Source organism: Lycium barbarum, chromosome 11 (genome assembly GCF_019175385.1).
Source record: "Lycium barbarum isolate Lr01 chromosome 11, ASM1917538v2, whole genome shotgun sequence".
Lineage (NCBI taxonomy): Eukaryota > Viridiplantae > Streptophyta > Magnoliopsida > Solanales > Solanaceae > Lycium > Lycium barbarum.
Window position 1 is genome coordinate 113,425,717 of NC_083347.1, and position 72,089 is coordinate 113,497,805.

At 35.7% G+C, this 72,089-nt stretch overlaps 4 protein-coding genes and 2 pseudogenes across 6 annotated transcripts; 3 read left to right on the forward strand and 3 right to left on the reverse strand.

The window, feature by feature from the left end:
* Nucleotides 1-9,006: 9,006 nt before the first annotated feature.
* Nucleotides 9,007-28,054, reverse strand: LOC132620372 (ran-binding protein M homolog). The gene is made up of 10 exons (XM_060335034.1): nt 27,520-28,054; nt 21,398-21,544; nt 21,162-21,248; nt 18,942-18,987; nt 18,397-18,473; nt 16,685-16,847; nt 14,893-14,961; nt 13,036-13,095; nt 11,561-11,647; nt 9,007-9,683 (listed from the first exon to the last, which is right to left on the reverse strand). Exons 1-10 carry the CDS (start codon nt 27,930-27,932, stop codon nt 9,408-9,410), a joined length of 1,425 nt encoding a protein of 474 aa, XP_060191017.1. The 5' UTR covers nt 27,933-28,054; the 3' UTR covers nt 9,007-9,407.
* On the reverse strand, nt 15,426-15,530 carry LOC132620524 (U2 spliceosomal RNA; annotated as a pseudogene).
* A 6,150-nt stretch (nt 28,055-34,204) lies between the features above and the next one.
* On the forward strand, nt 34,205-36,684 carry LOC132616988 (uncharacterized). Its single transcript, XM_060331826.1, has 3 exons — nt 34,205-34,395; nt 35,453-35,507; nt 36,381-36,684. The coding sequence occupies exons 1-3, from the start codon at nt 34,301-34,303 to the stop codon at nt 36,492-36,494; spliced, it is 264 nt and encodes an 87-aa protein (XP_060187809.1). The 5' UTR covers nt 34,205-34,300; the 3' UTR covers nt 36,495-36,684.
* A 1,213-nt stretch (nt 36,685-37,897) lies between these two features.
* Nucleotides 37,898-41,075, reverse strand: LOC132620137 (aspartyl protease family protein 1-like; annotated as a pseudogene).
* On the forward strand, nt 37,941-46,018 carry LOC132616986 (G-type lectin S-receptor-like serine/threonine-protein kinase SD1-29). 3 transcript variants are annotated; one of them, XM_060331823.1, is made up of 5 exons: nt 37,941-44,236; nt 44,324-44,434; nt 45,193-45,404; nt 45,489-45,608; nt 45,880-46,018. In XM_060331823.1, exons 1-4 carry the CDS (start codon nt 42,937-42,939, stop codon nt 45,591-45,593), a joined length of 1,728 nt encoding a protein of 575 aa, XP_060187806.1. In that variant the 5' UTR covers nt 37,941-42,936; the 3' UTR covers nt 45,594-45,608; nt 45,880-46,018. The 3 variants fall into 3 exon arrangements, with proteins under 3 accessions (XP_060187806.1, XP_060187807.1, XP_060187808.1); XM_060331824.1 differs by lacking the exon at nt 45,880-46,018 and having other exon boundaries at nt 44,330-44,434; nt 45,489-45,873; XM_060331825.1 differs by lacking the exons at nt 45,489-45,608; nt 45,880-46,018 and having other exon boundaries at nt 45,138-45,274.
* Nucleotides 45,924-46,746, forward strand: LOC132620138 (receptor-like serine/threonine-protein kinase SD1-6). The gene is made up of 3 exons (XM_060334838.1): nt 45,924-46,114; nt 46,232-46,379; nt 46,471-46,746. Exons 1-3 carry the CDS (start codon nt 45,924-45,926, stop codon nt 46,744-46,746), a joined length of 615 nt encoding a protein of 204 aa, XP_060190821.1.
* The last annotated feature ends 25,343 nt before the right edge of the window (nt 46,747-72,089 follow it).

Consider the following 72,089-nt stretch of genomic DNA (forward strand, 5'->3'; position numbering starts at 1 on the left):
TCTCTACTACGTATTTGATAAATTCTAAAGTGTTGATTTAACTCAAAATAGGTGTTGTCCATTTTTATGATTGGATAAGGAGTCTTGGCTTAATGCATATGCGGCCCCGTAAACTTGATCTTTTTTTTCCATTTTGGCACCTCAACTAAGTATTGTTCCTATTGAACTCCTGAACTCGTCCTCAAGTGTCTTTCAAACCCCCTAAATTTGATTTTTATTAAAAGCAGAAATTAAATTAGGGAAATGAAGATAGAGTAATATTTTAGACATGTGGTAAGCTATTCTTTAGGTCATGGATGTGTCGGTTTCTAATGGTTCTGCTTTTCCATTGCCAGCTTAATTAAAAGCTACTTTTTTTCCCTCTCAATTACTACTAATCTAAGCTAAAAGATGACCTAATTAAATTAGAATATATATTAGTATGTTGCGACATTGAAGATGGAATACTATATAAGTCGGATTGAATTTGATAGACACATTTGAAGATGAGTTCAGGGGTTCAATAGGAACATCACTTAGTTGAGGTACCAAAATGGAAAAAAGAGTCAAGTTTAGGGGGTCGTATATGCATTAAGCCTTTTAATTAATTGAAAATTAGATGTATTTAGCCAAATTTCGCAAATAACAGAAAGAACAAAAGTGTTACTAACCCTTAAAAAGTATTCCCTCCGTCCCATATTACTTGTTTTTTTTATTTTTTAAAGTTAAACTAAATTTTGACCAACATTTTGAGATATATTTTTTCACCATATAAATATGAGAAGAATTGTAATTTATAGTACTTTTCGTGTAGTTTTATTATATCTAATTATAATTTTAAAATATTGAATTGATCTAATATAATTTAATTTAACTTCAAAAATTAATCAACTTGACTCTCAAAAAGCAAAACAGGACAACTAATATTGACCAGAAAGACTACTCCAATCTTGCAAGCATAATACATTTTGGTCAGAGGACGGTGAAAACGAAGGAAAATGGATGGTCCATTGTTTGTCCAATGCCTTTGAGTTACACAAATTGCCTTGGATTTAGATCCAATGCCTTTGAGTTAACACAAATAATTTATCGTTCGTAGAATATAAATTACATATTGAGATATATTTTTTCACCAAACACAAATTACATAGAGAAAATCAATCCACCAATCTAAAAGGACCACCACAATTATTGATTTTTCTAGTACTTTAGGCCGATCAGGACCCAAGCAGTTTGGCACCACTACTCGACAACTATAATTCAGTTGCGCTGTAGAAAGTTGGCCGGACATACACGATTTCATCTTTTTAATTGGCTTTCTCTCATGCTTGCACTATTAAAGCATAGAAGAAAAATAGTCATAATAAACAAAAGGAAAACAAAACAATTGTGACTATAAAGGTCGTTTGTTTTGAAGCTTTTTTTTTTTGGGGCATAACTAGACTTTAGGTGGCGTTTGGTGCTTGTATTAGGATATCTAATCTGAGCATAATATCTCCTATAAGATAATACAATTTTAGTTAGTCGTATTAAAAAAAAAAATCGTTACATAACTGATGCAATATTTGGTTAGCGATAATACCCTCTATTAAATCATGACAAGAATGCAAAATAAAATACGTATACTAACTATGGAAATTAAAATCAGAAATGCTCATTGTATACGGATAAACCGGGGTAAAATATTTTGGGTCCGTCAACGGGAGATCGGAGCAAGATATGAGAGTTGGCTTTGAGATGTAACGTCAGTTCGAGTTCGGCCAGTCGGATAGAATAAAGCCCGAGGTTTCACAAACCGGAGGGGCCCTAGTTGACACAAACGCGAGAAATCTGACCTGAAACGGATATCTGACCGCCCGTCACGCTACCGACTGTTGAGGCGCCCGAGATCGTCGGGATCATTATCTCCTTCACATATTTAGTTACCATGTATAACTCTGACTCTTGCAATATAAATACAGAGGTGGATCCTCTCATTAGGGCCCAGATTCTCGTGTTACACTCATACTTCATACTCTTAGATCTGTAATCACTAAAGCTATTCAAATTCTCTTAAGATTGGCTTGGGTTCGAGACAAAAAGGCTCCAAGCCCGACCAATTAGTTGTGTTCCTCAATTATCAATCAAGGCTATCTCTTTTCTTGCTCTTTACGAATCTTTTCTCATTGTTGCTTATTTCATTACTTTACCAATAGATTAAACCACGTATCTTTTAACCGCATATAAATTCAATTGTTACCTTTTTAAAGGGTAAACAGTTTGGTGCCCACCGTAGGGCTAAGGATAATAGTGGTGGTTTGTTTACAACCCTACTTTCACATGTTCTATTGATCTTTGTGATTTCAGGTTTGCTTTAACATGCCAAACCTTAACCAATCAATCCACTTGAACAACGATGATTCAAGTCACCACGACGAGAATCTCAACAATGGGGTATCAGCAAATGACCTGCCCAATATTGATCCAAACAGCGGCCTTCCCGTCGATCCAAATGCTGTCAATTCTAATGATGCTATCGATAATGGCACCCAGCCCGTCGATAGGGCGTCTGTACGAAAGACACCCGATGATGCGAGGGAAGAAATTAATCTGCATTTGATTTTTAATATGTTGCAGGAAAAACAGGCGGCTATAGCCCAACTCTAAAAGAAGAACAACAGCACAGGAACAGCGAAGCCGAACCAAATCAACGAGCCGGTCCATGGGGGAGATAGAGTAATTAACAATTGCAACGGGTCAGGTTCTAGCGGGTTAGGTTCTAACGGGTCATCCGAGGTTTTGAAAATGCTCGAGGCACTGGTCAAAGGGATCGACACCAATGAGAAGAAGGTAGAAAACTAAAACTCTCGAGTGGACCAGATCCCCAGAGCCCTACCAATTTTAGTCGGGCCGGATTCCAAACGTTGTATCCAGAGGCCTTTCCTGCCAAGTTTAGCCCTGAAATTAATCCCGAAGAGGTTTAAAATGCTGGATATCCTTAAGTATGATGGAACAATGGATCCGCAAGAATACGTGACTTCTTGTACCTGCGGCGTAAACAACAATGATCTCGAAGAAGACGAAGTTGAGTCGGTGTTGTTGAAGAAGTTCGGCGAGACGTTATCTGAAGGGACAATGACATGGTATTGTACGATACCCGAATACTCCATTAAAATTTTTAAGATGCTTGCAGATGCTTTTGTGAAAGTCTCATGTCGGGGCTCGAAAGGTCCAAGCGAGGAAGGATAACGAATTACTCCGAGAGTTCGTAACAAGGTTTCAGAAGGAAAGAATGTTGTTGCCCTCGGTTCTTGATGAGTGGGCAGCCCAAGATTTTACTAAGGGACTCAATCCTCGTAGCTCTGCCGCCTCGTTCAAACTAAAGGAGAATTTGTTGGAGTATGAAGTAGTAACATGGGCTGATGTCCATAACAGGTACGAGTCCAACGTTCGAGTGGAAGACGATCAGCTCGAGCTTCCTCCAGGTTCGGCAAGCCGAAACAAAAATATAGAGAGGCTAAAAAGGGTTATAGAAACAGAGTTGAAACCAGCGAAGGACCGGTATCAGCCATACGACTAGCTTGATAGGTCCGGCTTTAGGACGGATAGAGGAAGAATTGGTCACAACTATAATTTGGTAAGAAATGACAGGAGAAATGATCGCGGTTCTGGAAGCAGGGGTTTGCAATTCAGGAGTAACCCGTTAGGGCATCTGACACTGCCGAGAGCCCGTGGTTGTCCGAATCAACTTCAACGTCGACACTGCTAGTATTGTTTCTACTATTGGCCACATTAAGGATGCGAGGTGGCCAAGTCCACTTCGGACCGACCTTGCCCAACGGGATCCGAACGTGGTATGCAACTATCACGACTCATGGCCACCGAACCGAGGACTGCCGACAACTAAGGGATGAAGTCACTCGATATTGAAGAACGGACACTTACGTGAATTCTTGAGTGACAGAGAAAAGGGTCATTACAAAAACAGGGAAGCAAATAAGAAAGCTGAACCGGCGAAAACCTGAACGTGATCAACATGATTATCGGAGGAGTAGAAATTCCTCAAGGTCCAATGATGAAGAAAACAAAGGTCTCGATCACTCGGGAAAAAAGAACTAGAGATTATGTACCGGAGGGATTCATTTCCTTCAGCGACGAAGACGCAGAGGACATCATTCAACCTCACAACGATGCTTTGATAATCTCTGTCCTTATAAATAAATCTCGAGTTAAACGTATTTTGATTGACCCAGATAGTTTGGCCAACATTATCCGTTGGAAAGTGGTGGAGCAGCTGGGTCTGTTGAACCAAATTGTACCTGCAGCTCGGGTCCTCAACGGGTTCAACATGACATGTGAAACTATGAAAGGAGAAATTACTCTATCGGTGAACACTGCTGGGATTGTTCAACATACAAAATTCTACATCATTGATGGTGAAATGAGGTACAACACTTTATTCGGCAGACCGTGGGTACACAACATGAGGGTAGTACCCTTAACTTTACGTCAGATGCTGAAATTTCCGACCCCAGAGGGAATAAAAACAGTCTATGGAGAATAACCGGAAGCAAAAGAAATATTTACGGTCGAAGAAACAACTCCAGCACTGAAATCACCCGCACCCAAATAGCAATCACAGGACTCGGACCCAGCCTGACCTGAAGACGAAGAGAAGAAGGACTTCGAGGAAGATGACTTTGGCGTTCTGAGATCGTTTGTGCTACCATATGAATCGGACGCAACCAAATCGACCGTGGAAGAATTGGAACAATTTATCATGTTCGTTCACCTACCCGATAGAAAGGTATACCTGGGCACGGAGTTGGCCCCGAAGCTCAAGCGCAAATTAATTGAATTTCTTCAAGCTAACGCCGATTGTTTTGCATCATCCCATTTAGACATGACAGGTATTCCACCAGAGGTGACGACGCACAAGCTGAGTCTTGACCAGAATTTCATTTCGGTGAAGCAGAAACAAAGACCAATGGCCGAGGTCAAATATAAATTCATCAAGGAGGTAAAAAATATTTTAAAAATAGGTTCCATTCGGGAAGTTAAATACCCAGACTGGCTAGCTAACGTAGTAGTTGTACCTAAAAAAGGTAATAAATTCATAATGTGCGTAGATTATAAAGATTTGAACAAAGCATGCCCGAAGGATTCCTTTCCTTTGCCTAACATCGATCGAATGATCGATGCAACAGCAGTTCATGAAGTGCTAAGTTTCCTCGACGCTTACTCCGGGTATAACCAAATTTGGATTAACCCGAAGGATCAAGAGAAAACTTCTTTCATAAGTAAATATGGGACTTACTGCTATAACGTAATGCCATTCGGACCAAAAAATGCTGGAGCAACTTACCAACGCCTAGTTAACCGAATGTTTGAAGAACAAATAGGGAAAACGATGGAAGTTTATATTGACGATATGCTAGTTAAGTCCCAGGAAACAGAGGACCATTTAAAATATTTGCAGGAAACTTTCAATAGACTGTGCAAGTACAACATGAAGTTGAACCCTGAGAAGTGCGCCTTCGGAGTAGGTTCAGCAAATTCTTGGGCTTTATGGTGTCAAATCAGGGAATCAAAATTAACCCGGACCAAATCAAGGCTATCGAAGACATCAAAATAGTCGACAATGTGAAAGGAGTACAAAGGTTAACCGGGAGGATTGCGGCCTTGAGTAGGTTTATCTCTCTATCTTCGGATAAAAGCCACCGGTTCTTTTCTTTATTAAAGAACAAGAATGACTACAGATGGACACCGGAGTGTCAATGAACCTTGGATGAAGTGAAGCAATACTTGTCAAGCCCACCGTTGTTGCACACTCCGATGGTAGATAAACAACTGTATTTGTACCTGGCAGTGTCCGAGGTAGCGATAAGTGGCATTTTGGTTCAAGAAGAGAAAGGTACGTAATTTCGAATTTATTATGTGAGTACAACTTTGGGGGATGCGGAGAAACGTTATCCTCACTTAGAAAAATTGGCTTTATCTTTGTTAAGCGCATCTAGGAAACTAAAACCTTATTTTCAATGTCACCCAATATGCGTAGTGACCACATATCCATTAAAAAACGTCATGCATAAACCGGAGTTGTTCGGTAGGTTAGCGAAATGGGCAGTTGAGATCAGCTGTTACGACATTGATTATAAACCTAGAACGGCTATAAAGTCTCAAATCTTAGCAGACTTTGCAGCAGATTTTACACTCGCAATGGTTACCGAGGTAGGAAAAAACTTTTGTTAACCTCAGAAAAAACCTCGTGGATCTGGACCCTACACACGGATGGAGCATCGAATGTGAAAGGGTCCGGACTTGGAATAGTGCTTAAAGACCCTGCGGGCGATATTATTCGACAGTCCATAAGAACTGTAAAATTTACTAAAAATGAAGCTGAGTATGAGGCTATGATTGCATGTTTAGAGCTGGCTAGAAGCTTGGGAGCTAAAATCATCGAAACAAAATGCAACTCAGTTTTGGTCGTCAATCAAGTAAACGGGGTCTTTGAAATGAAAGACGAAAGAATGCAGAAATACCTAGAGAAAATCCAAATGGTTTTACATCGATTCAAAGAAGGGACCATGCAGCATATGCCTAAGGAGCAGAACACCGAAGCCGATGCATTGGCGAACTTGGGCAATGCTTAACTTAGCAGACCTAACTGAGCACCAGTGATATGAGAGGATAACAATGTTAGCCATGAAGCTAATCTATCTTTGGAATAATGAGCATGGATACAAAATCATTTCTTGCACGAGTGCAATATGTATCCGATATGGCTAACAACCTTTCATCCTAAATTGATTAGTTTTAAATTGGTGTTATCACACTACAATCTTCTTTTTTCTAATCAGGTTTGGGAGTAAGAAGAAGATCATGGTACAATAACATCATTTGTTTGAACAATAGTTCAAATGGACCTTCATTAAACTAAGACATTTTTGATAGACGAGGAGAAAGTTATATAATTGCAAGAAAATGACAAAAATGGCCCCTTATGTTTGGGAGTAGGTTCAACGTAGTCCCTTAGATATATTCCTGAGCAGTTTTAATCTTTTAAGTTTGCCAAAAGTGAACACTGTTGGTGTTCGTTAATTATTTTAACAAACTTTTTATTAAATTTTAGAGGGACCACGGAAAAGAAAGATTAATCAAAAACATTAGGAAAGTCTCGTCAAATCCTAGAAACTGTAATGCATTAGATACCAAAATAGACCAAAAATAATAGAAATTGCACTTTAAAAAGTTGCTTCACACTTTATGAATACATCAAAAGTAACATAAACCTTAAAAATTACATCTCTAAATAAGGTTTTGGAATTTTTTTTCTTTTCACAGTTTCTTTAAATCTAACAGATAAAATTTTGTTAAATATTGATGGATATAAGAAGTGATCGACAATTTAAAAGGATCAAAACAACACTAGAGGTGAGAGCTTCAAAAAGTCTACAAAAATGATTTATTTGGAAGAAGCAAGTGATTAACTTGGACTCGTATATTAGGGTGTGACCTAGTGGTCAATGAAGCGGGTTGAGACCGATGAAATTTCAAATTCAAATCTTAGTGGCGGCAAAATTAGTAGGTAATTTTCTTTTCAAGCCTTGATGAACAGATTATCTGTAAAAATGATTAGCTTAGACTTGAAAGAGAGGTGTACTAGTATTCGAGAAATATGAAAATACCGACATACACAAAGGGATTGACTAAAAGTTAAATCTGGATACATGGAATTGAAGAAGAAAATTGGGATAGTCAGACTCCAAAGCGGATAACGAATGAGCAACAAAAAATATATATAATATGCATAAATAAATTTTTAAATATTAGATTCTTGATCTCATCTGTTTTTATTAAGATCAAGACGTCTGTATCTTAATACACATTTGAATTTAAAAGTATGCATTAATATTTAGATGTTTAAATATTAATGCACATCTTAATATTAAAATGTTACATTAAGTATTAAATAATTAAGATTGTTTGTTTTCTCAATAATTGAATGTCTAAAACTTGCATTTATTTAAAATTAATAAATATAAAATTCAAATCAAATGGTGCTTGTGGGGGCCAATTGTGATAGTGTTGGCTAATGGTGGTGGTTGTGGGTAGTAGCTAATGGTGATGGTAGCTGAAGATAGTGATTAACGATAGTTGTAGACAGCGAGTTGGTGGCGATGGCGACTGATAATTATGGTGGATGATATTGACAGCTAATGATGACAGCCGTTGGCAATACATAGTAATCTGGTGATTGTGACGGTTGGTAGTTATTGGTAGATGTAATAGCAGTTGGTGGTAATGAGTGTAAATGGTAGCTAAAGGTGTTGACAATTGATTGTGGTGATTAGCAATGGTGGTGGTGGTTGTTGCTAAATTGGTAGTTAAATGTGGTAGTCGATAATGGCAGGAGACGATGTAGTTAATGGTCAAAGTAGATGGAGTAATGGTGAACTGCTATTTTGCAGAAGTAGACATCCAAATGAGAATTTGCTATAAATTTTACTCCCTCCGTCCATTTTCACTTCTGTACGTTTGACTTGATACTTCCCCTAAGAAGTAATTAATAAAATGACAATTTACCATATCATTCTTTAAATATAATAAATTTAATGTTTTGGAAATGATTATAGTTAATAATAAAGGTAAAGTAGAAACTAAGTAATAAATTATGTTTTGATTTCCAAACTGTACATCGTATGCTTACTAGTATGTGGTTAAAGGGGATAAGGGCAAGTTTGTCCATATAATAACTAGGCCAAATATTTATAAAGACAGCCCTCAAAATTGGCTTCAATTTTCATTTCTAGGTATTTGGCCTATTAACTATTATATGAAGGGAAGAAAATGTGTAGGATTTTTCTTAATATGGGGATGCTAAGTGTTTAATTTAGAAACGCATTTGACGTATCTAAAAACCGAGTGATATTTATATGGGGTGATTAGCACAATTTACCCTCTCTTTTTTCCGTGTTTGGGTTCTTATATTCCCCCCGTCTCAACACTTACTGCCCCTTTTAGGGGTTTCTAAGCAAAGAAACAACATCATCATCAATCTGCCTTCTTTCAACAATTATGATTTCCAAAAAGTTGTTCGGATCAAACATGAAGGGTCAGCTTACACAAAAACAACATCTACTGAATTAAAAAAATTAATCTGTACAAAAGCTATCCGATAGAACCTCGGATGGCATTATCCTGGAGTAGAGAATTCGACCATTCGATGTGCACGAACTACAGAAGGTTTACCGCCGTGGGGGCATGAAATGAAGACAAACCAATATTCCAGAAAATGAATGGTTACTACAAATCAACGAAGTACATACGACTCTACACAGCACGTATGCTGGTCACCGAGGGGCATTTCCCCCAGATAGTGACTTGAAAGAACATTGGTTGAGCATATACATGGGTTGAGAGTGGCTGGAACACAAACCGACTACCTCTCAGCCTTTCCTACCACTGTTAAGTATTCTATGTAGATGGAAACCTTCACCCTGATCCCCGTTCAAGGACCTTTTCTCCAAGAAGCTAGCACTTAGCTGCCTGAGTAGCCGGTCTAGACGTGAATGTAAGCACTCTCTTGAATCTTTCACGCTAGGATTCGTTGACAAAACTGTTGCATTGACAGCATCAGCCACAATTTCTCGCTGTGAATCTCCTAAAAGATACCCGACAGAGGATTTTTGTGGTTGTTCATATGCCAGCAGAGCAGCACAATCCTATGATGACATAGACAGAGAAACAATATGAAACAATATTTGCTCAGGATAACATTAGATACAAAGACATAAATGGTAGTAACTATTAGGCTTCTGGATCATGAAAAGACGACGGTGCTGGACAGTACAAAAGCAAGGCAAAGAAAATTTTGTTGAAATGTTAGGTAAGACACGGACTATTATTAGTTATATAATCTGCAATAAACAGAGGACACATACGGGCCCAGCAGGATGATAAAGCCTGCCACTCAACGAGGATGGCTAAAAGGAAGTTCAAATAATAGTTGTTATAGGGAGATTGATTCTCTGGTGTTCTGTGATACTCAGTTGGAGCAATTAAGGCACCTAAGCTTAGGGTGTGTTTGGTATGAAGGAAAATGTTTTCTTGGAAAACAAGTGGGTCTCTTACTTATTTTCTAGTGTTTGGTAAGCAAGCAAGAAAATATTATCCGAAGAGCATTTACATGTAATCTAGCAAAACACTAGGGGGTGGGTTGGGGTGGTCAAGGGGTGGCGGTTGGGGCGTTGGGTGGGGAGGGAGACAATTGAACTTGGAATGTCACTTATGGAACTTGTTTCCTTACTTCCCTTAGGGAAATCATTTTCCTCAATTTTAAGGAACTTGTTTTCCTAGAGAAAATGTTTTTTAAAATATTTTGACCAATCAAACATGGGAAAATTGAAAAAGATTTTCTAGAAAATGTTTTCCTCCATATCAAACACACCCTTAATCTTAACTGTTTTTGAAGGAGTGTCTAGACAACATGTAAAATGGAGGAAGAACCTATTATTTTCAGTAAATGGGATGACTGAAATTCAAGTGCTGGCAGGTATACTTGGTTGAGAGATTGGTTCTCAACCAACAACCTATTTGGGGTATATTATCTTTGATTAAGCTATATATTTTTTTTGAAACTGGTAAATTGAGATTAAGCTATATATTGTATCTACAATACTCTAGAATAATCATACAGATCCTAATAAAGGAAAATTTGGAATCTTTTTCTGAATATATTTGAGGTAAGATGGGTAACGGCCATGACTGTGAATGAACTCTTTTGCTGCTGGATAGGGTACAGATGTAGGAAGGAACTGAGATAACTGTTGATAACAGTCCCTGCTTGTGCATGCTGTGTCATATCGAAACCAAAGATGCTTTTGATGAAAATGTGTTTTCTTGACGAAAATGTTACTGCTCTACATACAACAACATACCCAGTGTAATCCCACGAATGGGTTATGGGGAGGGTAGAGTGTACGCAAACCTTACCCCTACCTTGGGAGGTAGAGAGAGTGTTTCCGATAGACCCTCGGCTCAAGGAAAAGCATATCAAATCAGACCCAAATAAGAAATAACGGGGAAGATGCAACTATTGCAAAGAACTATAAAAGCAAGACAAAGTATTCTGAAATAAAGGGAAAAAAAGGAACAGTAACTAAAACAGAATAATACGATAATCAAAGTACGAGAAACAACAGATAGTAACTGCAATCAAATGACAAGAAACTATAAGAGAAATACTACAACTAGTAGTATGGAAGGGCAACCGAGACAACCCTCTAATACCTACTAACCTTCTACCCTAATCCGTGTCCTCCACAGCCTCCTATCTAAGGTCATGTCTAGGACACAAGCTGTTACTGCTCTACATATTTTGAAACTTAGATGTGTACGTAATATACAAATTGTATATGAGGATACAACAACAACAACCTATGAGGATAAAATAATAGAATTCATTAGCTCAGTACTACAATGAACAGATATTTGCAAATGAGAAAACTTTATACCCTTTTTTTCAGTGAGGCGGCTCATACTAATATAATGCTAATCAGTAACACAGCCACAAAAGGGTTAACAGAATTTCCTCCAGTACCTTGACCAAGTCATCATAGTCTCCCAACTTGTAGAATTTTTCAAATTCAGTCCTCCCATATAACACAGCTTCTTCAAGCTTTCCAACCTACAGATGACAAGTAAAACTTCTGATTGTATCCTAATTATATGAAGTAAAACTTCTGATTGTATCCTAATTATATGAAGATACGGCACCATAAAAAACAAATGAAATACATATTCTGAAGATTAGCCAACAACTGACATGCTTATACAATCCTAGAAAGAGTCCAGGAATAAAATAATTAGAGGATGCATCTAAACGATGTCAAAGGAAGTACCAAAATGTTCATTTCTTTGGAGATACATACTCCCTCTGTTTCAATTTATGTGAACGTATTTCCTTATTAGTCCGTGCCAAAAAGAATGATCACTTTCTATATTTGGAAACACTTTTACCTTTATGCAATGATTTATAGCCACACAAAACATATGTGACTCATTTAGGACCACAAGTTTAAAAGTCTTCTCTTCTTTCTTAAACTCCGTGCCCAGTCAAACAGGTTCACATAAATTGAAACAGAAGGAGTATATGTCAGTGTTGTCAAAAGCGCGCTTAAGCCCTGAAGCGAGGCTCAAAACATGTTGAGCGCTTCGCCTCGCTTTATTTGCACTTCAGTGTGATCAACAAGGCTCTAAGACATACTTTTCCTTGACAATGAGGCTCTCTTGAAGAGGTGACACTAGATAATTGATATTTCACTTTACTGTAATGTTTTTACAATTTCTTTGTCAATATATTTGTTGTTCATGCTTATTATTATTAGTCTTGGACTAAGCATATATATATTTGTGTTTTTCACCATTGCGCCTTTTTTCATTAAAGCCCACACTTTACTTGTGCTTTGCGCTTAAAGCCCGAGCTAACCTTAGAGCTTTTTTGCACTTTTCGCTTTTAATAACACTGGTATATGTTATCAACGCAAACACATTCTGTTTCAATTTTAGTCAGAAGACATTTTGATAAGGTAAAGCACCAGATCAGTGTTGTTAAAGATCGCTTAAGCACTTTAGAAAACTAACTATATCACATGAATCATTTATGGGTGCGCGTTCAGTACGAATACATCAAGTCTTTTGCTACCTTCCACTGTATTTTGAGAAATCCATATAAAAGACCCACATCCTTGTCACACCTGTTCGATATGAGTACATGAAGAAAACTGAAGAATCCAGGAGACATAGTGAACTAGTATGAGCTTTCTTTCTTTTTCATGCACTCTGTCTACTTTAAGCTTTTGTGTCCTGCCTAATCTCTAGCATGAACCTAAATTCTTCTCAATATGATTCCACACTAAAAAAAAAATTGAATTTTCACCAAAGATTCTTGGTCCAAGAAGTCGGAAATTTAAGCCCTTTGCTTATGGGTTGCTGCAGTCATTTGTCCTGCAGCTACAAGTTTTATACATAAGAGAGAAACATGAAGCAGCAAAACCATGTGTACAAACAACTTACCCGTACTAGCTCAATGAAATTTTGACAGTGAAGCAGAAAGCATATAGCTGATGTGCCATCCTAAAGATATCAGCAAAAGAAAAGTGAGTCAAAATACAAGTTCTTTGACACATTGTGGACAAAAGAATGGTAAACTAGTTCATCCGCGAGCAAACTGCGACTTATTGAAAACTGCGACTTATTGAAAAGCTCATTGTCAACCAATTTTATAGAACATGCCAAGTACAGCTTAAAAAATTTCAATAACATCCTCTCTTATAAGGAATTATTGTTCATAAGAAAAATTGTAATATACCACGTAATTTATTGATATATTCCAGTTTTAGGTGTTAAAGTGACGTGCTGGTTACTTATAATTTATATTGCTTTAACTGTTACAAGTACCATGTGATCCACATTCAAGTAGCTTGACTGATAATTTATGCAAATTTTAAGTGACTTTATTAGAAAGTAGTTTAAACTAAGACGCGCTTCGGTAATGAACCGGAAAAGGGAAAAAAAGGTTAACAATTATAGTAGAAGTTCTTTTTTTTTTCCAATGAAACAAGCATCTATAAATTCTTCTGAATGAACTCTAATAGTTCAGCACAACAGAGATTATAGGTACTATATATTTACATTTCTGGAAAAACAAAGATCAAAATTTATGACGGTATCAAAACTAGCTTCTGGGAGGACAATTGGCATGAAATAGGGATTCCTAAAATACACTTTCCAGACATATTCAATCTTGTGATTCAACACTAGAAGATTATAGCAGAACTATGGACACCTCAAGGTTGGGATATTACTTTTAGAAGATTACTCAATGATTGGGAGATGGACAGGGTAACTGAACTTTATAGCATCCTTGCACAATTCAGTGGTGATTTCAAGGTGAATTGAGGTGGCAAAGTAACAACAGTGATGATTTCAAGGTGAACGTAGCATACAGGCTGATAAATCAGTCTAATCAGCAGTGTGATAATTGGCCTTGGAAGCATATTTGGAGAGCTAATATCCCACACAAAGTAGCTTGTTTTGTCTGGCTCTTGGCTAAGGAAGCTGTCCTCACCAATGAAAAGAAAGATCACAATGTGTCCCAAATGCTTTTTGTTTGAGTTAAAGCAGAGACAGTTAGCCATATATTCCTATATTGCAAAGTAACAGGACAGCTGTGGAGATTTTTCTTTAACCTTAAAGGCATATCCTGGATCATGCCTGGAAAGATTACAGAAGCTTTACAAAGTTGGGAGGAAGCAGGATCTATGGCAAAGAACAGAGCAGATGGAGAATAGTCCCTGCTTGCATCTGGTGGACAATCTGGAAGGAGAGGAACTCAAGATGAATTGAAAATACATAGAATAGTTTGCAGAAGATCAAACTGAATTGTCTTTTGCTATTATGTTTTTGGTGTAATCAGATAGACTCAGATGAGTACATGTATGTATCTATACAATAGCTATCAGTTTCAAAAAAAAATTCCTTTCATATTTTTTGACAAGTGTTCTACTTTTTCTTGTGACGTTCAAGAAACAATCTGGAGTTTAAAACAAAAATTATCTTTTCATGTCCACATCTACATCTTATGTGCGTACACAATATTAGATAAGAATAAGTTGACCACCATGCATATATATCTATTAAACTAATGTCAAGAAACAAAAGAAGGAAAAATTTGAGAAAAATAGAACTAATTTAAAAGGTAGAAAACGAAAAGCATGAATTGCGGGTCGATATTTAAGGTCGCAAAATTTTACATCAACTGACATTAAGTATGGAAGTTTAACAACATTGTGTGTCAAAAGGTAAAGGGAGGTGAATGAAGATCAACAGGAGTAATGTGACGTTTGACAATATCAACCAACAGAAAACCACCTGGACAATCTGTGGATACCACTCTCTTAGTTTTCCAAATGCATCACCAATTTGACCATTCCGAATTAGCTGTTTAAACAAAAATAACATTCCTGTAAGTATCATTTCTATATCAACAAAATGACAACTATATAGAGCAGGTCGGACGGGTTAAAAAGCCAACAGATGGAAGTTCCATAATGATTTTCCTTTGGAGTGTGCGCGGGGAGGAGAGTTAATGACATTGTTTTGTGCAGATCTGAAAATAATATGGAACCAAAACTAGTATTTAACAAGAAGAGAAGAACAATAATGGATGGTAGAAAGTTACTGGTTGTTCGTCGACTAACCTGTCCAGAGGAACAGAAGTTTTTGATATTATATCTTACCAGAGACTACATTTATGTGTTAAACTTTGCTTTGTCAAAGAGAGAACACTCCGATCTTTTATTATGGTAAACCGTCCCCCAGACCCCACTACCCAGGAAATTAATGATGGTCCTTTCCTGCTCTACTCCCCAGGTGATTCAAACAGCCAATCTTATGTCGGAGGTGTAGGGTTTTTTCTACTAAGCTATTCCTTCACTTGGTAATAGTCTTAAAACTGATAGGAACAAATACTACACTTGATCTTAGCCAAAAGGCTGAGTTATAGCTATACTTTCACTTGTCAATAGTCTTAAAACTGTTAAGCATACAAAAGCTTCCATCAACTGATAAGCTACGATCTTTTTCTTTTCTATTTTCTTCGACCTTATAAATTTTCTTTTCTTAGAAGGAAGGGGTTGAAGAAAGGGACCATCAGAAATATCCGCCAAAAGTTAAATTAGATGTTCCTTCAAGATATTTGAAGAGGAAAAAGGGACGTTGATCAAAAGATTTTACACTCGTATCACTTAAAGAGAGAATGGAAGCTGTTTGTGTGAATAGAGTCATCCTCAATAGTACTAAGTGACAAGTACGAAAATTCTTGAACATCAGAATTCCAGACTGGTTTCAAACTGAAAAATTAGACAATGATATCACCTAATATTGTCTTTATAATTCCTGATTCATAGTTAACCACATTGCTGAAAGCTTATATTCTTCTCTTATCCACTTCCATTCAGAATCAGCACCTGTATATTCTTTCACCAGATGACTTTATTTGTCTTGGCAAATTATTCAATTAGTTATTTCCACTACCATCAAATATTTAAATTAGTTAACGAAAAAAAAAGCAACAGAAAAGAGGAAAAATTTGTGTCCTCTGAAGAATGGCTTCTTTTTTTCTTGGGAACCATGTAACAAAAGGGAAAGCAAGAGGAGGGTCAAACAATATCTTTTTTGAAAGTAAAAGAGTTAAACATTATCCAGTCCTTCGTGTTTGATAAAAGCATAAGAGGAAGGAGAAGAAATACAACAACAACAACCCAGTGAAATCCCACAACGTGGGGTCTGGTGAAAGGAGAAGAAATACACAACATAAAACATCTTTGCACCAGCCAACAGAACTTCTCTCACTCTATACAAAGAGCACTCTTATTTACCTGTGTCCTTTTCTACCCATCGCAAATAATAACTAATCCCACCCAATTTCTCTTTCTTACTCCCTCTTTTCATTATGTCTTCCATGGTTTCTTTTACAAGGAGTAACAAACAGTAGAGGAGGAAATAAACGAAGTTAAAGATAGATTAGTTTCTCTCAATCCAACAACTGAAAGAAGGGAAAAGGCAGGCACCCACAGCATTATAAACCAGGTGATTAATGTGTATCATGGCATCACACATTAATATCATCATGGTAGAAAAAAGATGCTTCCAAATTTCATACCTGACGAAGAACCTTCCTCTGATTTAATGAATACGTATTCATGTCCTCTGCAAAGCCGTTTTCTTGAACAAAGGAGATGGGCGGAAGAGTACTTTGACTTTCAACATCAAACGTTCTCAGTGTATCTTCGTATCCATAATGTTGTAAATATGAGCGAACAATTCTGATTGTTAAAAACCCGTTAGAAAAATAGAAATGCATTTCCAATAGTAATGACATGCAATATGCAGAAAGAAATTAAGTAGAAGTGTTTTAATTACTCTGTTAATTCAACAGTCTAAACACTTCCGCCACTCCTTTTCTTTCAGGTCAGAAGCAAGATTCAGCAGAATATGGGGTAAAAATCACTCAAATCTACTTGATTATCAAAGACACACTCATCCTGATATCTGGGAGACTAGAGTATCTCAGCAAAGATGCACTACCAGTCTACCACTATTTATTTCATTATCTTTGATTTCGACTATCAAAATAAATTATGACTTTGGTCTTTCAGTTATCAAATAATTCTTCGTGATGCCCGACTAAGCACATTTAAATATTGAGTCCCATCATTCAAAAATTTCCAAAAATGTATGGGTCAAACCATGTGGCTAGTCCAAAAGATCCGTTAAACCATGGAGGTTTAACTTTTCTCTCAAAAATGCCAACCCCGACCTAATACAATTTTGGACCTCAAACCATGCGGCTAGTCCAAAAGATCCGCTAAACCAAGGAGGTTTAACTTTTCTCTCAAAAATGCCAACCCCGTCCCTATATAATTTTGAATCTAAACTGAGGCATTGCTTCTTTAAATCTCTACAAGTGTATGAGATAATTGCCTCACAGCATAACTACTAGCTGTTCCAGATAAATGCTCTAACAATAATGAACAGTGTCTTTTGAGCTTTTTCTTTAAAGGTAAATAATAATGGTTTCTTTGGAGCATTATTATTACCTTTTATATTGTTTAGAGAATATTACAAAAAAAATTAAAAAGAAAAGGTAATCACCTTTGGATTGTTGGGTATATTTACTGGATGTATGAACCTACAGTGGTCATGTCTTAAACTCATTCAGCCCCATATTCTTACAAAAACCCTATGAGGACAATAATTGGATATGTGATAGGTAAAGACGCAGTTGCCAAGTACAGATGTCCATTATTGATTCTCCTTGTTCTTCAATGTGTGTTGAAACTCCGTTATCTACCCATCTCTTCAGATCTAAATTGAGACAATATAAAAATCATGCACCCCTTTTATCCGGAAGAAAATAGATATAGTAACTTCAATGAGCCTCATTCACCGTCCTACTTTTTTTTTTCTCACGGTGGTGTCCGGGCCAACTTTCTCACACCTCGTCTATTCCACCGGGTACATGCTACATCCTATCACCGCAGGTACCAGGTATCTCTGACCACCAAGGCTAGGCAGCTGGAAAGAAATCTCACCTAGTGTTTTTCAACCCCACTGAGACTTGATTCTAAGACCTCATGGTTCTCCCCCACTTTATTGACCATACCCTAGGCGACTTTGTCAGTCCGTCCTAAAATGTCGTCCACCTTCCTTGGATCAGAACTTCTTTCTCTTCACTGTTTATTACTTGCTGAATATTATGCTAGATAGAAAGTATTCGAACACTATCTTTATTCTTTACTAATGGGACCGCTCATCTTTATTTAAAAACTATAATTATAATGGTAATAGCAATCGGATGGAGAGATTACTTACCCATAACTGGCATTCTGAGGTATAGACAATTTTTCAATAGTTGAATGCTGTTTTGCCCTTTCCTGCGCTTCATATGCCTAAACAAAGAAAGCAAAAACCAGTATATTAATACTTAAAATATGTTCAGGCTTTTTATCACCTTATTTCTGAAAATTGTGCTTTCAATTTGTTTCCTGTAACATAGACCAGCAACTGGATTTCAACTAACAATGATACACATATCTTATGAATCAGCAGCAATGACAGACTATCAAGAAAAGTTGTCGAGACCATAACCCACCTAAGGCATAAAGATGAGTGTACAAACATGCATTTGTCATATTTAAGGACTGATACATAGTAGTAACAATCAGCATCTACTGTCAATTTGAGATTGACTTGAAAATGGAAGCACACAGCATCACAAGCATAATTAATAGGGGAGGAGACCAACGACAGTCCCACCCGAAGGTAAAAGGCTCAGTTACATTTATCACATCCAGTTTATAGTTTATGAAAGAGCAAAGGAGAACTATTCAACTAAATTAAAAGAGAAGGATCTTTACCTTAAGATCAAAAACAAATGGATCCTTCCCAAAGTTGATGGTAACCCTGTGATAGTAAATTAACAAATAACTTCAAGAAGTCAGAAATGCTAAATTTGATGATGCATTCTACTAAATCAGAGTTTGGATACACTAGCCAAGGATCAACACAGCTATTGCTGAGAGCATCAACCTAGAACTAATTATAGAACTACAGATTATTATTTTTTTCATTTCGACAAATCAACAACAATAACAACAACAACATACCCAGTGAAATCCCACAATGTGAGGTCTGGGGAGGGTAAAATGTACGCAGACCATACCCCTATCTCGGAAGACAGGGAGGTTGTTTCCGAAAGACCCTCGACTCAAAAGAAATCACAACGAGAAAGGTTAGATAAGCACAAGCAGTTCAAAGCAGAATGCAAATGAAACTAAAGAAAGCGAATAAGTCAGAATAAAGCAGTCTGAAAAAAAAGGGAACAGTAGCTACCACAGATAAATAAGATAATCGAAGTACAAGAAACCACATATAGTAGCAAGAAACAAAGGGCAATAGACTATAGATCGAAACAACGACTACCTACTAGCCTTCTACCCTAATCTGAGTCCTCCATATTTCGACAAATCATATTTCATTATTAAATGGAAGTTTTTTACTAGTACACACACAACAATTATCTCTATCAACAGGAAGTTTCCTACTTACACCAAAAGAACAAAATACAGAGGACTATTAAGGTTAGCAGAGTTCAAATAGCAAGGGAAACTCCACGCGCTCAAGAATTCGCGGACATTCTCTCTTGATACTTTATGTCAAGCATGATTTGGCTGTTGTGAGAAATAGTGTGGAATGAGATGGAAAAAAAGATTGAAAAGGATATAAATAACTTGAAAGATAGTTCTTGTTTCTTCTTCTTCTTTTGTAATGAGACAAAAAAACTACTGATATAGACGACTGATATAACTTGTTAGCTAACTGTGGGCCACAGCCAATCATTATTTGTCCTAAATACTTTGACACCGGTTTAGTGCAATATTAGTGTAATTTCTTACCAAAAACTGATCTATCATTTGTGAGTCCATGTCAACCAAGAAAACTCCTAAGCCCCCATCCTAAACTTAAATAGTGGCCAACGAAAAAAGCAGTTACGGAAAAGCTACTGACATTTCTTCTGAAGGATGAAAGATTACCTCATTTCTAAATCCAAATTGCAAAAAAGGCTCTTATATCACTAGCTTAAAAGAAGAAAACCTTCTAATGCTTCTGCGAGATGATGGGAAATTAGCGGATTGCATGCCTTTAGTTTTAAGATTAGCCAAGTAGGGTGTCAGCTGATATCTTAAAATGGATTCGTACGTAAAGCAAGCCCTCATATAATTACTAGTGAAACTTATGTTTTCTTTTTTTGGGTGGTTTTCTTTTTGATGTAAAAATTCTGTTTCTTAACCCATGAATAAGCTCCAACACTGTTTAAGCATTTCACAAAATATATGAAACTTAACCAATATAATACAGAGAAGTAACTAAAGTTACCAGTTTCAAAAAAAATAAAAAAATACAGAGAAGTAACTGGGGGAAATTCAGAAAGCTCACAGTTATGCATGTCAAGTTCAGCATTCTCCACATTCAAGAACATGCATGTGTCAATAATGCTATATACTCCTTACTCTACATCTCTACCTGTTGTATGAAAGAGCACAAGGCTGGGGGAACTAAAAGAAAAATGACTTAGTAAGCTAATTCTTTGAAGCATAGCAAGTTCAATGCCGATTTGTCTTAATTTAACGAGAAAAGGTAGCATCAAAGGAATAAAAACCCAGGGCTAGAGTCTTCTACATAGTTCACAGCCTTGATATATTTCATGAAGAAAAAAAGAGGATTGCACTGATCCGAAAAAAAGAGGCCTGGAATGGGGTTAAAGGACTACACTGATAATAAGAAAGACAATGAAAGGTTGTGGAGAACAATATTGCAGCATGAGTCAGCAAATTTTTAATAAGGAACTATATTCAGATTATCAGATACATAATTTGAATGGCATTGCAAGTCATCTTATCAATCTTTCAGATGAAGGCTGTTGGAGGCAAAAACCCCCAAAAAAAATGTCAGTACAGTAAGTGCTTTGAGAACACGATGCTCGAAAAGATGAATTTTGCCAACCGTAATTTATGTTAGACGAATAGTAAGGAAAATAAAAGGTTCAAGGTATAGACGACAAGGATCCATCGACATACTCTTCATTTTGGCTGTGAACTGCAACCGTAGGAAATAATGGCCCCTTTACATCCTTGAAAACCGTTCCTACAACAGCTCCATTTTTCCTGGCATTAAAATAAATAAAGCACAAATTCTTGAGTCCAGAAATAATACTGCAAAGAGTTAAGACTATTTTTTTATAAGCCCAGCCAAAATCATCTAGCAATGGACACGAGCACCTTTATAGAAGAGGTAAAACTAGATAAATTCTTACGTGAAAAAGAGTTCTTGAGAAGCATAATTGATGCCACCACCAACAGTATCACCTGTTGAGTAAACTGGGCCAAAATCCTCTCCCTTTCCTTGTCCACGGTAAAGCAGTCCATCATCACCATGATATCCATAACTGTTTGATTCCCAGCTGACAAACATAGAAAAATCAAAAATAAATTCCGGAAGATAATGATCAAACAACAAAATATCACTCCTCCAATGCAATTCCTCTGTCTATGTTACATAAACAATGAACCATAGAAAAGACAAATAGTGCCATGTTAGACAATTGGTATGTGTTCAGATTCATTACATATGTCTAGTTAACTAAGTGAAAATAGTTCTAATCTTCCCCACTCCATCTAATTTGGCAGAGAACTCACATAATATAGTGGAGTATTTTTTATTGTTGTACAATAACTAAGAAACTTTCCTTAGTTAAAACAACAAGATGTAAAATTCTTTCATTTTCTATATTACGATCAAAATTAGAGTCCAGGAAAGTAAAATTACCCAGGTTGACGACGCAATTTAAATCCAGGAGTAGTGAAACCAATTGCAATTGGACCTTTCACACCACCATTTTTCACAAACATCTCAAAATAATAAACAAGCCTTTTCGAAGGCGCGGCACAATTAGCTTGAACTACACCAAATAATGTCCATGAAGATTCACACTAGGGTAATGTACTTAAAGTCCTAGAGAGATTGCTACTCGGTTGATCTAGAATTTTCACCCCACCCAAATCTATCCCATCAGACTAGAGGACAAGAATCAAGCTTTGAGATTAGAATTCAAACAAAAACTAATAAAGCCTATAAATTTAAAGCAAGAAGATGATAAAATTCATTCATTTTAATGAAGGAGCTACAATTACGAACAAATTAATGTCCAAGAAAATACCATACCAAGGTTAGGCGACGATTAGAGATGAAATTATAAAGGTAATAATTACTACTACTACTAGAACAACATACCCAGTGAAAAGGCAATTAGAATTGAAATTAAAAGCAATAAAGACTATATTAGTATCAAAATTAAAGTCCAAGAAAGTAAAATTAACCAGGTTGGCGACGCAATTTAAATCCAGGAGTAGTAAACCCAATAGCAATTTGGCCTTTAGTACCACCATTTTTCACAAACATTTCAAAATAATAAACAAGTCTTCTACAAGGAGCAGCCTTATTAGCTTGAACAACACCAACATCATGTCCATGAGAGATTCACATTAGGTTAATCTGTACTGATAGTTTATTAGCTCCCACAACCAAAAACCCACCCAAACTATTCAAAGTACTCCCTCCCTCCCAATTTAAGCTTTGTGATTAGAATCAAGCTTACTTTCCTTTTTGGTCTGTCCCAAAAAGAGTGTCTTTCTATATTTAGTAAGTTTTCCAATTTCAACATTTAGATCACAAGATATAACAGACTACACACATCTTTAATTTAAGCCCACAAGATTCAAAAGTCTCACTTTGTTTCTTAAAATCCGTGCCCAGTCAAACTAGGACACTTAAATTGGGACAAAGGGAGTAATAAAGACTATGTAGTTAAAACAGGAAGATCATAAAATTCATTCATTTTCATAAAGGAACTACAATTATGATCAAAACTAAAGTAAAATTGCCTAGGTTGACGATGCAATTTGAATCCAGGAGTAGTAAACCCAATGGCAATTTGCCCCTTAGTACCAGCATTTTTCACAAAAGTCTCAAAACAATAAACAAGTCTTTTACAAGGAGCAGCCTTATTAGCTTGAACAACACCAACATCATGTCCATGTAGATTCACATTAGGGTATTGTACTGAAAGTTTATCGGGTCCAACAGTTGAAAACCTGCCTGAACCATTCGAAGTAATCCCTCCCTCCCAATTTAAGCTTTGTGATTAGAATCAAGCTTACTTTCCTTTTTGGTCTGTCCCATAAAGAGTGCCCCTTTCTATATTTAGTAAGTTTTCCAACTCCAATATTCTACGTCGCAAGTTTTAAGACCACAAGATTTAAAGGACTAAACACATTTTTAATTTATGGCCACAAGATTCAAAGGTCTAACTTTGTTTCTTAAACTCCATGCCCAGTTCAAACTAAGACACTTAAATTGGGACAGGGGGAGTAATAAAGAATATATAGTTGAAACAAGAAGATCATAACATTCATTCATTTTCATAAAGGAACTACAATTACGATCAAAATTAAAGTAAATTTACCAAGGTTGGCGACGCAATTCAAATCCAGGTGTAGTAAACCCAATAGCAATTTGGCCTTTAGTACCACCATTTTTCACAAACATTTCAAAATAATAAACAAGTCTTTTACGAGGGGCAATCTTATTAGCTTGAACAACACCAACATCATGCCCATGTAAATTCACATTAGGGTATTGCACTGATAGTTTATAGGCTCCCACAACCGAAAACCCACCCGAACTATTCAAAGTATCCAGGATAGTGGACCCAATGGCAATTTGGTTAAAACTAGAGAGATTGCTACTCGATTGATCTAGTAGATTCTCGCCCCACCCAACCCCACATCTATCCCATCACACTAGAGGACAAGAATCGAGCTTTACGATTAGAATTGAAACTAAAACTAATAAAGACTATAAATTTAAAGCAAGAAGATGATAAAATTCATTCATTTTAACAAAGGAGCTACAATTACGATCAAATTAATGCCCAAGAAAGTACAATACCCAGGTTGGCGACGATTAGAGTTGAAATTAAAAGGCAATAAATACTACAACAACAACATACCCAGTGAAAAGGTAATAAATACTACAACAACAACAACATACCCAGTGAAAAGGTAATAAATTATACAAAAACAACATATCCCGTGAAAAGGTAATAAAGACTATAAAGTTAAATAACAAGATGATCAAATTAAAGTTCAAGAAAGTAAAATTACCTAGGTTGACGACGCAATTTAAAACCAGGAGTAGTAAACCCAATGGCAATTTGCCCCTTAGTACCCCCATTTTTCACAAACATCTCAAAATAATAAACAAGTCTTTTACAAGGAGCAGCCCTATTAGCTTGAACAACACCAACATCATGTCCATGTAGATTCACTTTAGTGTAATGTACTGATAGTTTATCAACTCCCACAACCGAAAACCCACCCGAACTATTCAAAGTACTCCCTCCCTCCCAATTCAAGCTTTGTGATTAGAATCAAGCCTATTTCCTTTTTGATTTGTCCCAGAAAGAGTGCCCCTTTCGATATTTAATAAGTTTTCCAACTCCAACGTTCTGAGTCGCAAGTTTGAAGACCACAAGATTTAAAGGACTACACACAGTTTTAATTTAAGCCCACAAGATTCAAAAGTCTCACATTGTTTCTTAAACTCCGTGCCCAGTCAAACTAAGACACTTAAATTGGGACAGGTGAGTAATAAAGATCATATAGTTAAAACAAGAAGATCATAAAATTCATTACCATATAGTTAAAACAAGAAGACCATAAAATTCATTACCATATAGTTAAAACAGGAAGATCATAAAATTCATTCATTTTCATAAAGGAACTACAATTACGATCAAAATTAAAGTAAAATTACCCAGGTTGACGACGCAATTTGAATCCAGGAGTAGTAAACCCAATGGCAATTTGCCCCTTAGTACCAGCATTTTTCACAAAAGTCTCAAAACAATAAACAAGTCTTTTACAAGGAGCAGCCTTATTAGCTTGAACAACACCAACATTATGTCCATGTAGATTCACATTAGGGTATTGTACTGAAAGTTTATCGGGTCCAACAATTGGAAACCCGCCTGAATCATTCGAAGTAATCCCTCCCTCCCAATTTAAGCTTTGTGATTAGAATCAAGCTTACTTTCCTTTTTGGTCTGTCCCAGAAAGAGTGCCCCTTTCTATATTTAGTAATTTTTCGCTCTCAAACACTCTACATCGCAAGTTTAAGGCCACAAGATTCAAAGGTCTAACTTTGTTTCTTAAAATCCATGCCAGTTCAAACTAAGACACTTAAATTGGGACAGGGGGAGTGATAAAGACTATATAGTTAAAACAAGAAGATCATAACATTCATTCATTTTCATAAAGGAACTACAATTACGATCAAAATTAAAGTAAATTTACCCAGGTTGGCGACGCAATTCAAATCCATGTGTAGTAAACCCAATAGCAATTTGGCCTTTAGTACCACCATTTTTCACAAACATTTCAAAATAATAAACAAGTCTTTTACGAGGAGCAGCCTTATTAGCTTGAACAACACTAACATCATGTCCATGAAGATTCACATTAGGACAATGCACCGAAATTTTATCAGCTCCCACAACCGAAAACCCACCCGAACTATTCAAAGCACTCCCTCCCTCCCATTTTAAGCTTTGTGATTAGAATCAAGCTTACTTTCTATTTTGGTCTGTCGAGTGCCTCTTTCTATATTTAGTAAGTTTTCCAATTCCAACATTCTACATATCAAGTTTTAAGACCACAAAATTTAAAGGACTACACACATTTTTAAGTCAAGTCCACAAAATTCAAAAGCCTTACTTTGTTTCTTAAACTCCGTACCCAGTCAAACTAAGACACTTAAATTGGGATAGAGGGAGTAATAAAGACCATATAGTTAAGACAAGAAGATCATAAAACTCATTCATTTCCATAAGAGTGCTACAATTTCAATCAAATTAAAGAATTTCAATCAAATTAAAGTCCAAGAGAGAAAAATTACCCAAGTTGGCGATGCAATTTAAATCCAGGAGTAGTAAACCCAATAGCAATTTTCCCCTTAGTACCACCATTTTTCACAAACATTTCAAAATAATAAACAAGCCTTTTACAAGGGGCAGCCTTATTAGCTTGAACAACACCAACATCATGTCCATGTAGATTCACATTAGGGTAATGTACTAATAGTTTATCAGCTCCCACAACCGAAAACCCACCCGAACTATTCAAAGTACTACCTCCCTCCCTCCCAATTTAAGCTTTTTGATTAGAATCAAGCCTACTTTCCTTTTTGATTAGCTATATTTAGTAAGTTTTCCAACTCAAACATTCTACGTAGGCCACAAGATTCAAAGGTCTAACTTTGTTTCTTAAACTCCGTGCCCAGTTCAAACTAAGACACTTAAATTGGGACAGAGGGAGTAATAAAGACTACATAGCTAAAACAAGAAGATCATAAAATTCATTCATTTTCATAAAGGAACTACAATTACGATCAAAATTAAAGTAAAATTACCCAGGTTGGCGACGCAATTTGAAACCAGGAGTAGTAAAACCAATAGCAATTTGGCCTTTAGTACCACCATTTTTCACATACATTTCAAAATAATAAACAAGCCTTTTATAAGGGGCAGCCTTATTAGCTTGAACAACACCAACATCATGTCCATGTAGATTCACATTAGGGTACTGCACCGAAAGTTTATCGGGGTCCAACAATTGAAAACTCACCCGAACTATTCAAAGTACTCCCTCCTTCCCAATTTAAGCTTTTTTATTAGAATCAAGCCTACTTCCTTTTTGCTCTGTCCCAAAAAGAGTGCCCCTTTCTATATTTAGTAAGTTTTCCAACTCCAACAGTCTACGTCGCAAGGTTTAATACCAGAAGATATAAAGGACTACACACATTTTTAATTTAAGCCCATACAATTCAAAAGTCTCACTTTGTTTCTTAAACTCCGTGCCCAGTCAAACTAAGACACTTAAATTGGAACAGGGGGCGTAATAAAGACTATATAGCTAAAACAAGAAGATCATAAAATTCATTCATTTCCGTAAAAGTGCTACAATTTCAATCGAATTAAATTCCAAGAGAGTAAAATTACCCAGGTTGGCGACGCAATTTGAAACCAGGAGTATAGTAAACCCAATAGCAATTTGGCCTTTAATACCACCATTTTTCACAAACATTTCAACATTTAGATCACAAGATATAAAGGACTACACACATCTTTAATTTAAGCCCACAAGATTCAAAAGTCTCACTTGTTTCTTAAACTCCGTGCTCAGTCAAACTAAGACACTTAAATTGGAACGGGGGAGTAATAAAGACCATATAGTTAAAAGACTTAAAACAAGAAGATCATAAAATTCATCCATTTTCATAAAGAAACTACAATTACGATCAAAATTAAAGTAAAATTACCCAGGTTGGCGACGCAATTTGAAACCAGGAGTAGTAAAACCAATAGCAATTTGGCCTTTAGTACCACCATTTTTCACATACATTTCAAAATAATAAACAAGCCTTTTACAAGGGGCAGCCTTATTAGCTTGAACAACACCAACATCATGTCCATGTAGATCCACATTAGGGTATTGCACCGAAAGTTTATCGGGTCCAACAATTGAAAACCCGCCCGAACTATTCAAAGTATCCAGTTCAGTTGGTAACTCTTCGTTTTCTTCTTCGTCTAATTCCATCGGGTCGGGTTTTGGGGAATCGGGTCGGGTTTTGGATTTGAGTCGCCATTGTTGTAAGAAGTAAGAACCGATTAGGTTTTCTTGAGTGTTATTGGAATTGGATTGAGAAAGAGAGAGAGTTAAAGATGCATCCATTAGATGCCCTAATTTGATGAGTGAAAGAGGGATTTCCAGCAATTGGGATCCAATTAAAGGTTCTTTTCTTGTTCTTGAATGAAATGAAAAGGGGAAAGAGAGAAGTGTCAAGTACTTCAATTAGGAAAAAGAATTCGGTTAATTACACTAAGAGCCTGTTTGGAAAGCCACCTGTAATTGGAATTGGTGTAATTACTACCCTAATAATTACACAGCCTAGTAAATACATAATATTATAATTACAATGACTTATTTGTTTATCATAATGTAATTACAGTATAATTACAACCGTGCTGTTTGGTTGCACAAGTGTAATTACACAGTTAGTTTAATTTAAACTAAAATTTAATTATAAAAAATTTAAAATTAATATTTAAAAAATATGTGCCTTTATAAATGATATTAAATTAGTTATTTAATAATACATTGTTTCTTGAAAATATGTTAATTAATAATCATATATTTGTAACTAATATTGTAAAAAATAATTGATATATAATTTCAAATTAAAAGCATACCTTTTTTGTGAGAATATCATGGGATTGGATGTTGACAAAAAAAAGAATATTTATAAATATAATGCCATAACACTATTCAAATGTTTGACAATAATTCTATCAACCGTAAGTGAAAAATAAACAACATGCAATGCGAAATAACAAGTCAATAGAATTAAAGCAAATATTTTTAAAATTCAAAATATAACTTAAATTCAAAATTCGAAAGAATATTTTTAACATACTACTCTTATGTCAAATTCTAACATTACATAAGTAAGTTTTACCGTAACGTAAGTAAATACTCCTATAATTCAAAGGAAAGAGAAAATATAAGTCAATAACCTCATTCACAACGAAATTCTACTTTAATAACGTCACTTTTTATATGCCAAGTTTGCTAATGACTCATTCTTTGTAATATTAAGAGATGTAGTTTCAAAAATTAAAATATTAACACGGTTATGCTAAATGAATAAAATTAAAAATTAAAAAAATACGAGCAATTACATGAAACCACAAGAAGTAAAGGTTGGGAATGAGAAGAAAGGAAATGAAATATAAATTCTATAAAAAGAAAAATATAGTATTAAAAATTAAAAATAAAAAAGAAATCAAATAATAGAAATAAAAAATAAATTAGAAAAGAAAACAAATTAAAATAAATTAAAAATAAATTAAATAATAGAAATAAAACATAAATTAAAAAAGAAAACAAATTAAAATAAAATTAAAAAGAAATAAACTAAAAAGTAACTCTGTAATTATAAGGTGTAACTACACCCAATTCTCAACCCCTCCCCCCTCCCCCACCCCTCCCTTGAGAATTGGAGAGTGTAATTACACGCTCTCAATTACGCCCAATTCCCACCTAAATGTGTAATTATCTGGTCAAACAAACAGACCAAACTGTGTAATTACACCCAATTCCAATTACCTGGGTGGCTTTCCAAACAGGCCCTAAGAGCCTGTTTGGATTGGCTTCACTTTTGTGGTGTAGTTTAGGTAACATAAGAAAATAAAAAAAGGTCAAATATACCCTTTGTTATACTTTGGATTCAAATATACTTTTGCCGTTATACTATTGGTTTAAGTATATCTTTCTTCCGTTAAAGTTGTTCAAGGTGCACATTTAATATTACTTAGCGCTAACATTTGATGAAGTGAATGTCACACGGCATGTCACCTCGCCATTCCTAACTCATTTTACCCCTCTCCTCAATTTATTTTTCCGCCTCTAAAATTTCCTCTCCCTCCGCCACCATGTCCAAAAAAGAAAAATCTCTCCCCCTTTCTATCTAGCTGAGTGCATTGATTACCGTACTTGGGTGAACTCTCTAAAAATTGAACCATTAGAATTAATTCCCACGTCATTATTGAGAAATAATTTACAAGTCTTTTTTTTTTCTTTGCTATAATTCTGTGAGAAAAGTAATGCTATTACAATTCTGATTTTGATGGGTTTAATTTACATCGACATTTTCACTATCATGTCGCACTTAGAACTCCATAGGTGACTGTTGTTTCTGAAAAAAAAAAAAGCTATGTAACCTGCTATAGTTAAACTACACTTAGGGTGTGTTCGGTATGGAGAAACGTTGAAGTTATCTCTGTGGAAATGTAATTTAGGCAAGCTATCCCCATTTTTGACACAGTGTTAGAGGAGGAGGAAATTTTAGAGGTGGAAAAATAAATTGAGGGTAGGGATAAAATGGGTTAGAGTGTTGAGGTGACATGATACGTGGCATCCACCTCAGCAAATGTCATTATTATGTAGGATTGGATGTCCACCTTGGACAACTTTAACGTTGGAGGGGTATGTTTGTGCCCAAAGTATAGCAATAGGGGTATATTTGGACTTAAAGTATAACGAGAGGTATATTTGGCCCTTTTCCGATAGTACAGGGGTATATTTGACCCTTTCCGTACTTTTTTTTAAACTTTAAATTTTATGCATTTTGTTCATCTTCCAACCAAAAACTTATACTGTGATCTAAGGGAGTTTCAAAAAGTGGCTCACTTCTCCCTACTCAGATTTGAAGGATAGCAAAATTCTAATTGAGATGAGGTAAATGCACAAACAATGCTTGGATACTTGGTCATATTACTATGAAAACCAAAGTACCAAGAGTTACAAAAGTATTTTCACTTCTATATATAAACAGTAGGATAAGACTCAAGGAGGATCCCAAGTAATCTTTTTTCTTTTTCTTATTTACAGTTCTGAATGAAGCCATATTCCATCTATTCATGGTCACGAGTCCTTTGATTTCTCTAGGTAGATCAGCAAACAACTCATAAGTTTTGACATTGGAGATTGAATAGCTCAAAAATGCTAACTTATCATCTACTTTATTAGCCTCTCTATAGCAGTGTTGTAGAATGAAGCCTGCATCAATCATAAGCTCTTTAAGTTCTTCCACTTCTTTTTGGATCTTTCAAGGAGTGTAGGGAAGTTCATTAACACAATATACCAAAAGTTTTGAATCCATTTCAGCTAGAATCACGTCACATCCATTATTAGTGCACCATTTGACTCCATGTAATAAGGTAACTGCCTCAGCCCAATTACTGGTGCCAGTTCCTAGGTTCAGGGAATAGGCATATATCATATGAACTTCATTGTCGCTTATCATCCCTCCCTCTTCATATTTGTTATTTTTACAACTACCATCTAAATTGATCTTCACAAAACTGATTGAAGGCTTGATCCATCTCACAGTTATGATTCTCTTTTGTGTTATTGTGCTCCTCACTAGTGCTGCAATAGTATCCCAATTTTGATTCAGGTTGACTTTGGTAAACTGGTTGATAATTACCAGTGACAAAGTAAAAGAGATATGATCTGGTCTTTCTAGTAATAAGTGTTTCCTTACCATACTTGACACCGCATCTGGCTTTCCGGATTTCCCTCATGGTCACTGTTGGTACACATTTCATTAGGAGATCCAGAACATGATTCTTAGCCTTCCATATCCACCAATGTTTTAGTAGCTATCTCATAGGAATGTTGTTGTGTTGAAAGTCCACAGAGAATTTCCCAAATGCCCCTTGCAAAGTCCCTAGAGCACATAAGATGTTAAATATCTTCTTCTTGAGGGTTCTTGCAGCAACAATATTTTGAGGAAATTGCTACGCCCATCTTAGTTAGCATGTTATTTGTAGGTGTATTGTCTCTCAGAGCTCTCCAATGAATAAAGTTCATTTTGAAAGGCACTTTATGCTGTCAGGTTAATGAATCAATCCAGCTCTTTGGCTTTTTCTGTCTCAAAATGTTCCAAGCAGATGAAACTGTGAATTTTCTTCTCTGATCAGCTGTCCAAATAGGGTTATTTTCCACTTCCAGGTTTAGCTTAAAAAGGGCAGCCCGGTGCACTAAGCTCCCGCTATGCGCGGGTCCGGGGAAGGGCCGGATCACAAGGGTCTATTGTACGCAGCCTTACCTTGCATTTCTGCAAGAGGCTGTTTCCACGACTCGAACCCATGACCTCCTGGTCATATGACAGCAACTTTACCAGTTACGCCAAGACTCCCCTTCCAGGTTTAGCTTGATCTTCATATTTCATTTATGAGTTAACACTTCATTTGGGATATACACATCCCACCCTCCCCAGTACTAATGTTCATTTTCAAAGATATAAACTATGTTGACATCTCTTGGTTTCCTGTCTTTAGGAAGAAACTTTTAAAGTGCCCCAAAGCCTGTCCAATTATCATACCACAGGGATACTTCACCTTTACCAAATTTTCATTGAATATGTTGATCCATTTCTGCCTTTAATTTGCAAATAGCATTACATGAGTGAGAGCTTACTGAGTACCATCTTTTCTTTACTGGGTGAATCCTTTGATACTATTTAGCTAGAAAAAATTCACTCCATAAAGACTGACTTGTCCTCAGGTTCCACCACTGCTTCATTATAAAAGCTCTGTAAGTGTCTTGGAGTCTCCTCAATCCAGCACCACCCTCCTCATATGGATAGCATAAGTTTCCTAAGATGCCCAATGAAACTTTTTAATCTCATTAGTCCCACTTGGCTGAATTGCTGCCAATAAATGTATTGGAAGAGAAAGCAGTACATGCTTAATCAAAACAGCTCTTCATCCTAATGAAAGAAACTTAGTGTGCCAACCACCAATCCTCTTTAGCACCTTGCTCATCCTTTTTTAGAAAAGTTGCATAATTTCTCCTTCCTTCATAGAGTGGACAACCCAAATACTTGACAGAGAATGATTCATGATCCATTCCTGACTCCGATCCTTGATAGATACGGAAACACTAGATTTGTTTTTGTTCACTTTTTACCCGGAAACTTTCTCATATCTGGCCAAAGTATCCATGATCATATTCAAAGATGTCCTGTAACCACTGCAAAGCAAAATTATGTCATCAGCAAATGCCAAGTGATTTATAGTAAGACCTTTTTTGCTCATGTTAAAGCCAATGAAATCATCTTTCTTTACTAGTTAAAGAGTTAGGTTTTTTTAGATAAAAACTTAGCACAAATAACAAGTAAAGATGGAGATATGGGATCTCCTTAGCCTTAATCCTCTTTCAAATTTACCTGTTGCCATTTACAAGTAAGGAATACGAATTCTAGAAATATGCCTATAAATCATATCAATCCATATTTCACAAAATCCCATCCTTCTCATTTTAGATACATAAGTGGGAGCAAGACGCTCTGCCATGTACTTAGACCATGTCTGTCATTGTAATAAGACTTGATTTTCTATTATAGAGATTAAATATTTATATTTCCGGTATTATGAATATTCTGTACTTAACAACCCATTAAATATGGGAAAATTCAACTCTATGTCTATTGACAAACAATATTTACTTGGTTTATCCCAATTTTTCCTAGATTACCCGGTGCAGCCTATTTTTTTCTTAATTATCCGGTTTAGCCTAATTTTTCCTTAAACATCTCTTATATGCTACTATTATACACCAGGTAGACATACTGTTTAGTCGTAAGTGTATAATATTGTATAATTTTTAATGTCGTATGATGTTGTATACTGTGTATAAGTATTGTTGTGAAAGAAAAAAGTTGATATGGGGATATAAACTGAAAATATGGCTATGTAGGTGTAATATATTATGTCGGGTTGTATATTTTTGTAAAAATCCCAACAAAAACGTTCCAAGAAAAATATTATCTTCTTTTTAAAATTTCATAAAGATAAAAGCATAATTACTTATTTATAATTCTAATTTATCTTTTAAATTACTCTCTCCGTCTCAATTTAACCGTCTTAATTTAATTAGGCACCGAGTTTCAGAAATAAAGAGATAATTTTGAATCTTGTGGTTCCTAGTTAAAGATGTGTATAATGTATTCAAATGTCATTTGAATCTTGTGGTTATAAACTTACCACGTAGGATGTTTGAATTGTCAACTTAAAAAAAAAAGACTTCTTTTAGGACAAAGTAAAGAGAAAAATAAGACACTTAAAATGAAACGAAAAATATATATTTTAATATAATTAGTTACACATACACCTAATAATGGGAGTAAAAAATATAATTAGTTACAGAGACAGCAGGGGTGTAAAATATTACCAACAAGAATTACGGCATAGTGGCTGATACTATTCCATTCTTAACCGAGACGTCTCGAGTTTGAACTCGCTTGAGTACGAAGTCACCATTATTAGAGAGTGTTTTACCTCCCAATGTGAGACTACTGGGCACGAATCCAGATTTAATCGTACTACCGGACAAAAAAAAAATAGTAGAAAGTTTAAGAGCTAAAAATTGAGCTGACTTATTTTTGACCCGTTACCCAGCATTTCAAACCCGAAAACAAAACATATAAAATCCCTATGTTTTTGGAAATCAACAGGTAGAAAGAAAAAATAAAAATGGTGAGATTTGGAAAAATACTTCTGAAAGATGTTGGTATTAACAAGTCGCTCTTGGAATTTCTGGTCTGTCCACTTTCTAAGCGACCTTTAAGGTCAGTTCCCACAATTTTTTACTTAACTGCAATTTTTTTTTTCTTTCCGTGACTCATAATTTTGTGTTGAGTATTTTTTATTTTTTATAGCTCTATGTCTAATGGGAGAAAATATTTAGGCCACGTAGCACATATTTTGAGTTTGTTACCCGGTTTAGCTCATATTTGTATATAAACACCTTTTATCCATTATTAATATACTTTTATACGAGGTCGGTACATTATGTATAATGTTTTCCCCAGTTTAGCCCAGTTTTTTTAGCTCTGTGTCTACTGGGAAAGAATATTTACCCGGTTTAGCCCAGTTTTTTTAGCTGTATGTCTACTAAGAAAGAATATTTACCCGGTTTAGGCCAAGATTTCCTAAATTACCCGGTTTAGCCCCCTTTTTTAGCTCTATGTCTACTGGGAAAGAGTATTTACCCGGTTTAGCCCAGTTTTTTTAGCTCTATGTCTATTAGGAAAGAATATTTACCCGGTTTAGCTCAGTTTTTCCTAAATTACCTGGTTTAGCCCCGTTTTTTAGCTCTATGTCTACTGGGAAAGAATATTTACCCGGTTTAGCCCACGATTTCCTAAACTACCTGGTTTAGCCCCGTTTTTTAGCTCTATGTTTACTGGGAAAGAGTATTTACCCGGTTTAGCCCAGTTTTTTTTAGCTCTATGTCTATTAGGAAAGAATATTTACCCGGTTTAGCTCAGTTTTTCCTAAATTACCTGGTTTAGCCCCGTTTTTTAGCTCTATGTCTACTGGGAAAGAATATTTACCCGGTTTAGACCAGTTTTTTTCTTAAACACCTCTTATACACTATTATACACTTTTATACAAGCTGGAGATATTGTTTTCAATGTTGTCTAATATTTGTATAATGTCGTATAATGTTGTATACCATGTGTATAAGCACTGTTGCGAAAAAAAAAGTTGGTTATGCGAATGTAAACTGAAAATATGGTTATGTAGGTGTAATATATTATGTTGGGTTGTATATTTTTGTAAAATTTCGCAACTCAGAATTTTGTGTTGAGTATTTTTTTTTATTTTTTTTTTGGGTTGAAGGCTATGTGAGAAGACGAATTCCTTAATCAGTGATGCGATTGGTGTTTCATATCCGGTGAGTGATTGTTTTTGACCGTTGAATTTCATTTCTACTGTGTTCTTAGGGATAATGTTTGCTTTTTGTATTTTCCAGCTAAATTCCTGAAAATATTCTGTCAATATCTCCAATTTTTTTTTTCTTTTTTACTTTCTCTGCTATTATTATTCCTCGAATATGAAAAATAAGAACATATTTTGTGATTTGTTTAGGCTCCCTCTGCTAATTTAAGATGGAAGATACTATTAAATTCTCGATTTAGTTGGGGTCTGCTCTATAAATAATTTCTATCCATTTCATAGATTCATTGTCAGTTAGGACCCCTTTGGCCATAAAAATTACTCACTTTCTTCCGGAATAAGTATTCCACTTTATTTGAAAATTAGTGTTTGGCCATGAAGAAGGAGAGCCTTGGCGTAACTAGTAAAGTTGTTGCCATGTGATCAGGAGGTCACGGGTTCGAGCCGTGGAAACAGTCTCTTACAGAAATGCAGGGTAAGGCTATGTACAATAGACTCTTATGGTCCGGCCCTTCCCCGGACCCTGCACATGGCGGGAACTTAGTGCACCAGCTTCCCTTTTAGTGTTTGGCCATGAAAATTCGAATTTCAACTTGAAGTTGGATTCCAAATTTGAAAAACAGGTTATAACCTATTTTCCAACTCCATCTTCATAATTACAAATAAAATGCTCACTTCTCTCCTTTCCAGTCAAATATATTAAAACATTGATTTGAAACCATTTTCCTGAAAATATCATCAGGTACAAGCAAAGTAAATTAAGAGAATATTTCTGTGATATCAATCGGATCTTTTGTATTTTACTTCATGTTTCACAGGTTGCTGGTTTCTTAAGTTTGTCATTTGCTTTTTCTTCCTTTTGTTCAATTAGATAGTCGACGGGATCCCTCGTCTTGTACCAACGGATGGCAAGATAATTGAGACTGATGATGCATTAAATTCTGATGGCTCTGTTGATTCATCTGCTAAAAGAAACTCATTATGAAAAAGGTAGTTCTTAACACTATCCATTCACAAACAATGTTTTGAGTTCATAAGCTGATGGAAGATGTTCGAGAGAATTATGTCAGTTGAACTTCTTAATTACGTCAACCTGTTCTTGGTTGCAGTCTTAGCTGTGGCAATCTGTATTTCTCTATGGGGCTTAATAAGAAGTGTTTCTCCTTGATTAATAATACCTGGTTTTTCTATATTTTTTCCTCAAGCATTATCTCATTAGTTATTTCCGAATTCTAAAATTTCTTCTTTTCGTGAGGTAGTTTTGCGCAAATAACTTTTTGCAATCCAATCATCCATGCTTATTACTTGTGTGTCTCATTTGCAAGAGGTTGTGTTTTTCCATAAGTGTGAGTTGAAACTTATTACTGCATAAAGCCTCGTAGTTTATATGTTTGATTAACGCTATTAGCCTTGAATTATTACTGCATAATCTTATACTCAAATCATGGGAAAAAACACTTTTCACTTCGAAACATAATTACCTTTTTATACATAAACCCTTTAGCTATCACAATAATGTACATACAATAAGGACATCGTGAGACCATACTACCCACACATACGTATCTACGAGCCTCTACTAGAGTGCTAGACATAGGGACGAGACAGGACCCCGACCTCAGCCAAAGCGGCTGGTACCACTTCCCCTCCCCTTAAACAGGAGGAACTTGATAATATGTTAGAAGTTGCTTCCCCCGCTCCTACTGCCATCGCAGACCCTACGGGTTCATCTCATTTAGTTTGGGCTCCTGTTCTTTCCTTTTTATTTATACTGAAGAGTTGGAGACAAGATCCTTCATCGATCACTTCTTTAGTTTCAATAGTGAAAATAGAAATAAAAATAATTAAATTGAATAACTTCTTAAATGGCCGTTGTCCTTCAAATTTTGATGTGGCAGTTCAAAAATGCAAATTAAGTTGGTGCTTGAAGAACTATGTATTAGGGTACCATATTCTATTTTCCTTCAGTAATGGGTCTGATTTCAACACTTCCTAAACTTTTTTTTTCCTCCTGTTTTAAAAATCTTCCTATACATTAACTAAAACAATGGGAAACAACACCGTTCCTATGCATGAGAGTAGAAAAGTCTCACGAACTGTTTCATTCTTACGCTTCATCCTCTGTTTCTATATAGTTGACGAATACAGATTACGGAACAGTATTGCAGTATGGGCAAAATGGTGTGGTTTTGACTCTTTCAAGTTTCTATACCACCACTTACACAGAGCTCACTATGTACACGTTTCATCCTCTGTTTCTATATAGTTGAAGAATACAGATTACGGAACAATATTGCAGTATGGGCAAAATGGTGTGGTTTTGACTCTTTCAAGTTTCTATACTACCACTTACACAGAGCTCACTATGTACAAGGATAAAGAAAAATCTTATGAAGAAATAATCATCAAATAATAGCTATAAATGAAAAACAGAGCCATTACAAGTTAGCAAAAGAAGGTCGAGCTAGTTACATAGTTTCCCGCAGATGTTGATGTGTAAAAGCTGGAGTCGACCTAGGGGTACGATTTCCATTTTCTCTGGTGTCCTCTGGCAGTGCATTGGTAGGAACAGACCCTTTACTAGGCTTTTGCTTGTTAATGGGCATGATAGTTTTACTTTTAGATTCTTTAGAATCATAACCTGTGAAAAAGGAATCTCCATTGTAAACTTGAATTGGTTTTGTGTACACAGAAGGCTCTTGTGTTAAAGAAGGAATATAAAATCACAATCAGATGGCTTCCAGCCCAAAACCATCTTTTCTCGGTCAAAAACCATCCGATAGCAGTTATAAAATTTCTGCAAAAGTGGTCCTCATATCAGTGGTGTCTTTCATTTTGTCAAAATATGTGAAGACTCTAAGATATAAGATGAAAACTAGGTCTCAGGTTCAAATCCCGAAAGAGACAAAAAACACTAGGTAATTTCTTCCCATCTGCCTAAGTCTTGGTGGGCAGAGTTACTCGATACCTATGCTAGTGGGAGGTAGCAGGTACCTAGTGGAAGGTGCGTGCAAGTTGGCCCCAACACTACCATCATTAAAACAAAGATGAAAACTAAAACTTCTTAATATTTCTTGGCACGTGCTATGTATGAGTTTAGTTCCTTGGTTGCTGAAATAAGTAGAATGACGTTACTAGTTAATAGATTCTCATGTCCAATGATATTGACATCCCCATTTTTGACAACAGCTAAACAAAATGATGTGGAACCGTCCTGATGATTAAAGCCGGGTCATTAGAAAATATGATAAAAAGAATGATCTAACTCTTATATGTTAACATAGAATGATCTAACTCTTATATGTTAACATTGTCAAAAAAAAGAATGATCTAACTCTTAACATATAAAGAGCAGTATCATCTTACCGGAAGGGACAATGTTATAATTGGATAAAAATGATAAAATGGTTGCCACCATTCATTATCAAATTTTCATCTAAGAATTTCAAAGGAAGTTTGATTTGCCCTGTATAGACAGATGGTGTTAAATTCTTAAGAGTTTAGGAAATTAAGAGAAGGAATACATAGAGATTATAAAAGCTGGTTTACCTTAGCCCATAGCAGTACTCAAAAGGAACTTGCACAAGAGGTTGAATACGTTGCTCTTGTGCCTGGGAATAATACTGCAAAATATACTAAATATTTTTTGTTGTCAAATATCAAAACAAAGTCTCCAACTAGTGATCATAAATTCAGCTTGTGAGGCAGATCTAGGATTTAAACTTGATGAGTTCAACGTTTAAGGGTTTTAGCTCTGAAATCGGATTTTTGAAATTATGGTTTTGAAATCTCATAATTTTTGATATTTTAGTGGTTCTTCATACACACACACACATATATATATATATGATATATCTGTATTCTGTGTCGAAAATACTTGTTCAGTTGAATAGTGAAATAGGTTGCATCCGTCTTCGCTCCTGACTCACATTCTCTGTAATGACTTATCTATGTTCCATGTCGAAAATCTCTGGATCATTTAAGTATGTGAATGAAGTACCGGGATCAAATATAGCTGTGAAATCAACATTAGTGTCCTTATTCCCCATAGTTATTCCCCTCGGGCTAATGTTATAAGTTTTGCTGTTTCAGAGAGAGAAAAGAAGGAAATATACATATATAGTTTGAATTCCCATATCATGATCAAGCTTGAACAACAACAAAACAACTACCCAGTGAAATCCCACAACGTGGGGTCTGGGGAGGGTAGAGTGTACGCAGACCTTACTCCTACCAAGGTAGGACGGCTGTTTCCAAAAGACCCTCGGCTCAATAAAAAGCATAAAAAGAGGTCAGATAAGGCTAAGAGATTCAAAGCGATATGGAAATGAAATAACGCAAGCGACACATATAACATAGGATAATCAAAGCACAGGAAATAACAGATAATAGCAGAAATCAGAGCACAAGAAATTATACTGCGATAATGCGACTACTAATAAGAAAAGATAACGAGACTATCTACTAGCCTTCTACCCTAATCTGGGTCCTCCAAATCCTCCTATCTAAGGTCATGTCCTCGGTAAGCTGTAACTGCGCCATGTCGTGTCTAATTACCTCTCCCCAATACTTCTTCGACCCACCCCTACCTCGTCTGAAACCATCCATGGCCAACCTCTCACACCTTCGCACTGGGGCATCTGTGTCTCTCCTCTTCACATGCCCAAACCATCTCAATCTCGCTTCTCGCATCTTGTCTTCCACCGAAGCCACTCCCACCTTGCCCCGAATATCCTCATTCCTAATCCTGTCACTCCTGGTGTGGCCACACATCCATCTCAACATTCTCATCTCGGTAACTTTCATCTTTTGAACGTGAGAGATCTTAACTGGCCAACACTCCGCTCCACACAACATAGTCGGTCTAACCACCACTTTGTAGAACTTGCCCTTAAGTTGTGGTGGCACCTTCTGGTCATATAGCACTTTGGAAGCAAGCCTCCATTTCATCCACCCTGCCCTAATACGATGTGTGACATCATCGTCAATCTCCCCGCTGCCTTGCATAATAGACCCAAGATACTTGAAACTACTTTTCTTCTGGATGGCCTGGGTACCAAGCCTCACTTCCAAGCCAGCCTCCTGAGGTGCTTCACTGAACTTACACTCTAAGTACTCTGTCTTGGTCCTACTAAGCTTAAACCCTTTAGACTCCAGAGTATGTCTCCAACCCTCCAGCTTAGCGTTAACTCTGCTACGAGTCTCGTCGATCAGGACTATGTCATCCGCGAAACAGAATCAAAATGCAGAATCCTGTGAATCAAGGCGAAAACTTAGTGTGGTTGTTCAAGATCGAAAAGTGTTTCTCCCTGGCGCAGACTTTCGCTGTCTCCAAAATCTATTCGTCCAATACCGTCAGCCCCAAAGCACATAGAAAACAATTTGCAGCAAGTCCTTTGCTGACTAAATGCCAGGAACAAATATATCGCCCATACCGAGTCCATATAGACCGTTGAGGCCAGCCACACTAAGCTTTCACCACACTAAGCTTTCACCATACCGAGTCCAAATAGACTGTTGAGCAACCACACTAAGCTTTCACCAGAAAAGCACTTGTTTGTTTCATTCCACACCTGAAATAGAACAACTACTCCCGCAGTCTCAAATTATCTATTGTGATTTCTAAAAATGGTTGTCTTAAATTATTTGTCATTTAGAAATTCAAGACAAAATTTATCAATTTTCCCCATTTTACCCTGAACAGTAGCGAATTCAGAATTTAGTAAGTTGTGGGTTCTGGAATGTATATATACATTCTGGGTGTGTTTGGTATGGAGGAAAACATTTTTCAGAAATCGGTGTTTGGTACGAAAGAAATGCTTTCCACGGAAAATGTTCCTAGAAAATGTTTTCCTGGAAATTTAGTGGGTTTGTTACTTATTTTCTGATTTTGGTAAGTAAGCGAAAAATGTTATTCTAAAAATATTTGTATGCTCCTTCCATCCCAATTCAAGTGTCTTAGTTTGACTGGACACGGAGTTTAAGAAATATAGGGAGACTTTTTAATCTTGTAGTTCTAAATTAAAGATGTGTGTAATGTACTAAAATGTCTTGAATTTTGTGGTTTTAAACTTGTCATGTATGGTGTTTGAATTGTTAACTTACTAAATATAGAAAGAGGCACTCTTTTTGGGACAAACCAAAGAGGAAAGTAAGACACTTAAATTGGGAGGGGGATTATAATTTAGGCAAACACTATGGTGGGATGGGGATGGAGGTGTGGGGAGGAGACAATCAATGTGAAATGCTACTATGAAACTTGTTTTCACTAGGGAAGTCATTGTCCTTATGTTTAAGAAACTTGTTTTCCTAAAGAAAAATGATTTCCAAAAATTTTGACCAACCAAACATAGGAAAAATTAAAACATACCAAACACACCCAAAATGTTTTCCAATTTTCCATGTTTGGTTGGTCAAAATCCAAATTTTTTCTAGGAAAACGAGTTCTTAAAAATGAGGAAAATGACTTCCCTACTGAGAGTGGGGAAAACAAGTTTCAACAGTGCATTCCATGTTATTTGTCTCCTCTCTACCCTCCACTACCCCCCCCCCCCCTCCACCCCCATAGCCTTCATGCCTGCACTCCAACCCTCCACCCTTTCCTAATATTGTTTGCCTAGATTATATAAAATATTTCTGGGACAATATTTTCAGCTTACTTACCAATCTCACTTATTTGTGAGGAAAACATTTTTCTTCATACCAAACACACCCTCTATCTATGCTTTTTTTCAGCAACACTGAATTCTGCCGGACTCACGAACCTGTTGTTGGATCCAACACTGCCTTGAAAAGAGATGGGTCCGGGTTGGCAGAAAATTTGAGGCCCCAAGTAATAATTTGAAGTTAAACCTTGGTTTTTAAATGGAGTAATCAGCACTGACGAACTCAATGATGTGTTTCTACTTTTTTGACTGAATAATAGTCAAGTTATGTTGATTTTGATATTTAATAAAACAGTGCTTTTGTAACATTGATAATCAAGTTATTTTGACTGGATAGTTTTTAATCTCATTCTTCATGTTCCGCATGGGAACTTATCAGGTTACTATAAGATGTTGTCTTGTTTTATATCTTACTTGGAAAAGGAGAAATAATTTCCTTGTAATCTTGACTGAGATACAATATAACTTTGAAGTCCAAGAAAAAAATGTCATTTTCATCAATTATTTCTTAATAATCAGTGGGGCTCATTGATGGATCTTGAATAAAAATAAATGAAGTAAACAATAAATAAGTACTAAGAGTAGGAGGTTCTGTGACAACTGAAAACAAGGACCATGTCAAACTACAAGCTATACTGTTGAACAGAAACCTTTAACTATTTCCTATAATAGAATTTGTCCAAGGATTCATGCTTCCTGAAGAAAAGAAATGGGAGTGAATTTCTAAAGCAGATCAGCCTGGGAAACAAAAGAGAAAAGAAAATGGCATGGCCAAGATGGGAATTTTTTCTGTTTCTGATGTTCAGAGGGATGCTTTTACCACTAGTGTTTACTGAAACTGATACCTTAACTCAAACCCAACAACTGTCACCAAATCAGACGCTTGTCTCTGTTGGCAAAAAATTTGAGTTGGGCTTCTTCAGTCCAAGTAACTCGAGCAGACTATATCTCGGAATGTGGTTCAAGAATATTCCTGGTCAAAGGATTGTATGGGTAGCCAACAGAGAAGATCCACTCCGAGCTTCTGACTCTGCTGCAATCTTGAAGATCGCAGAAGATGGGAACCTCAGAATTGTCAATGGAAACCAAAATACTGTTTGGTCGACCAATGCCTCTGTATATTCTAATAACACGATTGCTGTGCTAACAGACGAAGGGCAATTATTTCTTAAAAACAATGTATCAGGAACATCCGTATGGGATAGTTTTAATTATCCTTGTGATACCTTGTTACCCGGAATGGTTATTGGATACAGCACCAGGACTGGGGAGAAACTCGTCTTGTCATCCTGGCAGGCTGAAGATGATCCATCGCCTGGAGAATTTATTACTGGACTTTCCGTAGAAACGCTACCTCAAGTCTTCACATGGACTAATAACTCAGGGCCTTATTGGAGAGGTGGCCCATGGGATGGAGCGAATTTCATAGCCTTACCTGATGCCAACAAGGGGTTTGCAGGTGGTATAAATGTCGTAACAAATAAACAACAGGGGTCTGCCTTTCTAAGTTTGGATACATTCAACGATTCTTATGTTACAATCATGGTCCTAAAGCCATCAGGGCTATTGCAGATTATGCTTTGGGAAGAAGAACTAAATGCGCGGAAGGTCCCTTGGGAGGCACCAGATAATCCATGCGATGTTTATGGAACTTGTGGTCCTTATGGTGTTTGCGATAAGAATAAGTCTCCAATCTGTGATTGCTTGAGAGGATTTATACCAAAGTCAACTGAGGAATGGAATAGAGGAAATTGTACTGCTGGCTGTGTGAGGGGAACTAAACTTCTATGTGAAAACAGTACAAGTGGAATAGCCCCAAAGGGATCAAGAAATGACAAGTTTTTGCAGCTGAATGAGATGGAACTACCTGATCACTACACATATTTGTACAATTATACTGCTCAGAACTGCAAAGAGTGGTGCCTGCATAACTGTTCTTGTGCAGCCTATGCGTTTCTAGATAGAATTAATTGCATGGTTTGGACCTATGAACTTACGGATGTTCAGCTGTTTCCATATGATGGTGCGGATTTTTTTCTTCGCCTTGCGTATTCTGAACTAGGTAAATTCAGTTCTCACCATTATGCTTAGATGATTAAAAGTTTTTTCTGCTGTTACCTTTTTGTAATATAACATAACATAATTTTAGCTGAAGATAAAAGGAAACAAAAACTTATCATCGGCTTCACAACCGTTTCAAGCATTCTCATATTGGGCATCTTTGGATGCATCTTCTGCAGATGGAAAGCAAATCAAAGAGGTAAACTATTCTTTCCTAATTTTTATGCTGAGTTTGTACTTTGTAGGTTCAAAACATAGTGTGACTTGTTCAAATCTCATTTCGTTCCTATCAAGTTTTCTGTTAAAGTCATTGTGATAAAATGAAAATTGGTAGGTCGGCTTCTGTATGTATCTTCACATGAAGTATTAAGATATCTTTTGATAAGTAATACCAAAATGCAAATTTATCAGCAAACTTTCTATCAAAGTTTATATTTTACCTTTCTATCTCTTTAATTCTTTAGTCTAATCTATCAAATCAAATCGGAAATACTATGGACCCGTTTGGCCATAAGAATTATTTACTTTTTTCCGGAATTTTTTTCACTTTTTTCAAAAATTAGTGTTTGGCCATGAAAATTCCAAATACAGCTTGAAGTTGTATTTGGAATTTGAAAAGTTTTTCATTTTTTCCACAACCAAAGCAAGTACATTTCAACAAAAAATACTATTTGCAAAAACTATGGCCAAACACAACTCCAACTCCAAAATTCCAAAAAAAGTGAAAAAGTTTTTGGTTTCTATGGCCAAACGCCTACTACATGCTTCAAGGATGAATTCAGAACTAATAAAGCTCGGAATTGGCAAGATCAGGCATTTTACAGAATTAAACATTCTGGATTTCTTCTTCGACATGACCCGTTTTCATTTTAAAACTTTAACATTGCTTTCTTATATTATAGTTTGACCTACAATGTCTGCTCATACTTCTGACATGCGGATCCAAAATAAAATCAGGAAATAGAAGAAATAGGGTTGAAAACTACATTTCGGCTGACTGGCCTCAGAATTCAAGGGAAACGTCTACAGACAATTTGTGGGAAGGACAAGCATTGCCAAACGATTCATCAGAACTACCGCTTCTTGACTTTGCTAAACTGGAAATTGCAACTGATAGCTTCAGTGAAATAAATAAGATTGGAGCGGGAGGATTTGGCCCTGTTTACAAGGTAATACCAGTCTGTCGAGTCATTTACACACAGATAACTGCTGCTGATGTGAAAACTAATGCCGTTGTAACGGATATCATACAGGGAAAACTGGAAGATGGACAAGTGATCTCGTCAGAATATTGGCCTATTGCGTTCACGGGAAAGAGAAGTTACTGGTTTATGAGTACATGGCTAACAGAAGCTTAGATACTTTGCTGTTTGGTAAATGGTTCCAACTGTAATTTCTTTTATGGCTTTTTGCTTGATCAACATAATTTACTTGTTATCCTCCCATTCTCTGTTGACAGTTCGTATGTATTGGAAATGGAAATCACACTCCGCTGCACAATTATATTTTACTACCATGCCTAGTTAGGAGCTCATGCAATTCTTCCATACGATCTAGGATGAAATTTTTCAAAAAGAGAGCATGCTTCATTTGTTTTCTTCAATTGTATAACCATTTTCAATGCTCTGTCAATCACACTGTCAGATCCCAGAAAAAGCCATCAGCTCCCTTGGCCAAAACGTTTCGACATGATTCATGGCATTGCTAGAGGACTTCTTTACCTGCACCGTGATTCTTGTTTACGGCTCATTCACCGAGATCTGAAGGCAAGCAATGTTCTCTTGGATGATGATATGACTCCCAAAATCTCAGATTTCGGCTTGGCCAGAACCTTTCAAGTGACTCAAGAACTGAACACTCAGAGAATTGCTGGAACATTGTAAATTCCTTTGGTTCTGCAAGCAAAATATTTTCTGTTAGCCGTTCTTGCAGCTTCAGACTATGAATAGTTCATAATAGCAAATGCTGACGCGTATTTTATACAAATATGTTGCAGCGGTTATATGTCACCTGAATACGCCATGGGTGGAGTATTCTCTGAGAAGTCTGATGTCTACAGCTATGGCGTTTTGCTACTAGAGATTGTCAGTGGCAGGAGAAACAGAGGATTTTACCATGAAAGGCATTTGAACCTTCTTAGTTATGTAAGTCCAAAATTAGCAGTATCTCTTGCAACGAATCCAGTATTCAAGGTTATCTACTTACTTCCATGTTACCATTTTGAAACAATTTCAGGCATCACAGCTCTTAACTGAGAATAAGGCACTAGATTTAATGGATGAAACACTTTCTTCCTCATTCTCCCCTGCGACAGTTCTGAGATGCATATATGTTGGCCTGCTTTGTGTCCAGGACCATGCAGCTGATAGACCATCAATGTCAGATGTTGTTCTTATGCTAAGTAGTGAGATGGATTTGCCGCAACCAAAGCAACTTGCATTTATATTTCAAAGATGGTTGGATTCTGAGTCCATTAACGATATTACTGTCTCAGTGGCAGAAGGGCGATAACTGAAGTAGAAATGCGATAACTGAATCCCAAAATAATACTAGTAATGCTTCTGTAAATATTAATTATACCAATCTTCAGTATGTACGCAGCTCGTCTAAGCTATTCTATTTATCTAGTAAGGAGTCTGCACAAGATGGAGTCAATATGCTTGTTTTGTCAGTTTAAGCCAAAAGGTGATTCCGTCATTTTCTTGTATTTTTTTTATTGTGATATTCGCATATTTCTTATTCTTAGTTTTTTATACTATTTGTTTCTTCTGCTTTGGTTTTCTTGCTATCCAGATATTTTTGCTTTATTTTAGCCGAGGATGTATCAGAAATAGCCTCTCTACCTACCAAGGTAGAGCTCAATGTCATCCTTATTCTTTCACATGGTATACTAATAGTCCTTTATGTTTGCATTGGTGCACCTTTGGTCTTCTCCTAACAGCCACAAGGAAGTCGGGGCCAAGGAGAAACACCATTCAATAACCAAATAAGCTTTCACCTTGATTTAAAGTATTTAGCGTTTTGATTCTGTTTCAACCTTGATTATGAAAAAGCACCATAAAATCCAATATATGTGAAAAAGCACTAAAACAACCACTATAAAATTTCGAAACCATATATCATATATTGGCCACAGTTTTCACATTATTAATAGATATAGCAAACTCAAAATAAACAGATTGCTTCTCAAATACAACTACAACAACATGTCTGAAAAGGGTACGTTATGGTGTAGTAGTTTTGAAAATATCAACTTGATAATTTCAAATTACCACATGCACTCCTCGACATTTTTGAAGAGCCGAGCGTACACCGAATTTAATAATAAAAAAAAGAAGTCAAATTCTTCTAACAAAACATTTAAGTGGTTATTTTGCTTTCACGTGTCCAAAAATACATGGAGAATAATTTAATTTGTTTTCTTCTAATTAGATATTTTTAAAATCGAAATTTGAAATTATCAAGTTGATATTTTCAAAACTACTACACCATAACGTACTAGGAAAACTGCTAGGTCTGCGCACACTCTACCCTTTTCAGACCACACTTTTGGGATTACACTGGGTATGTTGTTGTAGTTGTATTTGGGAAGCAGTCTGTTTATTTTGAGTTTGCTATATCTGTTAATAATGTGAAAACTGTGGCCAATATATGATATATGGTTTCGAAATTTTATAGTGGTTGTTTTAGTGCTTTTTCACATATATTGGATTTTATGATGCTTTTTCATAATTAAGGTTGAAACAGAATCAAAACGCTAAATACTTTAAATCGAGGTGAAAGCTTATTGTGGTTATTGAATGGTGTTTCTCCTTGGCCCCGACTTCCTTGTGGCTGTTAGGAGATGACCAAAGGTGCACCAATGCAAACATAAAGGACTATTAGTACACCATGTGAAAGAATAAGGATGACATTGAGATTTAAGCCTAAAGATAAGGGATATTATTGAGTTTTTTCCCCTTTTTCGTTTCTCATTCGGTATTCAATTCAGCTCTTTAGGCTTTTTTATCTCACTAGATTATTTCACAAGCGTAGGTGGTGTTAGGCAGGGAATTGACAAAACTATTTTAAACATTGGGTGATCCTAACGATTTCACATAGATTTCAGTGGGCAAAATTACATTTATTAGGGCATTGACTTAGGAAGAAAAAGCACCTATTGCCAAGTTAAAGGAAAGGACAAGTATCAATTTTGTCGACAAGCACTCACCAAATTGTGAGAAACTGACACTACAAACTGAAATTGCATGGGGCTTTCATAATGAAGGTTTCAGGTTCGAAACCTCCTGCCTGCGATAGCGGGAGAATTTGCATTCTGGGTCGAGCTCGAGCTCGTCGTACACGGGTTACCTTTCCTGTGTGATTTGCGAGCTATTGCACAGGAGCGGGGTCTATCTTGTGCGCACCCAAAGGATAGCGACTTCAGGTATCCCTTGTCACAAAAAAATAAAATAAAAATTGCAGCTATATATAACTTGTGTTTCTGTTATTTTTTTTTTGGGGAAAAGGGTCGTATTTACCTTTTTAGTATTGAAAAAGGTCTAATACAATATTACTCTTTATTATATTATTAACACATATATGTCTCTAACGTCAGAAAAGTGGCTCAAATTTGTCCTTCCTCTGATCTATTAACCCCATCCATTTTAGTCATATGCATGTGAATTCACTGCACCAACCCTTTTTCTTCCATTGCTATCCAAAGTAGCGGTAAGGTCTACGTACACTCTACCCTCTCCAGACCCCACTTTGTGAAATTTTACTGGATATGTTGTTGTTGTACCATTCAAAATCATCAACACCTTCACAATCTATATTCTATATATAATATAAAGCTAGGCATAGACAAAGTGATGTGACACCTCTCTATGACCATCATTCCTATTTATCTTTTTTCTCATTTTTTTGGCCTTTTCCTTAATTTTAAAATGAAAAAACACTAATTATATCTTAATTATTGGGTTTATTAATGGACCATGAAAAGGCAGGTTATTATCTGCCAGCTTGACGTCTTTCTACGTGAAAAGAGTGGAGTGTGAACGGCATTATTATGTAACGTCTTTGTAAAGAGAGTAATGGCAGATTAATATAAAGATGATAGACCAATTCTTCACTATCCTAATATACAAAATTAACCTGTTGAGTATGGAGGAAAAAACGCGGATATTAATTCCAATAAATTTATAAAACACTGGGCAGATTTTTTTACTATATAAACAACGGTTTCTAACATTAGAACCATTTATTGGCCTCTATTTATTAGAACTTTGCCGATTACTACAAAGCCAAAAGCCAAAGTTCATCGTCATTATTACTAAATAAACAATGGTTTCTAACGTTAACACATATACAACAATAAACATTTTGAGAAGGCATGCGGTGAGAAAGAATCTTATCCAAGATACAATTCAAATTGCAATATTATATTTGGTATTTTCTGTTTCTCCTTTATCTTTGTGTTTTTGATAAAAATATAATCATGTCAAACAACGCTCTCTTTTTCCTATTTCATGCAACAATTATATTTTGGCTCATGTCAACAGTTAGATAATTTGGGGTTTGGTCAATGCTGTCCATAAGTCACAAGAATATCGATCTTCTATATTTTGGAAGTAATGATTGCACATATTTCTATACTCTTCAGCGTGATTTTATATCTATAAATAAATTTCATGTCTTCCTATTTCCTGCTACATTCTTAGAGCCCGTTTGGATTGGCTTATAAGTTGCTTATAAGCTGTTTTCAGCTTTTTTGAGTGTTTGACTGGCCAGCTTAAAGTCATTTTGTGCTTAAAATAAGCTCAAAAAAATAATTTGGCCCATTTGACTTAGCTTATCTAAAGGGGCAATTCGCTGCCCTTCTTTTGGGGTGGTCTTTAAATTTTGCCCCTCATATTTGAAATCTTTAAAATTTGTCCTTCGGCTAAAACCCATGGGTTCCAGGTTCGAACCCCCACTCAATCAAAAATTTAAAAAAAATTCGCAGCTGAGTTTAAATTTCGCTATGCCCCCACCGGCATACACTTGTTAAGGAATTATCAAAGTTATGCCGGACCCGGCATACTTATGCCTTATGGGCAGACTTGGCATAAGTATGCCGGATCCGGCATAACTTTGATAATTCTTTCACAAGTTTATGCCGGATCCGGCATACTTATGGGCAAACTTTCTTTCACTTATATGGTGCCTTGGCAAAGAATTTGGCACTTTGCTTTGTTACAGAATCTTTTGTGTGTGTAAATCTCCCTCCCTTAAAATATCTTACCAACCATAATTCTTGAACGAGAAGTAAGTACAGAGATAAACCTAATGCGAATATATCTTCGTCAAATAAGAAGACAATATAACATAATGATCCATGCGAAATATTTCTTTTTCAAAAGTTACTTTAAATACACATTGAACTTCAAGTATACTGTGTTAGCTCGGTGTTGGAATTTTCAATGCTTATTGTGCTGTTTGAAAACATTGCCAAAGTTATGCCAGACCCGGCATAAATTTGTTAAGGAATTATCAAAGTTATGCCGGACCCGGCATACTTATGCCAAGTCTGCCCATAAGGCAAAGTATGCCGGGTCCGACATAACTTTGGTAATTCCTTAACAAATGTATGCCGGGTCCGGCATACACGCGACCCAAATCTTGGCTTGCAATTTTTTTTTTAATTTATGCTTGAGCGGGGGTTCGAACCCAGAACCTCATGATTTTTGCATGAACGCTCAGGGTTGCAACGCAAAGGGCAAAAATTAAAGACCAGCAATATGAGGGACATAATTTAAAGACCACAAATATGAGGGGCAAAATTTAAAGACCACTCCAAACGAAGGGCAATCGGCGCAAAAAAATGTATCTAAAGCAGCTTATAAGTTGTTTTAGCTTATAAGCCAAAAAAAATAAGTTAGACTATCCAACTTATTTTTTTTTAGCTTATAAGCTGCAAACAGAGGCATAAGCCCATCCAAACAGGCTCTTAGTAGGTACAAAGTCTTCTTCATTTGAATTGGTCATTTTCTGCCTTTTTATATATTTGCAGGAATTGACAGGATTTCTATACAATTATTTTATGAGTCTTTGATCCTTGTAATGTTATAAAAAAAAAAAAATCCGTTTGTAATTTAATGCTATATAGTGGACTTCTGGAAAATTTTGGTCCCAAGTGGACTGCAAATAGAAGGTAAAAGCTTATCACGTAATTTTATTGTATTTACTCTGTAAATCGGTAAATATTGCATCTGCCACGTCTTATTTTCTTTTATACCAATCTCTTCCTGTGCGGGTGGACATCAAATAATTCAATTTTGAGGAAATATCTGTACCGTTATAAATATTATTTATTAATGTGGATGTTTATCTTTAGGAGAAATATTAGGGTTAGTGACTTTGGGATCAAGTCACTTTTCCCCTATAAATATAGATGTTCTCATTCATTGTAAAGGAATCCCTCATAAGAAATAAAAACTCTCTTCTCTCTTGTTCTACAAATATTCTTGCTTTAGTTTATTATTTTATAATATGTTATCAGCATGAGACTCTAACCAATGGAGAAACTGAATAGTAATGTAAAGTTGTGGAACGTTTCCAGTTCGCTACGTAATCGTCCCAAAGGTTTGAACTCCAAATTTATAGTTTTATTTGCTAACCCAAAGGTACGTAGTTTTCTGTCTCGTTTATCTATGGCTATATACTTCAGATCAGTTTGGTAGATATTGTTGCTTATGTTACTACACGTCAAGGACATTAATATTTTTCATTACATGAGTTGCATAGAAGGTTTCTGGATAAAGCTATTGTTTGTGCCCATTCTTTTTAAATCATTGGATATTACGGAAGGCTTGTTGTGATTATATAATTGAAGATATGTTAGAGAAAAAAAAAATTCTCTACATTATACACATGACTCGATTTGCTCCTGAAGTAGCAATATCTTAAAAGAGGTTTTAAGCTATTACAATTTGATATGCTTAAGCCACGTTCAAAAGATTATGTTCCATTTTTTAAGAATGAGAACTTTTGATCAATGTTACAAATATAGATCCATTCCCTGAAGTGAATGTAAATACTATTCAATAAAGCCTATAAATAAGAACATGTACTTGATCGTGAAGATATCACGTCTCACCTCCAGAAGAGGTAGAATAATTGGGAAAGTATTCTGAATACTCTAAACTTTACTCTCGAAGTATTAAATGCTAAAATTTACTCCTGAAGTAGTAAAACTTGAAAATATACTCTTGAAATAGTAAAATTTTGAAATTTACTCTTGAAGTAATAAATCTGACATTTACTCCTAAAGCAGTAAATCTAGAAGAAGAAGAAAAACTGAGCTATATTTTAATCGTTTCTACGTGAGCCGACAACCTTCGAATTCGTTGAGCCAATGGAAACCTGGGTATTTCGTCTGCCATATCAATATGAAAATAAGAAGGTTGAATCAAGAATAATCATGCATATTTTTAAAGATGGTTGCCTTGATGAGAAAAGAAAATTTAAGGTACATGCGAAGTGCTTCTGCTTCCAAAGAAAACTAACGGTATGTATTCTGACTGTTATGATCTAATGAGCCTTACTTTCTCATGGTATAAGATAATATTATACTAACTAGATCAAAATTTCCATGCGATAACTTAATTGTTGTAGTGAATGAAATTCTATATTTAGCAACAAAGAGCAAAGAAAAGAGAATATGTACAATATTTTTAGTAGTATTTTATTGGATATGTGTGAAGCTTATAGATCTGTTGCTCTAGAAGTTTAAGTGTTTGGGTTTGGTATTTATGTAATCATATATGATAATTATTCCAAGCCTTTGGTAGAATGGTATGCTAAACTGCAGATTAGCAGCGCATAACTTTCTTGGCAGGATAGAAGTGATCAAGGTAAGTTTTATTCTCTTTCCTAACTCTGTCATAAGAATGTTAATTACCGTGAAATTATATGATTTTTCATTATGTCTTTCTATATGTATTTTGGTGGTCTAGAAGTATTGGTATGACTTTTGAAAAACAGAAAAAGATTTGAGAAATATGTTGAAGCGGTGTTTTTTTGTGGTTGAGAGAAATAATGAGCTATTGAAAATAATCATGAAGCTCGTCTAAATGATCAAGTTTTATTCCCCGAAGTGAATGAAGAAATACCACAACACACCTCCTGAAGTGATAAAATAACAAAGGATATAAATGTTATATTGTGGTATGAAGGTCATTGTTGCACGTACCTGTCGTACGTTAAATCATCTTAGATACATTTATTATGTATCATTCTAAGGCAAAAGGATACAAAATTTTGTAGAATAATTTCTACCAAAACCACATTAATATATTATGTTTACTTACGAATTTTCCAGAAGAAAATGACAGTTCATACAAAAATTTCCTAAAGAAAGAAATAATTATGTGGTTGCTGACAAATATTTGGATGTTAATGGCCGATATTCTCCCTGAAGGAGATATTTACCATAAAAGTATCAAAGACTGTATAACTTACTTAATGCTTACTTTTAGTCATTTATCAATTTAAGAATGTCTTTATAATATTCATTTGGCTGCAATATTTTTTTGTCATGACAGTAGCGATGTTAGGGTAATATTTAATAGTACAAAATCAATTAAGTGCTCCAGAAGAGCTAACTAATTCTCTAGAAGATCATAGCACTAGTAGTGTCCAAACAATATGTGATTATGGAGATAAATTTAAGGGTCCAGAAGAGCTTATATAATATTATGTCATTCGTTGTATATTGTAATATAAAAAGTTCTTATGATTGAAACTCAAGTAGTAAACCCGAAGTTTACTAAAGTAAATGACTATCATATTGAAGCTATAAATGATTGAAGGATTAAATATCTTGAAAATTATAGTGGGTAAGAAATGTGTATATGAATGGTTACCCTCTTTATATGAATGGTTACCCTCTTTATTCTCCAAATTGTACTACACAAATATAAGCATGATGAATCACATGGTCAACCAGAAGTTTATTGGTGCAAAAAAATAATTCATGTCATAGTAAACCAGAAGTTTACTAAAACATATAGCACATGGTATGGTAAACCTAAAGTTTACTAGTGTAAATAATTCTATTAGTCGGCATGATTTGGCCATCCCGATTCAAATATGATGTGAAAATTGAGTATTTGGCATGTATTGAAGAACTAGAAGATTCTTCAAGAATTTATTTGCTGCTTGTTCTTATGAAAAGTTGATTATACTGACAAATGTTGGGATTGAATTCCCCAAATTCTGAAAAAATATAAAAGGTGAATATGGGCCCGTTCACCTGTTATGTGATGTCTTAAATAGATGCATTGAAAAGACGGTCACATGTGCGTTTATTGTCAACCCGCAGTTTGACATATGCAAAGTTACTTGCTCAAAATAATTGAGTTGAGAGCACAATTTTCAAATTATGTAATCAAGACAATCCATCTTGATAATGTTGGTTTATATCCAAGCTTGTTTAGCATTAAATGCCTCTAGTAAATAGCTAAACCGTTGCTTATGAGAACAAGGTTTCATCTGCTGGTCTGAGATATGATATATTGTATACAACATCACTTGTATGCTCCAGACCAATAAATTATGATAAATTCTCCCCTCACAATTGGTTCAGGGTTAGGAACTAGATATTTCCATCTAACAATTTTTTATGTGTGGTATACGATTAATTAATCTACCATGATGCATAAAGGTGGATTCCCCCAAACAAGATGGGATGTATGTTAGTTTTTCTAACATAAGGGGGAGAGAATAAGCAGCTGAGGAATATGTTATGAATTATCATTAGTATGATCCTCCTTCAAAAGATAATTCAACTCAAATGCTAGAAGCATTTGCTGACCCAAAATTAATTTCTAACTTCAGCTGCAAAATGCTCCTATTAAATTCATGTCCCTGAAGGACAGAGTCTATAGCATGAATGAAGCGTGGTAGACTAATCAGTTCCAAATGCAATAATCATTGAAAAGAAAGAGGAGAAAATGATCAATGATCATTTTAAGGAGGCAATGTGCTCTTGAAGAGCCTACGACATAACACTTCATAAAACCTCACGAGAGGTTTAGGTACCTAAAAATAATGAAAGTGATGAGATATCAATAAGTTATGTCACATTGCGAACCGATACAAATGATATATCCTCGACGATATCTTTAGTACAATATATCGCAATATTGTAAAAGATTGTGAGGATCTAAATTCTACGTCTATTTAAGCATGCTAACGTAGAAATTATTACCAAGTGAAATGATGCATTTTGGCAAGCGTAAAGCTTATTGGACCTGTTGTCCAGACACCAGAAGATGTCACATCATTTAAATAGAAATAGATGTTGTCACAGCCTATATGAATTACTTGACAAAATTATATGAAAATTCCTGAAGAATTTTGAATGCCTGAAGCATATACAAGTTCTAGAATTTTTGTACACTATTCTTATATGAATTAAATCAAGCAAGGTGAGTGTGATTTAATCACCTTAATGAATGTTTAATGACTAAGGGTCTATTTATCCCTACGTCTTTGTGGAAATCAAATCTGTCATATTGTTAGCGCAAGTTGATGACTTGAAAATTATTGAAACTCTTGAAGAGTTGTCAAAAGAAATAGATTATCTACTGAAAGAAGTTGAAATGAGAAACTTGCATATTTTTTTGGTCCAGAAGTATCATATCTTTATGCAATGGATGCATTTATATATTTTGCTATGACTATGAGGGATTATGGTCATACGATGTTATTCTACATGACAGTCAAATCATATAAAGAAAACATCTGTTTATAAAGCAAGTCAGGAATGCACTTGGAGTGATTTCAACAATACAACTCTATTCAAAGACTAAAGATGCAACAACATACATAGCCCAACTAAAGAGTGAATTCATAAAAGGACAAAGCATATTTCACCAAAGTTGTTCTTCACACACGAGCTCCAGAAGAATGGTGATATCAACATGCAAGAGATTTGTTCGAGCGATAACTGATTTATTCACCAAGTCTCTACCAACTGCAACTTTCGAGAAGATGGTGCACAAGATTGAGATGTGGAGATTAAAGTTTTTTTATTGAAGTTCTCATCAGGCGGAGTTAATACGCATTGTACTCTTTTTCCCTTTCAAGGTTTTTTCCTACCGAGTTTTTCCTTGTAAGATTTTTAATGAGGCAACCAAATGGCGTATTATTAGAAATGTGTACTCTTTTTCCTTCACTAGAATTTTTCCCACTGGGTTTTTTCAAGTAAAGTTTTAACGAGGCACATTATCTATCAATTAGACATCCAAGGGGGAGTGTTATAAATATTATTTATTAATGTGGATGTCTATCTTTAGGAGAAATATTAGGGTTAGTGACTTTGGGATCAAATCACTTTTCCCCTTTAAATATAGAGATTCTCATTTATTGTAAAGGAATCCCTCATAAGAAATAAGAACTCTCTTCTCTCTTGTTCTACAAATATTCTTGCTTTAGTTTATTACTTTATAACATGTACAATATTTTGTTAGTTGTCTTAGGGTGACATATGTCAAGAAACTGATTATGATTGTTGACCTAAGACTCCAATATTTCTTCTCATTTTAATTATCTCAGTTTTTGAATTAAGTGTTGTAATCTATATATAATATAAAGCTAGGCATAGATAAGGTGATGTGGCACCTCTCAATGACCTTCATTGGTATTCATCTTTTTTCTCCTTTTTTTTTTGGTTAATTTCCACTAATAATTAATGTATTACCACTAAAAGTTCAATTATTAAATGTAAAAATCAATGTAATCAATAAATCTGAATCATCCGGCCAGCCAACGTAGCAACCCCAGTTAAAACTGAACCAACCTATGTAGCGTTCCCTTAATGCTAAATCAAGTTTGTTTGTAATAAAATCCAATTGAACTACACTTAATACACCTAATACTCATTCTTATAATTACTCAAATATATACGTTCTTTTTCAATTCATCTTATGTTTCTAATTCAATCTTTATATTATATAAAGTTAGGTATAGACAAGGTGATGTAACACCTCTCTATGCCCAAGAAAATCTTTTTTCTCCTTTTTTTTGGCATTTTCCCCTTCATTATCTTCCATCAACTTATGTTAAAAAGGCTAAGAGACTACTACATTATCTCTGCCCTTTCCTTGTAATTAATATTAATATTTTCATTAATATGCATTGATGTTGCACGACGTGAAATTTTCCTAGCAGAAGCTCATTTCAATTATCTCTTCCTCTTCCCCATAATTAACATTATTAATAGGTATTAATGTTGTGGTATTAATGTTGACTATTCAATACATACAAATTCAACAGTGACTACAATGGAGCCAAGAAAATCATGTATTTACTCATAATTCTAGTTCAAGCTTTGGTTGAATGATCGTCCTCCTAACTAAAGGGTTCTGATTTCAATCCCTTCATTTACATCTATGGTCTTTTTCTAACCATTTTATGTTCAAGAAAAAAGCAGGAACATGTATGTTCATTTTATTTTTTATCATTGCCTTTCTCAACTTTAACCGCTTCCTCCTTCTCTGCAGGTACTTTCTACTTTCTTCACCCAATTTTCCCTTTCATATTCTATATGAAGGACATTTAGAGCATTTTAATATTATTAAAGTGTGTCATTTGCTTCTTTGTCCACTATGCTGCATTGATCATATTTTTTATCATTGCCTTTCTCAACTTTAACCGCTTCCTCCTTCTCTGCAGGTACTTTCTACTTTCTTCACCCAATTTTCCCTTTCATATTCTATATGAAGGACATTTAGAGCATTTTAATATTATTAAAGTGTGTCATTTGCTTCCTTGTCCACTATGCTGCATTGACCATTCTTTGAAGGACATTTAGAGCATTTTAATATTATTAAAGTGGGTCATTTGCTTCTTTGTCCACTATGCTGCATTGACCTTCCATGTTAGAAGCATTATTTCTCTAGTTACTCATTTGAGTAAATGGATGAATGTGGATATAAGTTCCTTTGAAATTTCATAACCACTGATCATTACTCCTACACGTTGATGGCTAGTAATAGTCACTTTATTTCCTTTGTAGCCTTCTAGTCATTATTCTCCATTAACTCAATATTCATGCACATTCTTCTTGTAATCTCTAAATAATAATTCTTCCATTTATCTACCTCCTTTACTACCCAATTCATAGCAAATTAATTCAAGGATGATTTTCCTAGCTATAAATAGTTAGTCATCCTTAACTTGTGAGAGGTAGAGAAAAATATATACTTTGGAGAGTTCTTGAAAAGTGAGGAAAATAAAGAGAATTTATTAGTTGAAGGAAGGTGTTCTTCTTTTTGGTGGAGCTTTGGACTCAACATCTTGTCCAGAGTTTGTTGAGTTGTACGACGTGATCGGGCTGTTGTATCCTGGACGGGACAAGTCAGAAAGATTACTGCTGGACCGGTAGATTTGCTGCAGTGGGCTTGAATCTCCTTAAAGAGAGCGAGATATCCGCGCCTCAGCCGAAGATATTTTTTATTTCTTAATTTTATTTTTCAATTGTAAATAAAATGGATGTAAAAACTGCTTTTTTAAATGGGGACCTAAATGAGGAAATTTATATGGAACAACCCGAAGGTTTTGTTGAAGCAGGCCAAGAAAGCAAAGTGTGTAAACTTACTAAATCCCTATATGGCTTGAAACAGGCACCAAAGCAATGGCATGAGAAATTTGATTCCTGCATGATTGAAAATGGTTTTAAAACAAACGAGTGTGATAAGTGCATCTATCATAAGTCTTGGAATAATTCACATGTTATTGTTTGCCTCTATGTTGATGATTTATTGATCTTTGGCTCTGACATGAATGGTATTGGTGAAACTAAAAATATTCTTAGAAGCCACTTTGACATGAAAGATCTTGGGGAGGCAAACTTAATTCTTGGAATAAAAATTACTAAAACATGTGATGGAATATTCCTTGACCAATCACATTATGTTGAGAAAATTTTGAAAAAAGATAACTTTCTTGATTGCAAGCATGTTGTAACTCATTTTGATTCGAGTGTCACTTGTTTCCTGTTCAAAGTGAAAATGATGTGATAAATCAAAAGGAATATGCTAGCTTAATTGGAAGTTTGAGATATGTGACTGATTGCACTAGGCCTGATATTGCGTATGCAGTTGGAGTACTTAGCAGGTTTGCAAGCAAGCCAGGTAGTGAACATTGACATGCCATAACGAGAGTTATGAAATATTTAGTTGGTACAAAAACCTATGGCTTGTTTTATAAAAAACATCCTGCTGTGCTTGAAGGCTTTTCTGATGCAGATTGGAACACTTTATCTGGTGATTCCTGTTCTACCACAGGTTATATTTTTACGTTGGCAGGTGGTGCTATTTGTTAGAAATCAAAAAAACAAACTATTATTGCTAACTCTACCATGGAGGCTGAACTAATTGCTTTAGCTTCAGCTAGTGAATAAGCGAATTGGTTAAGAGATTTATTATTTCAAATTCCTTATTTTGAAAAACCAATTCCTCCTATTTTAATTCATTTTGATAGCACCGTTGCAATTGGTAGAGTTCAAAACCGTTACTATAACGGTAAATCCAGACCTATAAGGAGAAAACACAGTACTGTGAGATCATATTTGACAAGTGGCACCATTAACATTGATTATGTTAAATCTTGTGATAATCTTGCAGATCCACTAACCAAGGCCTTGGCAAGAGAAAAGGTCTGGAGCACATCGAGGGGGATGGGATTGAAGCCCATAAATTCATGAGTCGTATATGAGGAAACCCAACCTGGGGACTAGAGATCCTATAACCAGGTTCAATGGGAAAAACGAATCATATGATGACTTGTTGAGAAAAATGCACTGTTTTATTTATTCCCTCCCTGTGGTGTAAGTGCATTATTCTGTAACAGTGTGTGGAGGTTGAGTATATAAACTCTTAATGAAATTCCGTAGCTCATACGAGTGGAGTGTTAAATTACAGAAGCATCCTTGACAGATTTCACTTATGTGAGTGTGGAAGTAAGCCGCTTCCTATGAGAATTGAGCTCGTTCTCAAAAGCACTCATAAAAACCGAGATAGCACAAGGCCGCAATGTGCTGGCTGTTAAAGCTCATGTCAACACCTTGATTATTATGTGTGAGCAATAATTCTTTATTTCCCTTAAGCAATCATAGTTCAAGTCTGAGACCACTACGGCTCTGGAGTAAAGATTATTGTTTTACTAAGTGGAGGTTCAATGCAGAGTACACCTTCATTACGCATAATAATCTACCTTCAGCTAGTAAACTCTCTTATATTAATATTAAAATGAGTGGGGGATTGAAGGACATTTAGAGCATTTTAATATTATTAAAGTGTGTCATTTGCTTCCTTGTCCACTATGCTGCATTGACCATTCTTTGAAGGACATTTAGAGCATTTTAATATTATTGAAGTGGGTCATTTGCTTCTTTGTCCACTATGCTGCATTGACCTTCCATGTTAGAAGCATTATTTCTCTAGTTACTCATTTGAGTAAATGGATGAATGTGGATATAAGTTCCTTTGAAATTTCATAACCACTGATCATTACTCCTACACGTTGATGGCTAGTAATAGTCACTTTATTTCCTTTGTAGCCTTCTAGTCATTATTCTCCATTAACTCAATATTCATGCACATTCTTCTTGTAACCTCTAAATAATAATTCTTCCATTTATCTACCTCCTTTATTACCCAATTCATAGCAAATTAATTCAAGGATGATTTTCCTAGCTATAAATAGTTAGTCATCCTTAACTTGTGGGAGGTAGAGAAAAATATATACTTTGGAGAGTTCTTGAAAAGTGAGGAAAATAAAGAGAGTTTATTAGTTGAAGGAAGGTGTTCTTTTTTTTTGTGGAGCTTTGGACTCAACATCTTGTCCAGAGTTTGTTGAGTTGTACGACGTGATCGGGCTGTTGTATCCTGGAGGGGACAAGTCAGAAAGATTACTGCTGGACCGGTAGATTTGCTGCAGTGGGCTTGAATCTCCTTAAAGAGAGCGAGATATCCGCGCCTCAGCCGAAGATATTTTTTATTTCTTCATTTTATTTTTCAATTGTAATTGTAATTTCATTGTATTATCACCAACACTATAAATTTGTGTCGTCGTGCTTTATTTTAGAGTTAAAGGTCTAAAACAACATCCTTGACTGTTGTGTTCTTCAAATTTTGGCACTCAATAAAATGATAGAGGTTTTAGACACAAGGCTACAACAACTTTCTAACTATAAGTTTGGCGAAAACTCACATTATTACATTCCATAAGGTAATTGTAAGTTATTTTTATTGGATAGTTCTATCAATAAAATCTCTTACAAGAATCAAAGTAATTCGATTTGCTCGAGAGTAATTCGTTGTTATACGTAGTTCTAGAGGCTCTTATGATCTTTTCTCAAAGTTTTTCTTATACATGGACATTTGTTGTTATTGCTTCTCTAATTCATTTATGAATTTTTGTCTTTGTTTCTGGTAGTGACCTTATTGAAGATGATGACATTATTTAGAACTTAGGGGACTAAACTGTAATTACTAGAACTTAGACAGTTAGTGGAAATTAGTTAATTAATGAGTTAGTTAGTTAGTTAATGATGGTTATCTTAGTTGTATAAATACATGATGTACAACTCATTTTTCTGATCAATGAAATCAGTGATTCAATCCCTAACTTCTTCTTCCTCATTTTCTCTCAACTGCTCGAGCTTTAATCTCCATCAATGGAGTAAATTCATCATGGTATTAGAGCAGTACAGTTATTAGACTGATTACCGATCCAATTTTTTCAAAGCTCAGAAGCAATTTGAGAAATCACAACAATGGCGGTGGACAACACACTACCAGAAAACCTAAATCACAATCATTCATTACATCTCAGTTCAATTGACAACCCTGGAGTAGTTTTAATTGCACTGCAATTAACTGGTGCTGAAAATTACTCGATCTGGTGTCGAATGATGAAACTTGCCATTCTCGGTCGTAATAAGCTAGGATTCATCAATGGAACTTGCAAAAGGGAGGATTATGGTCCAATTTGACAGATCTGTGGGAAAGATGCAATGCAATCGTACTCTCATGGCTAATGAATTGCGTTTCAAAGGAATTGTATGGTGGAATTGTGTACTCGACTGAGGCAGTTAAGGTTTGGGAAGATCTCAAAGAACGATTTGATAAAGTAGATGGTTCTCGAACTTATCAACTGCACAAGGAGACAGCAACAATTCATCAAGGTACTGATACAGTTTCTGCATATTTCTCTAAATTGAGAGCACTTTGGGTAGAATTTGATAGCATAATACCATTTCCTGGTTGTGATTGCCCTAAAACTCAAGATTATGTGAAGTTCATGAATGGTCTGAAACTGTTCCAGTTCTTAATGGGACTAAATGACACCTTTGAACAAGCTAGAGCACAAATCCTTATGATGACTCCTCTTCCTACAATCAACAAAGCTTACTCTATGTTGATTGAGAGGGAGAGTCAGAGAAATATGGTAAATACCAAGTCTATGAATGGAATTAACGATCTCACTACAATGTTAGCCCTGAGAAATGCAAATACACAGAAACACAAGAAGAACTATAACTACAATCCAAATTATGATCCAAATATATACAGTGTGACCACAGCAAGTTGAAAGGACATACCATGGCAGTTTGTTATAGACTTGTAGGATATCCACCTGATTACAAATTCAGGAAGAAAGGATCCTATCAAAATAATAACCAAAACAGCTATCAGAGGAATCCCAACAACTCACAAAGAGAGTATAGACATACTGCTAATAATGTTGTTGCTGCACTTGGTGAATCAAGTCAAGCTGAATACAGTGCAAATAGTCATCAAAGGGGCCTTGAACAAGCTGTGAATAACTTTGGTTTTGGTATGGGATACAACAAGGAGAAATATGCTCAAATAGTGAATCTGCTGAATCATGAGACTGGCCAGCCTAGCAAAGGGCAAGTGAAACTGGTCAAAGTGATGCCTCAATCTTTGCCAATACTGCAGGTATTACCACCTCACTCATGGTTAATCACACACAAGATAAGGATATGTGGATTGTGGACTCTGGAGCCACAAATCATATGACCTCAAAAGCTAACATAATCACTAATCTACAGAAGGTAGATAATGATCATAAGAGAGTTCATTTACCTAATGGGGGATACAATAGACATCTCTCATATAGGATCATGTCCTATATTTTATAACTCTACACTGCATAATGTGCTCTTTATTCCTGAATTCAAGTTTAATCTATTGTCAGTTTCTCATATCACAAAAAACTTACACTGTTTTGTCTCTTTTTTCCCGGATTTCTTTGTATTCCAGGACCTCTACAACGGGCAAGTAAGGGGGATTGGTAGACAGTCTGGTGGACTCTACCTTCTACCTGTTCAAGCTCTCAGTAGAGGCATCTCATCCTCATCCATTAACTTTTGTGCTGCTCAGAACTCTAGTACTATACATCATGTTCCTCAGTCTAACACCTCTATTACTGATATCTGTCTGTGGCATAGAAGACTTGGCCACACCTCTTCCAAAGTTCTTACTCATATTTTCTCTTTACCTTTCAATTCTTGTACTCAAGAAGTTCACAAATGTATTGTGTGTCCACTAGCTAAACAAACTAGATTGCCATTTCCTAATAGCAATTCTAGAACTGCAAATGTGTTTCATATTCTTCATTGTGATGTCTGGGGTCCTTACAAAGTGCCTACTTATGATGGTAACAGGTTCTTTGTCACTATTGTTGATGATTGCTCTAGAATGCTATGGATTTTCTTAATAAAGTTCAAATATGATATTCTGGTCATCTTACAGAATTTCCTAACTATGGGGAAAAACCAGTTTGCTGCTTCTGTTAAAGTCATTAGAACTGATAATGGAACAGAGTTTGTTAATCATGAATGTCAAAAACTTTTTAGTTCTCTTGGCATTGTTCATCAGAGAACTTGTATCCATACTCCTTAGCAAAATGGTATAGCTGAGAGAAAGCATAGACACCTTCTAGAAGTAGCAAGAGCAATCAGATTTCAAGGTCATATTCCTTTAAAATACTGGGGTCATTGTGTTCTGGCAGCAGCTTATCTTATCAATAGATTACCCACATCAGTACTTGATGGTAAATCCTCTTTTGAGTCATTTCACAAAGTAAAACCTTCTCTGAATCACCTGAGAGTTCTAGGATATCTTTGCTTTGCTGCTGCTTTACCTAAGAATGACAAGTTCCAACCTAGAAGTATTCCATCTGTTCATATGGGATACAGTCCAACCACAAAAGGATATATTCTCTATAATCTAAAAGACAAACAATTCTTTATCAGTAGGGATGTTCAATTTAGAGAAGATATCTTCCCTTTCAGCACTGACTCCACTGAAGATTTCAGAATGTTCCTATCTGCTGATGAGCCTGTTCAGGATCCTGATCCCACTAGTTCTCCTACAGTTCATCCTCCACCTGTAGCTCCCATCATGTCTACTTCAAATGTCCCTGCCTCCTCTTCTCCACCAGCACCCTGCTACACCTCGAAATTTTTTCCGTTGGTACGCAAGAGAATGAACTAGTGATGAATATGAGTGCATGATGTCCACGAGCAAGAAACGACGTTTGATGACCTTAGGCGAGATTTCGAAAGTATCCGATGTGAGACGAAGAAGTTGGCTAAGTTAAGATGAGATACAAGGTGAGCAATGCATGTGCATGGACGGGGGTGATTAAAATGAGAAGTCTAAGAAATATGGAAGTTGCAGAATTGCAACTGCCCAGTGGTCGTAAATTGCAAAATACGGACCGTAAATTGCTATACGGTCCGTAAACTGGCAGTCATAAACTGCCATGCAAAAAGCTTCAGCTTTCTGCCCAGCCGAGAAATGGTAAAATACGACCAGGTTTACGGACCGTAAAGTGATTTATGGCCCGTAAACCATGGTCGTAAATCACCATGCATGCAGCCTTAAGTTTCTGGTTCTACTTAAGCTTAAAGACGACCACGAGGGATGGTCCGTAAACTGAAATACGGACCGTAAACCTCCATGGACGACCACTGTTCACCCAACACAGATTTTTCAATTCATTAAATATGAGGATCAAGACTTGTTTTATTTCATTTCCACATTACACCACTTATCTCTAGAATCATCTCTCTACATTTATTTCATAAGTTTTCAAGGATTATAAGTCCCCAACAACATAAACAAGTGAATCAAGTGTAAGCAAGCCATTAAATACCATTCAAGTCAAGAAATGCAAATGGAGAAAAACTAGGGTTTGGCTCAAAGTGGGGTATTATCAACCAAAGCTTGTTCCTACAACTTCTAAGGTAAAATTCATGATTTTTACATGATGTTTAAGGTATTGGAGAACTAAAATACATGGATTGTAGAAAATGTGGTCAACTAGGTCATGAATGGTGAATAGTGACATTTTGAGGAATAGTTTGAATTGAATTATGAATATTGTTGTGTTACGATATGAATGTATTATAAATGGTACTAAGATCATGAACTCGACACTTTAGACGAATGGACGAAGTTGGAGGTCATGACCATAAATATGGGAGAATTAGAAGCAAATTGAGAAATCTAGATAATGTGGATGATGTGAATGACTAATGGCCATTGTTATGATATTAATGAAGGTATAGAAGCTAGCATTGGAAGGAAACGTGCAAGTGTAGAATAGTCCGACGAAAAGGTATGTAAGGCTAACCCTTCTTTCATAAGGCATGGTTCCTTGGCCAAACTCTTAAATCCTCTATATGAGTATGTTGTATTCAAATGATTGACATTCCGAGCTCATAAGCTCACGATCCTCGATATGTACTACGATTGTACTACTCACCCCGTATGACGAGTAAGCATAAGATATAAACGTAGTGAAAATGATGATAATAGTGATGACGATGATAATAATAATGATGTTAAAAGGTGCCTACGGGCTAGCATGCTTATATGTGCCTATGAAGGGCTATAATTAAACCCCGAGCCTATGGTGCCGGGTAGAGTATATGATTATATATATGTATGTATGTATACGATTACGAAATGCGCGCACACCTCTGCAGATGGTACAGATAACCCTGAAGCCTTGGTAGGGCCAGGTATGAGTAACCTTGAGCCTTGGTTGGCCAAGTATGTATGAAACACCGATCCTATGAGGTCAGGTATGCTATGTAAATGCTATGTATATGAAATGACTATGTATATAATATGAATATGAATGTGATAAGACTATGTATAAGAATACGAATACGAATAAGGACATGTATACGAATATGAGCACAAGTATGGTACGAGTACTATTATGGAATACAGATGATGACGTAGGTGTACAAATACGTATGAAAAATGAAAAGTCCTACGAAAGACAGGTAAGTGCTATGACGATGATATTATTGTCTCCCCCTCCTACGCTATTTCTTCTGTTATGTATTATGCTTATATATATATATATATATATATATATATATCGATGTTGATCATGCTTTACATACTCAGTACATTCTTCGTACTGACGTCCTTTTGTTTGTGGACGATGCGTCATGCCCGCAGGTGCACAGAGAGACAGACTTGATCCATAGCTGTCTATTCAGAGATTACATAGAGAGCTCAATTTCCTTCAGAGCTATATCTTTTGGGTACTCATTCTTTTGTGTATATAATTATAGGCATAGCAGGGTCCTGTCCCGCTAATGTGATATGTTATACTCTTAGAGGCTCGTAGACATGTGTGTGTGTGGGTAGATGTGTTTGGCCTTGTCGACCTATGTTTTGTATATCATTTTGTCGGCCACGTTGGCCCATGTATATTGATGTGGCATAGATGCCTATGATGATATAAATGTGCGGTTGTCCAAATGGGACTAGTTGACGAATGAATGGAAATGCATGTATAATTATGTGGCTCACCTAGATGTAAGCATAAGAGTAAGCTAGGAGGGTGCCCGGGTGGGCTAGCACCGGGTGCTCGTCGCGGCCCCGAGTCGGGTCGTGACACACCCCCTACTAGACTGTCCACCAGAGGCAGAAAACCTCCAATATGGCAAAAAGACTACATTACTGCTTCCTCTTCCACCATTCTTACTGATATACCACCTTACTCTATTGCCAACTACATCTGCTATGATCATCTATCCCCTTTCTATCAGGCCTATGTTGCTGCTTCCTCTACTGAGATTGAACCAAGTACCTTTGAGGAAGCGAGCCTTGATCCAAGGTGGGTTCAAGCTATGCAAACTGAAATTTCAGCCTTGGAAGAAAATAATACCTGGTCAGTTGTGCCTCTACCATCTAATAAGTCAGTTATTGGTTGCAAGTGGGTCTTTAAGATCAAGTATAAAGCATATGGCACTATAGAAAGGTTCAAAGCCAGATTGGTAGCCAAAGGTTTTAATCAAAGAGGGGGTCTTGATTACCAGGAAACTTTCTCTCCTGTTGTAAAAATGGTCACAGTTAGATCAGTCCTTGCTATTGCCTCTTCTCATCAGTGGCATGTCCATCAAATGGATGTGTACAATGCCTTTCTTCAAGGTGATTTACATGATGAGGTTTACATGTCTCTTCCTCAAGGCTTTAAACCACCTGCTGGATTTGATGTGAAGGGGGAGAAACTTGTGTGTAAGCTCATCAAATCCCTTTATGGGCTGAAACAGGCACATAGGGAGTGGAATATGAAACTTACTGAAGCACTACTTAATTTTGGCTTTGTTCGAAGTCATTTGGACTACTCCTTATTTACCAAGAAGACTGAGTCATCTATTCTCATCTTTCTTGTGTATGTGGATGACCTGCTTATTACAGGTAGCAATATTGATCTTATTACTCAGACAAAAGAAATGTTACAGAAAACTTTCAAAATCAAGGATCTAGGTGAACTTAGGTACTTTCTAGGCATAGAGTTTGCTAGATCAGAGAAAGGCATACTTATGCACCAAAGAAAGTATACTCTAGAGATCATTTCTGAAGCTGGTTTAGGTGCTGCAAGACCAGCCTCTACACCTATGGATCCCAATACCAAACTCACTACAATAGAGTATGATAAGATGATAGCTGCTAACAAAGAAGAAGATGAGAAGAGAGGTATCTCAAGTGAAGATAAATTGTTACAGGATGCAGGGTGTATAGAAGAATGGTAGGAAAATTACTCTATCTAACAGTTACTAGACCAGATATCTCATTTGCAACTCAAACTCTAAGTCGATTCCTTCATCAACCTAAACAGTCTCATCTAGATGCTGCAATGGGAGTAGTTAGATATATCAAGGGACAGGCAGGCTTGGGAATTCTGTTGTCCAGCAAACCATCAAAGAAAATGACAGTTTTGTGTGGTGCTGATTGGGCTGCTTGCCTAAACACAAGGAGGTTTGTTTCTGGATTTCTCATCAAGTATGGAGATTCACTCATATCTTGGAAGTCAAAGAAGCAAGGGGTTGTTTCAAGGAGCTCAGCAGAGGCTGAGTATAGAAGCATGGCAAACTCAGTTGCAGAAGTAGTTTGGTTACAGGAACTATTCAAGGAACTAGAAGTTGCAGTTGAGACTCCTATTTCAGTGTACAGTGATAGCAAGTCAGCTATGCAAATAGCTGCAAATCCTGTGTTTCATGAAAGGACAAAGCACATAGAACTTGATTGTCACTTCATCAGGGAGAAGATACAAAAGGGACTGATTGAAACAAGATACATAAACACTAAGGAGCTGGCAGCAGACTTACTTACAAAGGGGTTGGGAAGACCACAACATGAGTATCTGTTGTCCAAGCTGGGAGTGCTAAATATCTTTGCACATCATAGCTTGAGGGGGAGTATTGAAGATGATGACATTACTTAGAACTTAGGGGACTAAACTGTAATTACTAGAACTTAGACAGTTAGTGGAAATTAGTTAATTAATGAGTTAGTTAGTTAGTTAGTTAATGATGGTTATCTTAGTTGTATAAATACATGATGTACAACTCATTTTTCTGATCAATGAAATCAGTGATTCAATCCCTAACTTCTTCTTCCTCATTTTCTCTCAACTGCTCGAGCTTCCATCTCCATTAATGGAGTAAATTCATCAGACCTCTCTCACCAACCATTTGTCTTAAACTTTGTCTTCCTTCTATTTTAGTGTTATGTCAGCTTAATTTGATTACATTATGTATTTGCCTTTTGTTTTCGGTATTAAAAAAAGCTATTCCTTGCGGTGTCTTTTTAAAAAGTTGTTTGGTGAACAATTGCTAGCATCAAGGCAGATTTGAGCGGAGGCCTAAAGACAAAGGATGATGATGTCAATTAAATTTAGACAAATATATATATCCATTCTTCTTTATTCACAGGTGGTGATAAACTTGAGTAGTGGGAACAAGTCCAGGTGAAACTATCAACTAGATACAATATATAAGGGATTTACAAATAATTGGAACTAAACAATACAAATTTATATAAAGATCAAGTATATAAGTGGGGGGTTGTCACTCTCCTCCTTTGTTCTTGAGTTTGTATTTCTATAATTTTATTACGACGATAACTCAACTTTTTGCAAGTATGGTAAATGAATATGGACTTATTTTGTGTTTTTGAAACAAGTAGGGTAGGATCTTAATTGGAGGAAGCTGATATTACACAAATGACGAGAAAAGTTTGACGCGTATATATATATATATATATATATATATATATATATATATATATATATATATGCGTCAAACTTATGTATGCATTTAAAAGTTTGTTGATAAAAAAAAAATTGTGATTTAATTTAATAGAATTATGTTTTGTATGTAAATACATGAAAAATTATTTCTTCCATCTCGATTAAATATTCTTTCATAAATCGTACAATGTTTCTTAAGACTCCGGGAAGCGCGGTCTATTTCACTAGTTAATTATTAATGACAAAAATTAAGGAGCTGGTTGTTGTTATTTCTTAGTTGTCAAACAATGGTTTATTTAAGTCGAAGACAATTCTAAGTTAGCTTTTTTAACCTTTGTTCTTAATTGTTTATGTTTAATGTCGCGCGCGGCGCGAATATGTTCTCTAGTATACACGATCACCATCAACGTAAAGCATCTACCAATCTTCCATTTCTTTAAAAATATAAATTAACAAAAAACACAATGATTTTAAAAGAACTCGCATTCATCTTGACCGAGAATACTTGATATGCTTCATTTATAGCCTCACTTATCTTGATCGAGTACTTTCTCATATTTTACATTTCCACCAATACAAAATTTATTTTCAATGTCTTATTGCACTTTTAACGTTGAATGAAAAACAAAACCAATAATAGATCTCACATTGGTGGAAAGCCATTGTTGTTATAAATGGTGTATTTTCTCTGACCAATTATATGGTGCACAATTAATATTTGAATTTTAAAGTGTAACATAATATACACTTTGCATGTATTCCTATAGTTACGAAGGTAATTAGTAACTAACTAGTAAAATATAGCACAATAAGTCCTAATCACACCATGCTTCTCATCTATATTTTCATGATGTTATCAAGTTTTTTCTAGAATTTGTGTAATGTATGCGCATAATTGTAAAGTTTAATTGTGGACTGTTGTGTCTGCGATCGACTGATTTTTTAATGCGAAATAAAGGGGGTAGTTTGACCCTGTTTTCCCTCCCATCCCTTAAGTTGCTTCTTGGTATTGATGATATTGTATTCATATCTCCAAAATAACAGAAGTATGCTGCTCTTTCTAGAGTTAGGCCAACACAATAATGAGTAGTTCGCTCCAGGTAGGGATGGGCATGGTATGGTACGGTATTGAAAATTGTTCCGGTAATTTTGATTTTTGATTTTTAAAAATATTATACCATTATCATATCTAATTAATTGGCTATGGTTCAATATTTTTAAGTTTGGTTTCGGTATTTTGCGGTACGGTAAATCGGTAACTATAGTTTGTTCAACTTAGACTTACATATATTCATATAATAGAAAATTATGACTTCGGCTTTACAAGAAACATCTCAATTATATCATACGAACATATTCACATGTAGAAATATTCAAAACAAAGTACAAGTCATTTTCTTCGTTAATCAATTACACACGAAGGACATTTCGATCAAGATAGAGTAGTCAAAGTTTCAACGTCTAAACACTAATTTTTGTACTAATACTTGTTTATATATTTGTTACTCTTATAAGTAATATATATGAATGGTATATTTAACTATATACTGCGGTACAATATTCGGTTATTTGTTTTGTAAATATGGATACCGTACGAATACCAAAGAAATTTAAAATGCACACCAAATATCATAATATCGAGATCGCAGTATCAATTTCGATTTCGGTATCTACGTACCACGCCCACCCCTAGCTCCAGGACCGTTTCTAAGTTATTTGGATATGCCCGTATCAGAGAAGTGTGTCACAGTAATTTAGCCTCTTGATGAATAATTAAATCTTTCCATTTTGGAAGCTAACTGGTCAATGCAAACACATTGCAAAACTGAATATATGTCACTTCAAAAATGTGTATATTATACAATTTGGGATAAATGTTTTATGGTGGATCCTAACTTCTTAACGTTGTAAATTATGTGATGTAAATTAATTATATCTTCATGTCAAGATAGTCAAACTGTGTGATGATTTGATTTGAGAGAGATATTTGACAATCTTTTATTTGAGAGATATTTGAGCAGTGATGATCAATCGATTTGACAAAGAGATATTTAAGGTAGGCCTGTGCATGAATCGGTTCGGTTCGGTTCGGTTTTAGCCATCATCGAGTTGAAATTTCGAATTTCGACTTTCTAAAATTCTCAACCAAACTCGATCCATTCTAGGTTCAATTCGATTCGCTTTTTATTATTTCAGTTCGGTTACACAAATCGATTTGTTCGATTTGTTTG

Excerpts from the sequence above, each read along its gene's own strand:
- LOC132616986 (XM_060331823.1), top strand. The coding sequence starts at position 42,937 with ATGGCATGGCCAAGATGGGAATTTTTTCTGTTTCTGATGTTCAGAGGG. Across the intron at positions 44,435-45,192 it reads ATGGAAAGCAAATCAAAGAG|GAAATAGAAGAAATAGGGTT; the intron begins GTAAACTATTCT and ends AAATAAAATCAG. Across the intron at positions 45,405-45,488 it reads GATTTGGCCCTGTTTACAAG|GGAAAACTGGAAGATGGACA; the intron begins GTAATACCAGTC and ends GATATCATACAG.
- LOC132620372 (XM_060335034.1), bottom strand. The coding sequence starts at position 27,932 with ATGGATGCATCTTTAACTCTCTCTCTTTCTCAATCCAATTCCAATAAC. Across the intron at positions 21,545-27,519 it reads AAATTGCGTCGCCAACCTGG|CTGGGAATCAAACAGTTATG; the intron begins GTAATTTTACTT and ends TATGTTTGTCAG. Across the intron at positions 14,962-16,684 it reads AGAGGAAGGTTCTTCGTCAG|CTAATTCGGAATGGTCAAAT; the intron begins GTATGAAATTTG and ends TTGTTTAAACAG.
- LOC132616988 (XM_060331826.1), top strand. The coding sequence starts at position 34,301 with ATGGTGAGATTTGGAAAAATACTTCTGAAAGATGTTGGTATTAACAAG. Across the intron at positions 34,396-35,452 it reads CTTTCTAAGCGACCTTTAAG|GCTATGTGAGAAGACGAATT; the intron begins GTCAGTTCCCAC and ends TTTGGGTTGAAG. Across the intron at positions 35,508-36,380 it reads CGATTGGTGTTTCATATCCG|ATAGTCGACGGGATCCCTCG; the intron begins GTGAGTGATTGT and ends TTGTTCAATTAG.
- LOC132620138 (XM_060334838.1), top strand. The coding sequence starts at position 45,924 with ATGATTCATGGCATTGCTAGAGGACTTCTTTACCTGCACCGTGATTCT. Across the intron at positions 46,115-46,231 it reads CAGAGAATTGCTGGAACATT|CGGTTATATGTCACCTGAAT; the intron begins GTAAATTCCTTT and ends AATATGTTGCAG. Across the intron at positions 46,380-46,470 it reads ATTTGAACCTTCTTAGTTAT|GCATCACAGCTCTTAACTGA; the intron begins GTAAGTCCAAAA and ends AAACAATTTCAG.